This window comes from Dendropsophus ebraccatus, chromosome 11 (assembly GCF_027789765.1).
Source record: "Dendropsophus ebraccatus isolate aDenEbr1 chromosome 11, aDenEbr1.pat, whole genome shotgun sequence".
Taxonomy (NCBI): Eukaryota; Metazoa; Chordata; class Amphibia; order Anura; family Hylidae; genus Dendropsophus; species Dendropsophus ebraccatus.
Genome location: NC_091464.1, coordinates 18258007 through 18330095, shown reverse-complemented (window position 1 = coordinate 18330095; position 72089 = coordinate 18258007). Strand labels below are relative to the sequence as shown.

Here is a 72089-nt window from a genome sequence, read left to right as displayed (position 1 = left end):
GTGTAAACATAATGAGCAAGTTATACTCACCCATCCCAGTCCCCCATGGCGACGCAGGTCCCAGTTGTCCACTGATCTCCCTGTTTTTGTGATGTGACATGACCTCAGCCAATCAACTAATGACACAGGACACAGCTGCAGCCAATTTGGTGACCGAGTGGGCAGTTCCTATGGTGTTGTGATATCTTATGAAATGGGAGTTAGAGACCAGTGGAGGACCAGGATTGATGGATCGGGGGTTGGGGGGAAGTGGTGAGTTTAAAGGGGTACTCCAGCGGCGACCGGAGACAAGGTGGCTGAGGGAAAAGACATCCACTCACCTCCCCGGTACCAGCGGCGGGTCCCGCATCGCGGCGCTCTAGTGCCCGGTTCCCGGCCACTTCCTGGTGTCTGACGCGGGCCCGAGACGTAACGTCTCAGGTCCGTCCAGCCAGTCAGTGAAGGAGGCGGGATCTGAGCGGACTTGAAACAGATCCCGCCTCCTATACTGACTGGCTGAGCGGACCTGAGATGTCACATCTTGGGCCCGCGTCAGACACCAGGAAGCGTCCGGGAACCAGGCATCGGATCGCCGCGATGCGGGACCCGCCGCTGGAACCAGGGAGGTGAGTGGACGTCTTTTCCCTCAGCCACCTCGTCCTCGATCCCAGCAAAAAAGTGCCCCCCCCCCCCCCCCCCCCGCTGGAGTACCCCTTTAACACCACCCCCTGCTGTCCTCCGTTTTTTCATTTTTCCTGAATAACCGATTTAATCACTTTCATGTTTATGTCCATTTTTTATGCTAAAATGCATTGTCCAAAAACTAGGCATATACATACACAGTGGTGCCTTGGATTATAAGCATTATTCTGGACCGTGCTTGTAATCCAAATCACTCTTAAACCAAAGTAAATTTTTCCATAAGAAATCAGTGAAATGCAGAAAAATGGTTCCACACCCCAAAAATAATGTTTTTTTTTTAAATTCTGAATAACATGTAAAACAAATTAAACAAACATTTAGTTACTAAGTTACTGTACAGTATAGCAATCAGCATGTGGAGTATAATGTATAGTAAGTTTAAGACAGCAATTGGAAAGGGGTGTGTTCAGCATGGGCCAATAAGGAAGTGAGAATCACAGAGCTGTGCAGGAGGACAGTGACAGAATCCTTTCTATACAGCAATGTGTATAGCTGAGTGTAAGTGCAGGCACATTATATCAGCAGTGTGTATAGCTGAGTGTGAGTGCAGGCTCATTATAATAGAAATGAAGAGGATAGGAAACAGAAGGGCTTAAAGAGACTGCAGGAATATAGGGTATGTACGGAGCCTCCGTTCTCTAGTACAGATCGTGGAAATAAGTAAGATTATGGACTTTTATATAGTTGCCTTTGTTTTTAGAAGTTATGTCTCATTGTACTCTATGAAATATGTGTATATAGAAGTACTTTGTACCAGCATATCATGCCAGCGTGACCCGGAAGTTACCCGAGTCCTTATTAAGTGTAGCCCTTTTTAAATGGAACCGCCATTAATACCTGTAAGTTTGAAAAAGGCCCCCTTGAACGTGGAGGGCCGAAACGCGTTGCATATAATAAACCTGATATTCTTTGACCTGCGGATTATGGACGGTCCATTGCGACTACCCTCCAATGCCCCACATCGCTCATTGAAGGCTATATACCTGCGCCCGACTGTGCTGGAAGTGTCTTTGGTCCGGTGATCCTCTCTGGCTCACATTTGCATTGTTTCTGTACGCCTCCCCTCAAGGTGTATTCCAGCTGATGCTGCGGTATTCACTTCTATATGTGCTGAATAGAGTTGTGCCTATCGAATAGCATAACTCGTCAAGGTGAGCTCCTTTCATCTCACTCAGTGTAATACACTTGCCTTACGTTATTATACCAGAAGGCGCCCTTGTCCCCTGCTCTCTCTTTTTATGTTACTTAAAGGGGTATTCCAACTTCAAAGTAACTTGAGGACAAGTAAGAGATTGAAGGATGTCCAACCTCCGTAACCCCAACCCCCGTCAATCTTCAGTTCGTCCCCGGCTCATTGGGAACATATTCATAGAAACATAGAAGATTGTCGACAGAAAAAGACCACTGGGTCCATCTAGTCTGACCTATTAGTATTTCCCTTCTTATTATCTTAGGATAGATATATGTTTATACCAGGCAGGTTTACATTCAACTATTGTACATTTACCAACCACATCTGCTGGAAGTTTGTTCCAAGCATCTACTACTCTTTTAGTAAAGTAATATCTATTTTGAATACAGCTGGAGGTATGCCACCGATACAGACTCGCGTCTCTATTCATTCCCTATGGAACCTCTGGAAAGAGCCAAGGGCTGTACTTGCCTCTCTCTGGTGTCTCCATTCATTTTCTATGAAGCCCCGAGGGAAAGCTGAGTACAGCATTCGGCTCTTTCCAGTAGCTCCATAGGGAATGAATAGAGCCGCGGGTCACGTGCTGTACCGGTGGCTGTATTAAAAACAAAGGGGCCCATCTGTGGAGGTTGGACCCCCAGCGATCTTCTACTTGTCCCCTATCCTGTGGAAAACCTCTTTAATCTCAAAGTTCTTCACAGACTTAACTGCATTGATACTGAAACGTGTGATTGGCCTAAAATTTGGCTTTATGTAACTGCTTGTCCACTCAGCCAATAAGGATCTGATGTTTCCTGTGGTCAAGTGGCAGTATTTTTGTAGACCGTTCCAGCAGCCAAAATAAGGAAGGAAGTTTCTGGCTACTTTAGATTTCACAGACAGAACTTGGAGCCAGACCAAGCTGAGTGTGTACAAGTGTATTGGGCAACCATTCAGAAACGGTTATCATGATCAGAAACCAAAACCCTCCTCTCCTTTCGACTAGAAGTCTATCTCTATCTGAATGGCCCAGGCGAGGAAACGGTGACTGTTTTCTCAGTGGTAAAGGAATTACTAGTAACAGGAAGTAAAGAGATGACTGATGGGAGCCTGCTGCCCTACTCACTGAATTACAAAATGACTTGCTCTACATGTTGAACTTTTGCACCCAAACTGTAAAAGAATTATCTTCATTTCTATATTTTACTTAGTTTAAAGTGATTCTGTACCCACAATCTGACTCCCCTAAAATGTTTGTACCTTCGGATAGCTGCTTTTAATCCAAGATCTGTCTTGGGGTCCGTTTGGCAGGTGATGCAGTTATTGTCCTAAAAAACTACTTTTAAACTTGCAGCCCTTTGTCAAATTGCTGTGGCCTAGAGTGTATGTGCCCTAACCTTGCACCGCCTCTCCATTCCTTCTCCCCACCCTCCTTACCATTAGGAATGGCCCAGGCAGGATTTCTCTTAATTATCACCTGTCTGGACAACATGTGTTGGATCGTTAAGGAACCTGTGCAGTGTTCAGACAAGTGATGAGACATCCTGATTGGTGAAGAGGGTGGGGAGGAGGGACAGCGAAGCGCTGCGGGCCTAGGGCACAGACACTCTAGGCCACACTAATTTGACACAGAACTGCAAGATTAAAAGTTGTTTCTTAGGACAATAACTGGATTACCTGCTGAATGGACCCCAGGACAGATCTTGGATTAAAAGCAGCTGACAGTACAAGTGGTTTGGGGGGGGGGGGGGGGGGGGGGGGGGGGGGGGGGGGGGGCGCAGATTGTGGGTACAGAGTCACTTTAAGGGTATGTTCACATAGAGTAAAACAGGCGGAATTCCACGGCGGAAATCTCCTACCTGTCTCAGTGTCCCATAGCTCGTCTATGGGAGAGCGCGCGCTTCTCCGCAGCAGCCGCTCTCCGCTCAAAGAAGTGACATGTCCCCATAACATGTCAAAAGTTTTCCCAAACGATAGTAACATTGTAAAGTTGGTAGAAAACCTTATCCTAAAAAAATAAAAATGGTAGGGCCCTCATCCTTAATCTGTAGCCCATAACAACTGACCCCTTCTAGCAGCCACATTTACAAGGAAGAACCTGATACACGCAGCTCCAATGGGTTCCCTCTGAAAATTTTGCTTAAAAAGTAGTCTTTAATTAGATAAAGGGCAGTCTGCTTGTAGAGGGGCAGCTTATATAGACGTTAATGGGAGAAACATTGGTCACAAAAAAAATTGGTCTAGTTGGGGGGGGGGGGGTGGTCTTCTCAAAAGAATGGTCTTCTCAAGAGGTTTTACTGTGTTACTTATGTTTGGATCTCCATAACCCCGATGTTCCCCCTGTCTACACTGAACTAGCTGAATTCTGAAGCCAGAGTGAGCATGGGCACATCTATTCTATGCATATCTGTGGAGAACAACTGTAAGTGTGCTGTAATTATCTCACATGGTATTAAACACAAGGAAGGAAGTGGGTGGCAAGAGTCACTGCTGGTGGTGGAGGTGTGTAGAGATATCAGTTAGATTAGTATAGTAGATTTAGTTTTTTTGTGCTTTTTAAGGTTTAGTTTTATGACACTATTATCTATCGCTTTAAGATTTTTACATCAATAGACTAGCGCCAGCACAAGGATGCTGTTGCTGTGGTCTTTTTTTTGAACCGTGGTCTGCTTCCCATGCACAGTCCCGGTCTATTGCCCAGCCCCAGCCCCACCTGAAGCACTGGAGGCCCCCAGTGTGACTTTCTGCCCTCCCCTCTGTGACGCAGCTCCATTAGAATCAATGCATCACAGAGAGGAGGGGCTTCTTCACACCAATACCAGTCCTGTGTATAAGTTCCCACAATGAACCGAGAAATTGTCACCACTATCACCCACGTGTTGGCCATTTGTGCAGGGCCGTCTTACCCATTGGGCATGGTAGGCGGCTGCCCGGGGGCCCTTGCGTCCTAGGGGACAGCGGGCAGGGGCCCCCTAGGACGCAAGGGTCCCCGAGCAGCCGACTCCCATGCCCAATGGGTAAGACGGCCCTGCGCGCCCCCCCTTCACCTTCTCTTGCGACCGCAAGCACTTTCTTGCTTGCGGTCGCAAGAGGAAATCCGGCCCCGGCTGATGCGTCGCTCCCCGGGGGATTCTCAGGGAGCGCACGCATCAGGAACCTCAGTGCGCGTCGCTGGGGCTTCCTGTATCGGAAGTCCTGGCCCGGGCGCACACTGAGCTTCCGGATGTGTGCGCTCCCGGAGAATCCCCCAGGGAGCGACGCATCAGCCGGGGGCAGAAGAGGAGAGGAAGCAGCGACAAGGGAGCGCTGGTAGGTGAGTTGGGTGTTTGTTTTTTTTATCTGCTGTGCAGGGGGGAGCGATCCATAAGGGGGGAATACGGGGGAGCCATCTATAAGGGGGGAATACGGGGGAGCCATCTATAAGGGGGGATATAGGGGGGAGCCATCTATAGGGGGGATACAGGGGGAGCCATCTATAGGGGGGGGATACAGGGGGGAGCCATCTATAGGGGGGGATACAGGGGGGAGCCATCTATAAGGGGGGAATACGGGGGAGCCATCTATAAGGGGGGATACAGGGGGGAGCCATCTATAGGGGGGATACAGGGGGAGCCATCTATAGGGGGGGGATACAGGGGGGAGCCATCTATAAGGGGGGGGATACGGGGGAGCCATCTATAGGGGGGGATACAGGGGGGAGCCATCTATAAGGGGGGGATACGGGGGAGCCATCTATAGGGGGGGATACAGGGGGGAGCCATCTATAGGGGGGATACAGGGGGGAGCCATCTATAAGGGGGGATACAGGGGGGAGCCATCTATAGGGGGGATACAGGGGGGAGCCATCTATAGTGGGGGATACAGGGGGGAGCCATCTATAGGGGGGATACAGGAGGGAGCCATCTATAGGGGGGGATACAGGGGGGAGCCATCTATAAGGGGGGGATACAGGGGAGCCATCTATAGGGGGGGAAACAGGGGGGAGCCATCTATAAGGGGGGGGATACAGGGGGGAGCCATCTATAAGGGGGGAATACGGGGGAGCCATCTATAGGGGGGGATGCAGGGGGGAGCCATCTATAGGGGGGATACAGGGGGGAGCCATCTATAGGGGGGATACAGGGGGGAGCCATCTATAAGGGGGGATACAGGGGGGAGCCATCTATAAGGGGGGATACAGGGGGGAGCCATCTATAGGGGGGATACAGGGGGGAGCCATCTATAGGGGGGATACAGGGGGGAGCCATCTATAAGGGGGTGATACAGGGGGGAGCCATCTATACGGGGTGATACAGGGGGAGCCATCTATATGGGGGGGATACAGGGGGAGCCATCTATAAGGGGGGGATACAGGGGGAGCCATCTATAAGGGGGTATACAGGGGGAGCCATCTATAGGGGGGGGGATACAGGGGGAGCCATCTATAAGGGGGGATACAGGGGGAGCCATCTATAAGGGGGTAATACAGGGGGAGCCATCTATACGGGGGGATACAGGGGGAGCCATCTATAGGGGGTATACAGGGGGAGCCATCTATAGGGGTAATATGGGGGAGCCATCTATAAGGGGGGATACAGGGGGGAGCCATCTATAGGGGGGGATACAGGGGGGAGCCATCTATAGGGGGGATACAGGGGGGAGACATCTATAGGGGGGGATACAGGGGGGAGCCATCTATAGGGGGGATACAGGGGGGAGCCATCTATAGTGGGGGATACAGGGGGGAGCCATCTATAGGGGGGATACAGGGGGGAGCCATCTATAGGGGGGATACAGGGTGAACCATCTATAGGGGGGATACAGGGGGGAGCCATCTATAGGGGGGGATACAGGGGGGAGCCATCTATAGGGGGGATAGGGGGGATACAGGGTGAACCATCTATAGGGGGGATACAGGGGGGAACCATCTATAGGGGGGATACAGGGGGAGCCATCTATAGGGGGGATACAGGGGGGAGCCATCTATAGGGGGGGATACAGGTGGGAGACATCTATACGAGGGGGGGGATACAGGGGGAGCCATCTATAGGGGGGGATACAGGGGGGAGCCATCTATACGAGAGGGGGGGGATACAGGGGGGAGCCATCTATAGGGGGGGGATACAGGGGGGAGCCATCTATAGGGGGGGATACAGGGGGGAGCCATCTATATGAGGGGGGGGGATACAGGGGGGAGCCATCTATAGGGGGGGATACAGGGGGGAGCCATCTATACGAGGGGGGATACAGGGGGGAGCCACCTATAGGGGGGGATACAGGGGGGAGCCATCTATAAAGGGGGAATACAGGGGGGAGCCATCTATACGAGGGGGGGGATACAGGGGGGAGCCATCTATAGGGGGGGGATACAGGGGGAGCTATTTATAAGGGGCCAATACAGATGTGCAGTGTGTAGAGAGATGAGGATAGTGACAGAGTGTGGAGCCTAATATGTCTGTCTGGCAGATTCTGTGGATTCGTGGCTCGGAAAAGTTCTCATAACGGCACAGGGCAAATGGAAAAGAAGATGAAAAGGGAAGAACTCCGATCAGAGAAGACGTCCCCTGTGAGTCACTTGATATATCTGCACTGTAATGTATATGGTGTACAGAACCTGTGTAGAGCTGGGGCCACCTCTATATGACTGGATGAGGTGATAGTGATCTGTGTACAGTGGATTAGTCAGTAGCAGCGGTGGTGTTAGTCAGTATGCGGTGGTAATATTTGTTGCTTGTTATCTGGCATATATATATAGAGAAGGGCAAAACAACATGTCTCATATAGACAGAGGAGTATTCTGTATACAGGGAAACAACATGGTTCATATATAATATAATAGTCATGTTGTTGCCCCTCTGTATATATGAGACATGTTGTTTTGCCCTTCTCTATATATAAGCCATGTTGTTTCCCTGTATATTGTATTATACAGTATACATACAGGGAGACAACATGGTTCTCATATATAATAGTCATGTTGTTGCCCCTCTGTATATATGAGACATGTTGCACTGGTGTGACAATAAACCCTGCAGATTGCTGTTGGAAGTGCTGTCTCCATTGCGTTTTTTGGATACTTTGAAGCCAACCTGGTCCGGTTTGGTGTGGCACGCACGGTTATTTTTTGTTTTTGCGCTGCTGAAAGACTGTGTTGTGAATTAAAGTTTATGTTAACAATAATTTGTATTTTTTATTGTACGTAATTGTACTGGCTAGGGGTGGGGTTGCAAAGATGGGGGGTTATGATGGCAGCGGCCACGGGGGGTGGGGCCCAATTCGCACCTCTGCCCAGGGGCCCATAATGCTGTTAAGACGGCCCTGCATTTGTGGGCAACAATGATGAAGTTATAGGGTCAGAAGAATGATCACTGAGCTGGCCTAAGATTGTTTTATCTGCGTGAAGACTTATTAATTTAAATTAAATATTTATATTCAGCATATCCTTTTCAGATATAAGCCTTTTTTGATAATATGTAAATGAGGCTCAAGAGCTCAGGGGGCGTTCCCAAGCATGGCAAGAGCCCACTTAAGTGTTGTCCATGTCCTCTTATTTACAACCCCTGTACCCGATTACAGCCGCCTAACACTCTCCACCATACTTCTCCCCCCTACTTCTCTCTTGTGCTTCTCTCCACCATACTTCTCCCCCCTGCTTCTCTCCACCATACTTCTCCCCCCTGCTTCTCTCCACCATACTTCTCCCTCCTACTTCTCTCCTGTGCTTCTCTCCACCATACTTCTCCCCCCTGCTTCTCTCCACCATACTTCTCCCCCCTACTTCTCTCCTGTGCTTCTCTCCACCATACTTCTCCCCCCACTTCTCTCCTGTGCTTCTCTCCACCATACTTCTCCCCCCTGCTTCTCTCCTGTGCTTCTCTCCACCATACTTCTCCCCCCTACTTCTCTCCTGTGCTTCTCTCCACCATACTTCTCCCCCCTGCTTCTCTCCACCATACTTCTCCCCCCTGCTTCTCTCCTGTGCTTCTCTCCACCATACTTCTCCCGCCTGCTTCTCTCCTGTGCTTCTCTCCCCCATACTTCTCCCGCCTGCTTCTTTTCCCCGTGCTTCTCTCCACCATACTTCTCTCCCCCCAGCGTTTCTCCGCTGTTTCTCTCCCCCATCCCCATGTTTCTCTCCCCCCTGCTTCTCTCCCCTGTTTCTCCCCCATCCCCAGGTTGCTCTCCCCCATTGTTTTCTCCTGTTTCACAGAGGCACCATAGTTTGGGGAACTTTCCCCGCGGCACACCCGTGCATGCTGTGCACCTCCTTCATCTAAGGGCCCTATTCCACCGGACGATTATTGTTCAGATTATCGTTAAATTGTTTGAATCTAAACGATAATCGTTTGGTTGAAATGCAGTTAACGATTAACGACCGAACGAGAAATCGTTGATCGCTTTATAAGACCTGGACCTATTTTTTTTTGTTGCTCGTTCGCAAATCGTTCACATTGAATAAGACGTTGTTCGGTCCTTCGCAATAGATACGAACGCAATAGGGAAGAAAAAACTATCGCAATTACGATCATAAGTAACGATTATCGTTCCATGGAAATGAGTGAACGTTTTCAGGTCTTTCGCAATAGCGGTCGTTTGAGATCGTTAATCGTTAACGATTATGCAAACGATAATCGTCCGGTGGAATAGGGCCCTTAGAAAACTTACAGCATATAAGCTCATCAAGCCTACCCAAGAACTAGTGCCCTGAACATTTAAAGGGGTACTCCAGAGAAAAAAAAATCTTTCAAATCCACTGGTGTCAGAAAATGCCAGAGATTTGTATTTTACTTCTATTAAAAAAATCTCCAGTCTCCCAGTACTTATCAGCTGCTGTATGTCCTGCAGGAAGTGGTGTATTCTTTCCAGTCTGACACTGTGCTCTCTGCTGCCACATCTGTCTGTGACAGGAACTGTCCAGAGCAGCAGAAAATGCCCATAGAAGACCTCTGTTGCTTTCCAGGTTGGAAAGAATAAACCTCTTTCTTCAGGACATACAGCAGCTGAAGACTTGAGATTTTTTTTAATACAAATAAATTACAAATTTTTGGCAATTTCTGGCAGCAGTTGATTTGAAACGGATCTTGCTGTACCATTTTTTTTTTTGCGGTGGTCGCCACCCTTTCTTGCCACGTCTTTATAGGGAAAGCACTGCAGCTTCTTTATTGTCCTGATCTGTGTGGTCCTGGAGGATCAGCTATCATTGATTAGGCCCTGGAGAAGTCTTTACTATACAGTGGTGCCTTGGATTACCAGCATAATTCGTTCTGGGACCGTGCTTGTAATCCAAATCCACTCTTAAACCAAAGCAAATTTTCCCATAAGAAATCACTGATATGCAGACAATTGGTTCCACACCCCAAAAATAATGACGGATGAAACAATGAGAAACCGCAGAATATGTGATATTATAAGTTACTGTACAGTATAGCAATCAGCATTTGGAGTATAATGTATAGTAACTGCATAAACCTGAAAAACAGCAGCAGTTTGTAGATACAGGATGGAAATACAGATCCCCATAATTCAGTAGCGTAGTACAACAGGCTAGAATAGAGAAGCAGGGCTGCTGTCAGAGGTCTGTGTGGTCACATGACAGCAATGGGAAAGGGGGGGTGTTCAGCATGGACCAATCAGGAAAGTGAGAATCACAGAGCTGTGCAGGAGGACAGTGACAGAAACCTTTCTATACAGCAGTGTGAATGGCTGAGTGTGAGTGCAGGCACATTATAGCAGCAGTGTGAATAGCTGAGTGTGAGTACAGGCACATTATGGCAGGGATGAAAAGGATGGGAAACACAAGGACTGACAGAGACTGCAGAGGGCATGAAGGTATGAGCAGGGCACATACATGCAGCACTCTCTGTCCAGGGAGAGAGGGGTTATAGCTATGAAGATAGCTATGAAGATATTACCTTCACAGTCCTGTCCCCTGATGCAAGCCCCAGCCTGAAGTAAATCTGCTATGATTTGAAAGTTGAGAGAGACTTCCTGGGTCAGAGTAGAGTGCTGTAGACCCCGCTATGCCGACCATACCCCTCCCCCACTTATTGCTTACTCGCTGCTGTTACGTATGTTAGTGCAGGGCTGTGTAGGGCTGCTTCCTCTCACATGTGTTTGTGCTGATGTTGCAGTCACACTTGAGCCTCGGAGCTTGAAGGGGCCTGTTTGTCACATAAGACACAGCAGTGCTACGAGCGGAATGTGACAGCTTCACTCTCTGCATCTGGCGGTTTGGCCTTCTATCACTATGTAAACCAGCGCTCATTACATGCGACACAAAACAGAACTGTGACTTTATTTCACTGTATTTCTCAAGAAGGGGATGAATGAGCAATTAATTTATTATCTGCTTATTTGAAGGGAATAATCAAAACTTCCCTTTGTGGGGGGGAAAAAAAAAAAAAAAAAACTATTGCGGAAGCGCGGTCACACCTCATGTACTGTGACAGTGTTCTGCCAAGCTTGCAAGGCTGTCTCGCTCCACTCTGCTGCCACCTGGCTGTAACAAGTTACTGTCCTATTAGACAGGACGATTATCAAGGGGGAAAATTGTTATTTTCTTCGAATTTAAATGATAATCGTCCTGTGTAATTGCAGGCAACGATTGAAAAATAGTTCGTATGTCGTTGAACATTGGTTTAGATTTGACCCTTAAATAATCCTTAGTTATTCAGTGTAATATCAAATCGTTCCTTCTTTTGCTGGGATCAGATGGAGTAACCGAGCGCAGTAACGATGGTAACTAACGACTATTGTTCTGTGTAATTGGGTGAACGATTTCAGGGTAATGCTACGTTTACACGGAGCGATAATTCGCCCGATCGTACGATTAACGATTTCGAAGTAACATTTTTTTTTTTATAACGATCAGCGTTTAGATGGAACGATATATCGTGCAGAAAATTCGCTTTGCGATCGTTTAAGCCTATCTCACACATAGGTAAAATCAGTGAACGACTGTTTACACGGAACGATCGGCGCATTTTTTGCGAACGTTCGATTGTTCACTGTGTTTACACGTACGATTATCGTTCGAGCTCGATCGTTATCGTGCAAATTCGCACGATAATCGTTCCGTGTAAACATAGCATACTGGAGCGTTTACACAGACAGATTTATCTGACAGATCTTTGAAGCCAAAGCCAGGAACAGACGATAAACAGGGATCAGGTCATAAAGGAAAGACTGAGATCTATTCTCTTTTCAAATCCATTCCTGGCTTTGGCTTCCAAAATCTGTCAGATAAATCTCTCTGTGTAAACGCACCCTAATGCTGGGTTTACACGGAACGATTATCGTGCGAATTGGCACGATTGAATTTGAACGATAATCGTACGTGTAAACGCAGCGAACGATCGAACGACAAGCGAGAAATCGTTCATTTTGATCTTTGAACATGTTCTTAAATCGTCGTTCTTTGTTTGCAAAAAATTCGCCGATCGTTCCGTGTAAGCAGTCGTTCACTGATTTTACCTATGTACGAGATAGGCTTAAACGATCGCAAAATGAATTTTCTGTACGATATATCGTTCCATCTAAACGCTGATCATTATTAAAAAAAAATCGTTACTTCAAAATCGTACGATCGGGCGAATTATCGCTCTGTGTAAACGTAGCATAATAATGCGTTTACACAGAAAGATTATCTGACAAAGATTTGAAGCCAAAACCAGGAACAGACTATAAACAGGGAACAGGTCATAAAGGAAAGCCTGAGATTTCTCCTCTTTTCAAATCCATTCCTGGCTTTGGCTTCAAATCTTTGGCAGATAATCTGTCAGATAATCTTTCTGTGTAAACGCACCATAACCTTAAACAATCTCGCTTGCGATCGTTTATCCTTAATTGCTAATCATTAAAAATCGCTTTGTCTAATAGGACCCTAATGGTGCGTTTCCACAGAGAGATTTATCTGACAGATTTATGAAGCCAAAGCCAGGAATGGATTTGAAAAGAGGATACATCCCAGTCTTTTCTTTATGACCTGTTGTCTGTTTATAGTCTGTTCCTGGCTTTGGCTTCAAAGATCTGTCAGATAAATCTTTCTGTGTAAACGCAACCTTAAGGGTTTTAACGATTAATTATTGCAAACGAGATCTTTTATCATTACCCTGAAATCGTTCACCATATTACACAGAATTATAGTCGTTAGTTACGATCATTACTACGATCGTTTACTCCATCTGATCCCAGCAAAAGCAGGAACGATGGGGAATTATGGTGCGATTATTGTTCAAATTTTCGCAGTAATGATAGCATTTGAGCGATAATCGGCTCGTGTAAACACAGCGAAGGATCAAGCGACAAGCGAGAAATCGTTCATTTTGATCTTTCAACATGTTCTCAAATCGTCCTTGGTCGTTTGCTAAAAATTCGCAGATCGCAACGTGTAAACAGTCTTTCAAAGATTCACCCTATGTGTGCATAAGCGATCTTAAAAACAATGGCAATAACGATTTTTCTAATGAATTTTCTAACGATTTATTCGTCTAAACACTGATCGTTGCTTCAAAATCGTTAAACGATCAATTGGGCGAATTATCGATTCGTGTGAACGGACCATTACACTGAATGATTAGTGAACGAATGTGGAATTACAGCGAACGATTAACAAACAATTAACAATGATTTTGGTGTCAGCACCAAACAAACAATGAATGATTTCTTGTTGGTCGTTGGGTTGTTGCCTGCATTTACACAAAAGGATTATCGTTAATCCTTTTTAACTTTATTATTTATAATTATATTCTACACTGACAAGTAATTATATATAAAACTAAACAAAGGTGGTGGACTAAAGGCCCTATTACACGGGACGATTATCGTGCGAACGATCCTCATATCGTCCTAATTTAAAGGAGAAATCTGGCTAAAAATTAATATTAATGTATTGTATTGCCCCCCCCCCCCCCCCCAAGAGTTATACTAGTCCCCAATATACACTTATTACGGGAAATGCTTATAAAGTGCTTTTTTTCCCTGCACTTACTACTGCATCAAGGCTTCACTTCCTGGATAACATGGTGATGTCACTTCCTGGATAACATGGTGATGTCAGTTCCTGGATAACATGGTGATGTCAGTTCCTGGATAACATGGTGATGTCAGTTCCTGGATAACATGGTGATGTCAGTTCCTGGATAACATGGTGATGTCACTTCCTGGATAACATGGTGATGTCACTTCCTGGATAACATGGTGGTGTCACTTCCTGGATAGCATGGTGGTGTCACTTCTTGGATAAAATGGTGATGTCACTTCCTGGATAACATGGTGATGTCACGACCCGACTCCCAGAGCTGTGCGGGCTGTGGCTGCTGGAGAGGATGATGGCAGAGGGACACTGAGGGACACAGGGCACTGGAGGGACACTGAGCATCCCCCTGCCATTATCCTCTCCAGCAGCCACAGCCCCCGAGCTCTGGGAGTCGGGTCGTGACATCACCATGTTATCCAGGAAGTGACACCACCATGTTATCGAAGAAGTGACATCACCATGTTATACAGGAAGTGACATCACCATGTTATCCAGGAAGTGAAGCCTTGATGCAGTAGTAAGTGCAGGGAAAAAAGCACTTTATAAGCATTTCCCGTAATAAGTGTATATTGGTGACTAGCATAACTTTTGGGGGGCAATACAATACTTTAATATAAATAATATAAAATAATAAATAATATAATATCATATACATTTTTAGCCGGACTTCTCCTTTAAATTAGAACGATATAACGATCATTCGCACGATAATCGCCCCGTGTAATAGGGCCCTTAGTCCCCCCTTTGTTTAGCTTTATATATAATTACTGGTCGGTGTAGAATATAATTATAAATAATGAAGTAACAAATCCTGGGAGTCACTGGATGTAACTGCACTGTAATCACTTATGTAGGGGAGAAGGGTGGAAGAGCTATTAGGGTATTAGATGCCCAGGCACATTCTTTGCCCAGGGGTCTTCTGCGGTCTGTGTTCACCCCTGCATTAACACGTATGATTGTTTGAATGATTTATAAGGTATTTTCATCTAAAAGGATATACCATCTGTATGACTGGTGGGAGTCCGACTGATTTATCTTGGCATTTAATTTATTGTTCTTCTCTGCACGGTGGCATGCAGCCTCCCTCTTTTCAGGGAACTGCAGCCAGTCCCATTCCAGAGAAAGAGGACATAGAACTGAATCAGTGATGTGACCAATTTATTGCCTGGATGGGTAAAATATCTCAAAGCTCTGTCCTAGGGGTCTCACTCATAAAGGGATGGCATATCTCAACAATATAGAATCAATTTATCAAATGGCAATACTTACTTTAACATTTAACATTGCATTGTTATCATCCACTTGATTTGGGGACTATTTACTCCACATGGAACACTGGCCAAGAATGTGCCCAGTAACTCATAGCTGCTGTACACCTACATAACACATTAAAGGGGTACTCCAGCGAAAATCTTTTTCGTTCAAATCAACTGGTGTCAGAAAATTATATACACTCACCGGCCACTTTATTAGGTACACCATGCTAGTAACGTGTGGTCTTCTGCTGCTGTAGCCCATCTGCCTCAAAGTTGGCCGTACTGTGCGTTCAGAGATGCTCTTTTGCCTACCTTGGTTGTAACGGTTGGCTATTTGAGTCACTGTTGCCTTTCTATCAGCTCGAACCAGTCTGCCCATTCTCCTCTGACCTCTGGCATCAACAAGGCATTTCCGCCCACAGAACTGCCGCTCACTGGATGTTTTTTCTTTTTCGGACCATTCTCTGTAAACCCTAGAGATGGTTGTGCGTGAAAATCCCAGTAGATCAGCAGTTTCTGAAATACTCAGACCAGCCCTTCTGGCACCAACAACCATGCCATGTTCAAAGGCCCTCAAATCACCTTTCTTCCCCATACTGATGCTCGGTTTGAACTGCAGGAGATTGTCTTGACCATGTCTACATGCCTAAATGCACTGAGTTGCCGCCATGTGATTGGCTGATTAGAAATTAAGTGGTAAAGTGCAGTTGGACAGGTGTACCTAATAAAGTGGCCGGTGAGTGTAGATTTGTAATTTACATCTGTTTAAAAATCTCAAGCCGTCCCATACTTATCAGCTGCTGTATGTTCTGCAGGAAGTGGTGTTTTCTTTCCAGTCTGACACAGCGCCCTCTGCTGCCACCTCTCTTTATGTCAGGAACTGTCCAGAGCAGGAGAGGTTTTCTATGGGGATTTGCTGCTGACATGGACAGAGATGTCAGCAGAGAGCACTGTGTCAGACTGAAAAGAAAACGCCATTTCCTGAAGGACATACAGCATCTGATAAGTATGGGAAGAGGCGAAATTTTTAAATAGAAGTAAATTACAAATCTATATAACTTTCTGAAACCAGTTGACCAGTTTGAACCAGTTGATTTGAAAGAAAAATATTTTTGCTGGACAACCCCTTTAAACAGTGGTTTGCAGAGTTATAATTGGTAGTATTGGAGGTGCTCCTTAATGAGTCCGTTGCTACTTCTAATGCGTTTACACTGAACAATTATCGTGAGAATTTGCACGATAACGATCGAATTCGAACGATAATCGTACGTGTAAATGCAGCGAACAATCAAGCGTCGAGCGAGAAATCGTTCATTTTGATCTTACAACATGTTCTAAAATCGTTGTTCGTCGTTCGCAAAAAAAAATCGCAGATCGTTCCGTGTAAATCGTTCACCGATTTTTCCTATGTGCGAGACAGGCTTAAGCGATCGCAAAACGAATTTTCCGTACGATATATCGTTCCGTCTAAACGCTGATCATTATAAAAAAAAAATTGTTACTTCAAAATCGTTAATCGTACGATCGGGCGAATTAAGTCTCTCACTGTATAGTTCACATGAGGGTAAGTTATAGTTTCTTAACTAGTGAGTAATTGCAGAACAGCTGACATACAGATCAGCAAATGAATACTGTGGAAACTATGGGTCAGAAAACAAAAGCTGCAAAGGGGAAGTTCATTGAAACAACAATTATAGTCTCAACTTAAAGGGACACGTTGGCGAAAATATTTCTCTTTGAAATTAATTGGTGCCAGAAAGTTATATAGATTTGTAAGTTACTTCTATTTAAAAATCTCCAGTCTTCCAATACTTATCAGCTGCTGTATGTCCTGCAGGAAGTGATGTATTCTTTCCAGCCTGACACAGTGCTCTCTGCTGCCATCTCTGTCCATGTCAGGAACTGTCCAGAGCAGCAAAGGTTTTTTGAGCATTTGCTACTGCTATTTTTTTTTGTTTGTTTGTTCAATAATAACTTTTTTACACCAGTTGATTTGAAAAAAAAAAAAAATATATATATATATATATTTTCGCCATAGTACCCCTTTAATTCTGCATTTCTACAATAATAGTATTATAACATAATAATATAATATAACAAGTGGCCAGTGCTTCATTGCCGCCCATTATTGTTTGCTCTAGCAAATTTAGAAAAATTTTGAATGATAACAATCCCTTAAAAAATTTTTTTACTATTATAGTTAAAAAAAAGTCAGTGTACATTGACTCATCTGTTGTGCTGAAAGAGTTCCAGCACAAGGTGGGTGATCAGAAGTTTTTGCCTGATATGATTTCTGCACTTTCATCACTGAAACTATTCTGACAAAGAATGTGGATTACACAAGGGATTGGGTTAGCAACACCACCATGTGACCAGACACCCCAGAGGAACCACAGCACCCAGCTGGCCTGTAACATACCACCAGTTCCCCCTTCTTGCTTACCACGTTTATAGCAGTGTACTGTGTAACTCTCCCAGCTCTGTGCAGCCTGGTAGGGATCAATGTTTGCTGTTATGGTGCTGCTGTCTATTTTATTGCTGCTCACATAACACCTTGCAAAGCCAGTGCATCAGTAACCCCTTCTCCCCCACAAGACATCTATAGTAGTGCACTGTATAAATCATACGCCTTGGACTTTGCTTTCCCATAAACTTTAATGTAGATCATTATTAAAGGGGTTATCCAGTGTGGGGGCCCTTTTTGGGGGGGACCAGGGAGGAGGTGGCTGAAATAAAAGACATCCACTCACCTCCCCGGTTCCAGCGGCGGGTCACTCATCGCGGCGCTCCGGTCCCCGGTTCCCGGCCGCTTCCTGGTGTCTGACGCCGCCCGAGACGCTACGTCTCAGGGCCGCTAAGCCACTCAGTGAAGGAGGCGGGATCCGAGCGGACTTCAAACGGATCCCGCCTCCTTCACTGAGTGGCTGACAAATATGTGGCCGACCTTACCATGAGTCAAAGGTTACGGAAAAAAATAAAGGGGGAGATTTATGATTGCCGATCTCCTGGCGTACACCATCCCTTTCCCCTGCTGGCATGGTGGGCGGACAGAAGGGGGCGTGGCAAGGTGGAAAGGAGGTGTGGCCTCCTCCCGCACCTGATTTATTAAGGTTCAAACTTGGAGACAGGTGTAAACCCCTCAAAAAATCTACACCTATTTAAGGGGGTGGGGCTTTAAGGGGGTGGGGCTTTATTTAAGGGGGTGTAGTTTTATTTATGGCTGGTGTTGAAGTACGCTGGTCTTGATAAATTTCACTCTAATGATGTATCTTTCAAAAGGTCATGTGTACATGTTTATAAGACCAGATCAGCTCATTAGCATATGGTGTGTGCTTAGTAAAGTACGCTGCCCTTATGTGGGCCATTCTCACACCAGCATTCCCTATGAGGCCGGTGAATTCTAAACAGAATTGTTGGGAGCTTTGGCTGTGGTGAATTTCCAGTGTTGAGCGATCATAAGGAAGTACAGGCCATTATAAACACATGGAGGCCTAACGCTCCAGATAGTGGAGTTACTCACCTCCAGATGACTTTTCTGCCTGTTTATACATACTGTATCTTTCCGCCACTGTTACGTATACAACCTCCTTATTTTAATTGTCCATGTTACTGGGTTTTTTTTGTTTTTTTTTAATGACAACTAGAGATGTAATGATTGTATTCATTACAGGGGTAATTTGGGTTGTCTACATGGGCTACGAAAAGAAGGATACAGAGGCCATATGGCTTATTGCAATGTTGCAAGTAGGGGGCAATTGGCATAATCTACAGAGGATTGTGCCTCCCTCTTAATCAACATCAGGAGCAGATTAAATGTACTCTGGGCCCCAGGCTGCCCTACCTTCCCCCTCCCCCCCCCCCCACCCCTCAGTAGGACCCTAGAGTGACAAGAGAGCCTCCTATAGAAGTTTGCCCCCTGTGCAGCCCCTATAGTAGATGGCCCCCTTTGCAGCCCCTATAGTAGATGGCCCCTTGTGCAGCCCCTATAGTAGATGGTTCCCTGTGCAGCCCCCATAGTAGGTGGCCCCATGTGCAGTCCCCTATAGTAGTTGCCCCCCCCCGTGCAGCCCCTATAGTAGATGGCCTCCTGTGCAGCCCCATAGTAGATGGCCTCCTGTGCAGCTCCCTATAGTAGATGGCCCCCTGTGTAGTGCCCATATAATAGATGGCCCCCTGTGCAGCCCCTATAGTAGATGGCCCCCTGTTTTTTAAATTTTTATTTAATAAGATATCTAGCCATCTGGGCACACATGTATCAGGCGCGTCTCAGTCAGTTTCCCTATTTAGTTCCTGCAGCCAGTGAAGAATAAAGCTTATAATACAAATAGCTAAAAGTTGGCTGTAAAACTTGATAATAAGCGAAGAATGCTTGAGAATGGCACCTCGCATGACCTGCCCGGCACTGAGGAAAGGTGTTTTTTTTTGCTTTGGAAGTTAAGTAATATTTTTTTCCTACAACTGGATAAACCGTTTCCTTTGAGAAGAATAAAAGCTCAACAGGATTTTTTTTTTTTTTTTTTTGTGAAACGATGTTCAAGTGGAATAAACCCAGGCAGCAAATGTTTAAATCAGTCTTTACCATCCTGAAATGTTCTTATTGGGTTGAAAAGGCGCAAAGATCTGTTGTGCCTCCTCTGCAGAGAACAGGGCTGGTAAGTTGGTTATAAGAGTCACCTCTTGTAAGGATCTTAACAAACCTGCCAGCTCAGATCCTCACGGCACACAATGCTAAAAAGTCTGCAGGTTCGAAAAGTTGAGACTGGCTCCATTATTATTCTGCTAGAAAGTGAAATAGAGAAGTAAAGGGACAGAAATAAATATCCTCTAAGATCACAAGATTTCTGGGGACAGAAAGTTATACAGATTTGTCATTTACTTCTTTTTTTAAAAAAGTATTCTAGTACTTATCAGCTTCTGTATGTGTAGTGTCCCAGCACAGGTGTGTCACTAAGTTTTCATACAACTGGGTAAAGTAACTCTCTCAGGTTTCACATAGAAAGAGGATGAAGGAGAGTGTATTAAGTGTTTTACCCACTAGGTGTCGCTGTTGTATTTATTCTCTGTATTACGTCAAGCACAGTTGAAGGAGTAATGGGTTAAACTGTTTATGTTTATGTTATGTTTTGTCCTATTAGAGGTGCAGGCTCTTTTCCCTCACTTTTCCTCCTATCACCTCTCTTCTTATTTGACCACATAAAGCCCACCAATGACACGCTAGCTATGGTTTTCCTATAAAAAGGAGCTTGTATCCTACTGTAATGCACTGCTATTGTGGGAAGGCTCGGAAAGTCTGCTCAACCCAGTGCAGTCCTGGGACCTCGTACTACCCTACTAGGACGGGAATCTGACACTATAGGGCAAAATGTTTTTCACGTGAGTATGAGTATCTTCTTTTTCTTCTTCTGTTCTCCACAACGCTATCCCAGCAGAGAACATTGCTACATGGACAGGGCCCTACTCTACCCTTGCAGGCTCGGCCTCGCCCACAGGGGAACAGGGGAATCCCCCGGTGGGCCCAATCCCTTGGTGGGCCCCTGGCAGGAGGTGGGCCACTCTGTATGACTCTTTCTACCAGAAAATAAAAACAATTTCTATGCTATAGAAGCACAGACAAATATATATATGTATGGTACCATGTGTCTTTTTGACCTAAAAGTATCTAACAGTGTCAGCAGTTTGGAACACGAATTACAGCTGACAGAAGTCTTGTAACAAATTTTAGGCAGGCAGTGGAGTGCAGGAAGATAATGAAGAAACTATACTCTCTAGTCCCCGTGCCCCTGGACCGCTCTCTCTCCCACAGCCGCTGGAAGTCATTTTCAGTCATTTTTGACCAGGTTCTGTATACAGTCATGGGCAAAAGTTTTGAGAATGATACAAATAATAATTTTTACAAGTCAGTTTTTAAAATGGCAATTTGCATATACTCCAGAATGTTATAAAGAGTGATCAGCTTAACAGCAATTACTTGCAAAGTCAATATTTGCCTAGAAAATGAACTTTATCCCCCAAAACACATTTTAACATCATTGCTGCCCTGCCTTAAAAGGACCAGCTAACATCGTTTCAGTGATTGCTCCATTAACACAGGTGTGGGTGTTGATGAGGACAGGGCTGGAGATCAATCTGTCATGATTAAGTAAGAATGACACCACTGGACATTTTAAAAGGAGGCTGGTTCTTGGCATCATTGTTTCTCTTCTGCTAACCATGTTTATCTCTAAAGAAACACGTGCAGTCATAATTGCACTGCACAAAAATGGCCTAACAGGGAAGAGTATCGCAGCTAAAAAGATTGCACCTCAGTCAACAATCTGTCGCATCATCAAAAACTTCAAGGAACGAGGTTGCATTGTTGCCAAAAAGGCTCCACGGCGCCCAAGAAAGACCAGCAAGTGCCAGGACCGTCTCTTAAAAATGTTTCAGCTGCGGGATGGGGCTACCAGCAGTGCAGAGCTTGCTCAGGAATGGCAGCAGGCAGGTGTGAGTGCATCTGCATGTACTGTGAGGTGGAGACTCTTGGAGCAAGGCCTGGTCTCAAGGAGGGCAGCAAAGAAGCCACTTCTCTCCAGAAAAAACATCAGGGACAGACTGATATTCTGCAAAAGGTACAGGGAGTGGACTGCTGAGGACTGGGGTAAAGTCATTTTCTCTGATGAATCCCCTTTCCAATTGTTTGTGATATCTGGAAAACAGCTTATTCGGAGAAGACGAGGTAAGCGCTACCACCAGTCTTGTCTCATGCCAACTGTAAAGCATCCTGAAACCATTTATGTGTGTGGTTGCTTCTCAGCCGAGGGAATCGGCTCTCCTACAGTCTTGCCTAAAAACACAGCCATGAATAAAGAATGGGACCAGAATGTCCTCCAAGAGCAACTTCTCTCAACCGTCCAAGAGCAGTTTGGTGATCAACAATGCCTTTTCCAGCATGATGGAGCACCTTGCGATAAAGCAAAGGTGATAACTAAATGGCTCAGGGAACAAAACATAGAGATTTTGGGTCCATGGCCTGTAAACTCCCCAGATCTTAATCCCATTGAGAACTTGTGGTCAATCATCAAGAGACGGGTGGACAAACAAAAACCAACAAATTCTGACAAAATGCAAGCATTGATTGTGCAAGAATGGACGGCTATCAGTCAGGATTTGGTCCAGAAGTTGATTGAGAGCATGCCAGGGAGAATTGCAGAGGTCCTGAAGAAGAAGGGTCAACACTGCAAATATTGACTTGCTGCATTTACTCATTCTAACTGTCAATATAAGCTTTTGTTACTCATAATATGATTGCAATTATATTTTATAACATCTGGCAAACACACATAAAAACCAGAGGGCAGCAGATCATGTAAAAATATGATATTTGTGTCATTCTTAAAACTTTTAGGCCATGACTGTATGTCATGGCCCCAGCTCAATGTCACATACTTGGCTGATGGACTGCCTGCTCAGCCAGTCAATGGCTGCAGCGATGTCCATCAGTCAGTGATTGGCTGAGTGGGCGATCCATCAGCCATGTATATGGTGTTGCAGCTGGAGGAGCTGGAGGAGGCTGTTGGCTATTGGATATCATTAGGGAAGACCTTTGGGGGCACAGGGACAGGTAAGTATACCTTCTTTAATATGTTCCGTCTCCCCCCACCCCAGCCTACCTGAGATTTGTTAGTTTCATGAGACTTCTCCTTTCAAGAAACTTAAGTGGCATGTTATGCTGTCTGCATAGAGTCACTGACAAGTTACTAGTAGTGAGTCAGCATCGCTAGTCAAATACAGAGCTCTGTGCAAAGTTGCAATAGTAATGTGAAAGGTTTGGTGCTTCTTATATCTTAGTAGGATGGGCCCCAAGAATCAAATTCCCAGGTGGGCCTAAGGTACCCCAGTCTGACACTGGCCAGCTGGTGCTCCCCCTCAAATCCATAGCTAAAAAAAAATAAAAAAAATAATCAACTGGTATCAGAAAGTTATATATATTTTTAATTTACTCCTACTAAAAACCCTCAAGCCTTCAAGTACTTATCAGCTGTATGTTCTGCAGGAAGTGGTGTATTCTTTCCATTCTGTCACATTGCTCTCTGTTGCCACCTCTGTCCATGGACAGAGATGGCAGCAGATATCACTGTGTCAAACTAGAGAGCATACACCACTTCCTGCTGAACATACAACAGCTAATAAGTACTGTAAGACTGGAGATTTTTTTTTAAAGTAAATTACATATTTCTGGCACCAGTTTATTTGAAATCATTTTTTTCTGGAGTCCCTCTTTAATACTGTGGGCTATTTTACTTTTAAACAACTAGATGACCCTTTAAGTACAGTCAATGCAGTTTCTCCATTGATCGACTAATGGGGTGATCACCGATTTCCTATGAAAAGCTGGGAAATGTAGTTACATGCCACCCATACTGCTTGTCTTACATGCCCTCCTTCTCTATTCATTTCAGCAGCTTTATGTATAATACTCTTTGGCCGCCCCTTTCAACATACAACGAAATCAGATTGTCAGCCGTCTCCTTCATGTTAACAAATCCGCCGTATATAACCAGATACCAGTGGATGCTAAACTGTGTGACAGGAAATGCTGGGAATTGTAGTGTATAGAAATGTTGGGAGGTATGGAGGAAGGGCTGACTGCAAAGCATTATGGGGAAGCTTGATGTCATGTGTTTTCAGTCGTCATCATCATCACTTTACAGCAATGAAGAATCTTTATCAATCTGCCAGAGACAAAACACGGTCTGATTTGCCCCTAGCAACCAATCACAGCTCACCTTTCATATCTTAACAAGCTCTTATAAAATTAAAGCTTAGCTTTGATTGGTTGCTATTGGCTGCTATAGACTGTATAAGTTGCGCATGTCAACCAATCACAGTTCAGTTTTTATTTTACCAGAGTAATTTGAGAAACAAAAGCTGAGCTGTGATTGGTTGCTATGGGCGACATCAAACCATATTATTAAGTGTTCTTAGTGTGGCCTAACCATAAGCTGTTTGCTTGGTTACAGGTGTGTTTAGTGACCTCTGCAGTAAAGTGCATCGCCAGTCATTAATGGGTTAATGCTTCAGATGTGTTTACCTGCAGTAACCATGGCAACCATGCACTGTAATGACAAGCGCTTATGTCATAAATAAGGTTCCATAAAGCAGTGCACCGCGCCCTCATCAGTGCCATCTTGGAAGCGCCAGAGGACCTTGAGCTTGACCACATTACTCCCCCCTACCCTTGATGTAATTTGAAGGTTCTAGCAGGGTAATAGGGGTGGTCTGTGCTTTAGATTACCCCTTCATCGAGTCTCCTCCTTATTGAGAAGTGGACCTGGATCTGTAAAGGAGAAGAGATACATCTGCCAGCCATCAATAAGGTGACAGGTATTGCAGCCAGATCTCTTTCACATCCAGTTTATTATACTTATAGTACGGTATTACCCTCTAAGCCCAGGGGAGGGGCAACTCTTCAGCCATGGCTCCCTCGAGGTTTCCCCCACAGGGGGTTTTTCCTTGCCTGAGTGCTGGAGGGTGACTCTTTGTGAGTCAGGGGTCTGCCATTTTTAGTGTTATGTAATTTTAAATAAAAATGGGCCCATTTCACACCTGATTACAATGTGTTGTGTCTTTATTTTGTGTTCTTTGGTTTAACTTATTATGCTTGGGAGTTGGGGGACCATAACCATAACATTGCAGAGTCATAAAGCTGGACATCTGCCTGCTGCACAGATCCATCACCTGCACAATGAGAGCAAGTAGGATGGAGCAGTGAATAGTAGAACTCCTGCATGTATGTGCGAATGCCTGGATTAAAGGGGCACTCAAATCTTGAAGAAAAAACAAGCATCACAAGGTTTATACCTACATCTGCACTTGTCAAAAGGTTTTCTCAAGTGACAGGGCAATAATATCATATCATAGCAACATGTACACCACCATAAATATACATCATATATACATAACCCAGTGGCTCTTGTGTGTGTGGGCAGCATCAGGGGCAAGGCAGAGTATTGTGCCCCCACACACATACATCCAGGTGTAGGCTAGGTAGATGCTCCCCCCTTGCAAAATCCACAGGATAGGGGATATAAAGCTGATTGGTGGGGGTCCCAGTGGTCACGAGAATGTGGGGAACGTGTCCGACGGTGCTCCATTAATTCTCTATAGGTCTTGTTATCCTTATCCTGTGACTAACCTTGGAAGAGGGGTATGTTCTCATGTAATATATGGCTGGAAATATGTCATATGTCATTATTAGGGGGTCAAAAATGCAGAGACCAGATGTTAGCTGATAGTGTGGAAAGCGGAACGCAATACCCATAGGACATTTTCTGCTATGGTGTTTTGTGAAATCGTAGCAGGCTATGTGTTTGGTGTTTTGCCACAGACTTCTATGGGGGGAATATTGTCATGTCTATATGAAAATTTGTGTTTTTTCCCCAGTTCTTCAACAGCAAACCTGAAATCACATGATAAAGAATCACATTTACCGGGAAAAAAAAAACACGGCAGATAAAATGCTAATAGTACTTTACAATAAAATGAGAACATGGCAGAAAATGTGCAACAGTCTAAATTTTGGTTCAGATTTGTAGTGAGTTCAGTAGAATTAAAAGGGTACTCTGGCAAATTTTTTTCTTTCAAATCAACTGGTGTCCAAAAGTTATAAAGAATTGTGTTTCACTTTTATTTAAAAAAAAAAACAACAGTACTTATGAGCTGCTGTATATCCTGCAGGAAGTGGTGTAGTCTCTTCAGTCTGACACAGTGCTCTCTGCTGCCACCTCTGTCCATTACAGGAACTGTCCAGAGCAGCAGAAAATCCCAATAGAAAACCTCTCTTGCTCTGTGAATCTCTGTCAGCTGCAATTCACATTCTAAATGGCAGACACTGTTATATAGCTATTAGGTCAAAGAGACAATTTGCACCCTGTAAGTGTTTGTTCATACACTGGAGCCATGGAGGTCCTTTTTGGAAACGAGTCGGGTTTGTCAGGAAAATTACATTTTGCAGGTGAAAACTTTTCAATATATAGTGAAAATAAAACTCAAAGCCATTTTGTAAGGGTCTCGTATCCCCCAATGGTTCAGCAAGCAGAATCAGAGTAACTTGTACCTGTTCCTAAATACTCAGGGAATTAAAAATCTGTGATTTTATCACAAATAGATTGTGGAGAGGGTTTTTTTTTTTTTTGCTATTACAGCCTTTTAAAACATCAAAGTCTCTTTCTGCTTGGATGGTACAGGGACATGTTTACTACTAGAGGTTGGAAACGCCTACAGTATATAGCCAGTCCAGGTCTCATCTGAGAAGTTGCAGTCCTCCTCTCCAAATTCCAGCAAGTATAACAGGCGCAGCTACTCCCAACAAATGAAGTATAAGGGTACGTTCACACTTACCGGATCGGCAGCAGATTTCATTTAAACTGAACACAGCATCAAATCTGCACCATCAAATCTGCTGCATATCTGCTGCGGATCCTGTAGGTATGAACACACCCTAAGGCGTATGATTCCGGCTGTAGTGCGAACCGCGAATATACGCACGTAGTTTTGAAGTTGATGCGTTCGCTTGAAATTCTACGATATACGGCCGCACAATGCACACTACGTATAAACTCACGGGCGGATTGTATACGGCGCCGTGAAAAATGAACAAGACCATTGTTTGAGGACGGAAATGTTGAAACTCACGGCCGTGGATTTCCATGCGGTCCCGTACGGAATACTTATTTCAGCCAAATTTAACTTGATTTTTCGATCCAAAAGGTTCTGTGAGTTTTATTGGGCTGGGCGAAGATTTCCAAGTAAATGACCTGCCTCAGATCGCTTCGAATCAAGCTAGGGAAGCAGAACTGTACTACGGGCGTATGTTCGCGGTTCGTATGCATCCGGCCGCATGTCGATTTTTCCCACGGCCGTAGTTTCAGCCGCACATGTACGGCGGTGTACGAAATGCGGCCGGACTCATACGCAGTGTGAACATAGCCTCAAACTACTTTATTAACTACTTTTATACTTCATTTGTTGGGAGTAGCTGCGCCTGTTATACCTGCTGGAATTTGGAGAGGAGGTCTGCATCTTGTTACGGCCCTGGCGTGGGTTTGCGGGAAGGCTGCACACTGGTTCCCTTCTTGAGGATACGCATGGAGAGTTGTGCCTTGATCTTGCCAGGTGAGAGGTGAGACGGTTTCACTCCGGTAGTGAAATTCTATACATCCCATTGCATCTGGTCCTGCACATGGAGCCCTTTGTGAGCTATACTGCCTGGACCGTAGGCTCATGGCTCTTACCGCAAGGAATCCTGTTAACACATCCACTGCTGTAACTGATCGGTTTTACCCAGTGTCAGACTGGGGTATCTGGGGCCCACCAGAGGAAATGATCCTGGGGGCCCACCAATAAAGAACAAGTGAGAAATTACATGGTTCTAAAGCTAAACCAGACACTTTCTACAGCAACATAGAAATATTATTAACCCCTTCAAGACCAAGCCTATTTGCACCTAAAAGACCAGGCTTATTTTTCAAAATCTGACCTGTCCTGCGCTTATATCTCAGTGATGCTTTAACATATGCTAGCGATTCTGAGATTGTTTTTTCGTCACATATGGCACTTTATATTAGTGGCAAAATTTGGTCTCTACTTTGTGTGTTTTTTGTGAAAAACATCAAAATATCATGAAAAATTAAAAAAATTAGCATTTTATGAACTTCTCTGCTTCTAAAAAAAGAACGTCGTAGCACATAAATTAGTTACTAAGGCACATTACCAATATGTCCTCTTTATTCTGGCTTCATTTCATAAACATATTTTACTTTTTTAGGGTGTTACGGGGCTTAGAAATTTATCAGCAAATTGCCACATTTTCGTGAAAGTTTCCAAAACTGATTTTTTTAGGGGCCAGTTCTTTTTTTAGGTTGATTTAGGAGGTTTGTATACTGGAAACCCCCATAAGTGACCCCATTTTGGAAACTACACACCTTAAAGAATTAATCTTGGGGTATAATGAGCATTTTAACCCTACAGGGGCTGGAGGGAAGTATTCACCATATGGCCGTAAAAAAAATTAAAAAATAAAATTTTCCAATAATATATACGTTTAGATTAAAGTTTCTCATTTTCAAAAGGAACATGAGAGAAAAAGCACCCCTAAATCTGTAACGCAGGTTCTCTTGAGTACTACGGTACCCCATATGTGGGCGTAAACCACTGTATGGGCACACAGTGGGGCTCAGAAGGAAAGGAGCGCCAATTAGCTTTTCCATTGCAGATTTTGCTGAAGAAGTTTCCGAGCACCAGGTGCATTTGCAGCGCCCCTGTAGTGTCAGCAGAGAGAAAAAAACCCATAGGTCACCCCATTTTGGAAAGTGCACCCCTCAAAGAATTCATCTTGGGGTGTGGTGAGCATTTTGACCCCACAGGTGTTAGAGGAAAGTATTCAAAAGTAGACAGTAAAAATGAAAAACTCCAATTTTTCCAATAATATGTTCGTTTAGTTTGAAATTTCTCAATTTCACGAGGAACAAGAGAAAAAAAGCATGCCAAAATTTGTAACGCAGGTTCTCCTGAGTAAAAAGGCACCTCATATGTGGGCATAAACCACTGTATGGGCACACAGCGGGGCTCAGAAAGAAAGGAGCGCCAATTAGCTTTTTCAATGCAGATTTTGCTGAAGAAGTTTCTGAGCGCCAGGTGCGTTTGCAGTGCCCCTGTAGTGCCAGCGGAGTAAAATATCGCTATAAGTCACCCCATTTTGGAAAGTGCACATCTCAAAGAATTAATCTTGGGGTGTGGTGAACATTTTGACCCCACAGGTATTAGAGGAAAGTATTCAAAAGTAGACAGTAAAAATGAAAAACTCGAATTTTTCCAATAATATGTTCCTTTATTTTGAAATTTCTCAATTTCACGAGGAACAGGAGAGAAAATTCACAAATTCAAAATCTGTAACGCAGGTTCTCCTGAGTAGAACGGTACCCCATATGTGGGTATAAACCACTGTATGGGCACACAGGAGGGCTCAGAAGGGAAGGAGCGCCAATTAGCATTTTCCGTGCAGATTTTTCTGAAGAAGTTTCTGAGCGCCAGGTGCATTTGCTGCGCCCCTGTAATGTCTACAGAATAGAACCCCCCCAAAAGTCACCCCATTTTGGAAAGTGCACCCCTCAAAGAATTCATCTTGGGGTAGGATGAGCATTTTGGCCCCACAGGTATTAGAGGAAAGTATTCAAAATTGGCCAGTAAAAATGAAAAAACTTGAATTTTTCCAACAATATGTTGGTTTAGTTTGAAATTTCTAAATTTCACAAGGAACAGGAGAAAAAATGTACCCCAAAATCTGTAACGCAGGTTCTCCAGAGTACAACGGTAACCCTTATGTGGGCATAAACCCCTGTATGGGCACACAGCAGGGCTCAGAAGGGAAGGAGCGCCAATTTGCTGGAGCAAAACCGCAACTAGTAATAGTTATTAGAATAGCGCAGTTACTAAAATAAAACAAAAAAATGAGATTACAGGTAATGTGGGGTGGTTATGGAGAGTCTGGGGTGGTTCCGGGTAATCTGGAGGTGGTTACGGGCAGTCTGAGGCTGTTTCGGGTAATCTGAGGTGGATACGGTCAACATGGGGTGGTCATGGGCAACCTGCTGTGGTTACGGCAACCTGGGGTGGTTATAGGCAACGTGGGGTGGTTAGAGGCAACCTGGGGTGGTTACGGGCAACGTGGGGTGGATACGGACAACCTGCTGTGGTTACAGACAATCTAGGGTGGTTACAGGCAACCTGCTGTGGTTACAGACAATCTGGGGTGGTTACAGACAATCTGGGGTGGTTACGGATAAACTGAAGTGCTTATATGTAATCTGAGGTGGGTACCTGTAATCTGGCGTGGTTTACGGGCAATCTGGAGGGGGTCATTGGCAATTTGGGGTGGTTAGAGGCAAGGTGCAGTGGTCAGAGGCGACGTGCGATGGTCAGTGGCAAGGTGCGGTGGTCAGAGGCAAGGTGCAGTGGTCAGTGGCAAGGTGCGGTGGTCGGAGGCGGCGTGCGGTGGTCAGAGGCAAGGTGCAGTGGTCAGAGGCAGTGTGCGGTGGTCAGAGGCAAGGTGCGGTGGTCAGAGGCAAGGTGCGGTGGTCAGAGGCCGCGTGCGGTGGTCAAAGGCAACGTTCGGTGGTCAGAGGCGACGTGCGGTGGTCAGAGGCAACCTGCGGTGGTTGCGTGCAATCTGGGGGGTTACATGTAATCTGGCATGATTACGGGCAACCTGGGGGGGTTATGCGCAACCTGCGGTGGTTACGGGCAACCTCCGGTGGCGGAGAGCATGGGGCTTTCATTCATTTTTACTTAAGATCACTGTGAACAGACATTAGTCTGTTCATAGTGATGGCGGCGACCATCTTGGATCTGATGGCCGCCACGGTGAGGGGGGGTTAGTTACCGGGGCACTAGGGGGGCTGGTCTGGGGTCTGATTTTACTTATTTCATCTCCCCCCACCGTGGATTCACGGTGGGGGGAGATGAAATACAGCGGCGGCACCGGCCCATTAGTTACCACCGTTTCGGCGGTCACTAAGGGGTTAATCGGGGTCAGCTATGGGATCGCAGCTGATTCTCATTATCTCCGGTGCTGCAGTCAGATGAGAGCGGGATCGCTATCCCTGCAGCGATCCCGTTCTCATCACAAAGCCCCCTGAAGTAACGAACGTATATATACATTCCTACTGCACGGGGTATGTGCAATAGGAACGTATATATACATGTTACTGACGTGAAGGGGTTAATTTAAATCTAATTCCAAGGTCAAAACGAGGGACATGTAAGGGGCAAAGAGGGACAGAGGGACTTGGGTCAAAAGTAGGGACTGTCCCTCAAAAAGAGGGACACTTGGGAGGTATGCATCCACACTGTGTCAAAAAAAAAAAAAAAAAATTCCAGGCTTGTGTGACCCGATCTCTCAAGATTTATAGTTGAAAAGAGGGACAGTTAAATGAGCTGTGTTGCTCTGTCAGTACCCACTATACAGATAGAAAACACATTCAGCAGCCAGAAGTCTGGTGATTTATGAAAGATGGCAGCCAGAAGGGGGGTATTCGATTACAAGTACTAATTTACCTCTCCCCGTGTCCATAGTGAGTGGTGGGACCGACCTCGGGACCCCTGCCAGGCTCCGGGATCTCCAGGGTGTCCACGTCACAACCCAGCTGATCAACTGGCTGCTCAGCCAGTCAATGACTGGGGTGGGACGCCGTTCCAGTCACTGATTGGCTGAGCGGCCAGTCCATAATCTTCCCCCCTGCCGACTTCCAGGTTTTATAAATCTCCAGACTTCTCCTTTTAAGGCAATGATTCTTTTTTTTTTGTGTCTATAACTGTGAAGAAGAATGTATGCAATATTAGTCAGTGACATTTTTGACAGAAATTCACACTTAACCTACTTCCATAAGATATTGTGATCCCTAGTTGTGAGCCAAAAGTGTAAGTGGGTCTAGAAAGTAAAGCATTTCATTACAGTTCTAAAATGTTTGGCCTAAGTTTTTAATTAAGACTCAAATAAAATATTATTTAATATCATAGACTACGCTGGGCATATTTCAAAGTGGAAAACATTGGGTGTCATAGCAAAAATTACCACTAGAGGTCACCAAAGATTGGACATTTGTCCTACAGAAGTAATGGTGACGTCTAGTTTTGCATTTGCTATTATTGTATCGAAGCTTTTACAAAGTTTTAAACCAGCACTCTCTCTATTTTATACACTTTGATAAATCTGGACCTTTAAAATGTCTTATTGGTCCAGTTTTTGTATCAAGAGACTTAAAGGGGAACTCCAGCAGAGGGAAAAAAATCTTTCAAATCAACTGGTGCCAGAAAATGCCAGAAATTTATAATTTACTTCTATTTAAACACTCTCCAGTGTTCTAGTACTTATCAGCTGCTGTATGTCCTGCAGGAAGTGGTATATTCTCTCCAGTCTGGAGAGCAGGAGAGGGTTTTCTATGAGGATTTGCTTCTGATCTGGACAGTTCCTGACATGGACAGAGGTGTCAGCAGAGAGCACAGTGTCAGACTGGAGAGAATACACCACTTCCTGCAGGACATACAGCAGCTGATAAGTACTGGGAGACTGGAGATTTTTGAATAGAACTAACTTACAAATCTAGATAACTTTTTTTGCACAAGTTGATTTAGAAAAAGTAAAAAAGTTTCACCAGAGTACCCCTTTAAGGCTATATAGATTATAGATTCAGAACAGTATAACAATATAACTATATAAAAATCTAAAAAGCAGCCAGGTTCTCAACCTCTAGTAAAGTAGTAAGGCCACGGCACTCTTGAATTATGCAAATGTAAAAGTTTATTGTACAGTGTATAGATACAGGGTTTTTTTTTACTTCAACCGATATGACAAGAGCAGTATATGAGAAGATGAGACCATATGACGTAGCATTGTTTTGGTCCAGCTAGGACCTTCTTCAGGCTGTAAGGTCTCTGTAGGCTGTGTGAGAGAGAGGTCCGGTGGAGTAAGAGGTTTGGTCAGAGTAAGAAAAAACTGTATCTATACACTATACAATAAACTTGGCCTTACTACTTTGCTACAGTAAATGGTTGAAGAACCTGTTAACCACAGAGCACCTACCCCAGTGGTGAGAGGTGGGCAGCACTGATCCATAGACAGCTCCTCAACCTCTTTGAAGCAAACTCAGCTCCTGAGCTAGCTTCATAGAGCCTCTGGACCAAGTCATGGGTCCTTAAAGGGGTTATCCAATGCTACAAAAACATGGCCACTTTCTTCTACAGACAGCACTGCTCTTTCAGTCTCCACTTCAGGTTAATCTCCATTCACTTCAATGGATTAATGTTACACAGCTCCACCCAAACTGGAGACAAGAGCGGTTCTGTCTTTGGAAGAAAGTAGCCATGTTTTTCTAATGCTGGATAACCCCTTTAAGTGACAGGTTTCCATGTCATATTGGTACATCATGGGTCCATAAGGGGTTAATCTCTCTGTGCCCGAGCGTAAGGCTATGCAGGAGTATATTCAGGAGAGACTCCAAAAAGGACACATTGGCCGGTTTAGTTCTCCCTTGGGGTCTGGTTTCTTTTTCATTAAGAAAAAAGTTGGGGGCTTCAGGCCGTGTACTGATTATAGAGAACTGAACAAGCTTTCAAGAGAAGACAATCACGGTATCCGAATAGATAAAATAAATGTATTTGAGAAAAAAAAGCTCATAAATGACGCGTTTCAGGGACGTAAAATAGTGCATAACAGGTCCAAATTACCTGATTTGCACTATTTTATATCTGAGGCAGAAAACACATCCTTGAAACGCGTCATATATCATCTTTTTTAACAAATACATTTCTTTATTTTATTTATTCGGATACCGTCATTGCCTTTACTTGAACAGCGCTGACCTAGAATACCATATTTTTTCTTAGGGTACAAACCCACACAGCGTATACACAGCAGATACACAACAAATACGCAGCAAATACGCAGAAGATTTGTTGGTACAGACTTGATGCTGTGTTCAGTTATTTAGATCTAATCTGCTGCGTGTTTGCTGCGTATTTGCTGCGTGTTTGCTGCGTATTTGCTGCGTATCGCAGCAGTAAATATGCTGCATATACGGTGTGTGGGTTTATACCCTTAATCTTTTAGATATTGGGAGTAACCCATGGTTATGGTACAGTCGGCTTAGCAGTCCGTCAGAGGGTCAGACCAGAGGGGGGGGGGGGTGTCTTGTCTTTGTTATTACTGTAGCTTCAGTAAGGGACCTTCCCTGTTGTTGTCCGCAGTCGTCTAGGACTGTTGAGGAAAGTAGGCAGGGTCAGCTGGTGGGACCAGGCTAGGACGCACTGTCTGTGTCCTCCTCCATCCCTACCCTGGTCTAACCCTACCTACAGTTGTAATAACCATTTGGAAGAAACATTGTCTGTGTTTCTCTCCTTGGAAAACCTCTTTAACATCTAATAATACTGGATGGCTAGGGTCCTTTATTGTCTGATATATAATATTATATAGTATTCTTTTAGGTCTAGCATAGGGCATGGAAGGGGGGGGGGGTGTAGCGTTGCAAAGTGTACCTGTAATTTTACCCCAGGGCCTTTCACATGTTGGCATTAGCAAAATGGATAAAATGTGTTTTTCTAAACGTATGTCAATATAAAGACAAGGAGGCGGCCCAGTCACCAGAAGAGCATGAAGAAATAGTTATTCCTCAGTATTATCTAGATGGAAGTGGTGCTTGGCTCACAGACCCTGGATGCAGAAGTGAAAAAGTGCCTTGTGCTTCTTCATTTTCACGTTTGCTAAGTTTGCTGTTTTAGAACCTAGGAAACCACCCAGAAGTGGAACTATCTAGAAAGTTCTACTTATTATTACCGAAAAGAGAAGGCAGCTTGGGAAAGTTGTATCTATAGTCAGGATTTACAAAGATATATAGTCCGATTCAAAAAAGACTCCTGTCCATCAAGTTCAACCAGGGGAGGGAAGAAAGGAAGGAGTCTATAAAGGGGAGGGGTAATAAATAATAGGGGATAGGGGGATAAATAATAGGGGATAGGGGGATAAATAATAGGGATAGGGGGATAAATAATAGGGGATAGGGGGAATAAATAATAGGGGATAGGGGGATAAATAATAGGGGATGGGGGATAAATAATAGGGATAGGGGGAATAAATAATAGGGGATAGGGGGATAAATAATAGGGGATGGGGGATAAATAATAGGGGATAGGGGGATACATAATAGGGGATGGGGGATAAATAATAGGGGATGGGGGATAAATAATAGGGATAGGGGGATAAATAATAGGGGATGGGGGATAAATAATAGGGATAGGGGGAATAAATAATAGGGGATAGGGGGATAAATAATAGGGGATGGGGGATAAATAATAGGGGATAGGGGGATAAATAATAGGGGATAGGGGGATAAATAATAGGGGATAGGGGAATAAAAAATAGGGATAGGGGGATAAATAATAGGGGATAGGGGGAATAAATAATAGGGGATAGGGGAATAAATAATAGGGATAGGGGGATAAATAATAGGGGATAGGGGATAAATAATAGGGGATAGGGGGAATAAATAATAGGGGATAGGGGAATAAATAATAGGGGATAGGGGAATAAATAATAGGGATAGGGGGAATAAATAATAGGGGATAGGGGGATAAATAATAGGGATAGGGGGATAAATAATAGGGGATAGGGGGATAAATAATAGGGGATAGGGGGATAAATAATAGGGTTAGGGGATAAATAATAGGGGATAGGGGGAATAAACAATAGGGGATAGGGGAATAAATAATAGGGTTAGGGGATAAATAATAGGGGATAGGGGGAATAAATAATAGGGGATAGGGGAATAAATATTATTATTATTATTATTATTATTATTATTATTATTATTAATTTTCAGAAATGATTTATTCTTTTTCATAATAGTTGATCCTGACCTGGAAATATTTGGTTTAGAGTTGAAAATTTCTGGACATGTACATGGTCAGAAAGAAAATTATAACTATATGTAATGAAGCTGGATGGTCACTTGACAGCAGACCTGGGCCTCATCTTTAGCAGTCACCTTGTCACGGTCTTAATTGCGGCTCCCAGTACTCAGATACCCCTAGGACTCACAGAAAAGCAGAATAAAATGATCAGCAGGCTAAGGAAACAATAGCGAGATGGCAAGTCACCATTTGATGAGTGGAACTGGAAATGATGGATTGAGTGATCATAATGATGGCCACCAGGAATGAAACTGATGACAACACAAAGACAAACACAGGAATTGTCCTTAACTAATTGTCCCTGACCTTTCCCTAGACTCTAAACTAAGTTAGGACAAACTAAACTTTTCTGCCCCTGTAATATCTCAGCAGGAAGAAGTCATCATGATTTCCTAGGCCGGCTAAAGAGGAAAGCAAAAATGAATGATCAGAGAAGACGTCACCTGTGAGTCACTGGATATAACTGATTATTCTGACTGTGTCTGATCAGCGCTAATGTCTCTCACCATCCGTAGAAAAATGATTGCCGCGCCCTTCCTCCTCATGAATAACTCCCAGCATATCTTTGCCATTCTTCATGCTGGGAGCCAAGGCTGGTGTCGGCACCAGGTGCTGCACCTAGCCCTCATGATGAGTGCTTACAGTTAAAAGTGGTGCTCTTATTGACAGTGCGAGGAGCCATTTGCTCCCTTCCCTGCCAATTACCTTTGTGGCCACAGGCAGTGTTATGCTTACTACTAGGGGGATTACCTACATGGGGAGGTTTTTTACAGGGGTCATTACCCTAAGGAGGATTACATACAGTGGAAGAACCTATGAGATTCCCTAAAGTCATTGTCCAGTCCATAATTGAGCCTTGAAACAGGACTAGAAAACGCCAAACACCCCTGCTAGCAATCAATAGCATTCACTGATCACTGGTCACTGATCCCAATAGAAGACATTGCCTGGCAAGTTTCGTGTCTCCCTTCACTTCATGTTTCAGTATGTTATTTAGTGTATATCCACTTTCACTTCATATAGTTCAGATATATATTTAGATGGTGCCAGATGACTATAGGGAAATGCATCATGTGGTTTACAGAATAGTGTCACCCACTTGTCACATAATATACTGTAAGATGGTTTTGTTTTCATAAACTAATGACCCCCCCCCCCCCCCTCACACATCAGTGTATCCTGTCAAAAAATCCATTTTGATGGATAGAATACATTCCCATTGTTTTCCATGGGTCCAGTGTCACATCTGTGTATGGGCCATAATCTGCACCGCACAAACATCAACCCATAGAAATCAACACATGCTACTATAGGAGGTCATACCCTGCAGTGTCACTTTCTGTCATGTCTCTTGTGTTAGGAAAGTTAGGACGCATGGAACTATGCAAGACAAAGCCAGACTGACTTAAATGAGACACAACTGGAAGAGGAGTCGCCAATCCCCTGCTCACCCCAAAACCTCCACTAGGTCTCTCCAAGTCTGCAATGAAACGCTCCTGTGTCTTCCGGGAGCCTTATGGTACATTCACACTACAGAATCTGCAAGGAGTTTCAAACAGGATCAACGCTGCGGATTCCACTTCAAGTTTCACCTGTCCCATTGACTCAATGGGATTTCTCAAGAGCTATCCTTGATACTACCAAAGAATTGATATATCAGTTCTTTGGTCAGATTACAGATAGCGCATGAGAAATCACATTGAGTCAATGGGACAGGCAGCACGGATCCCGCCTAATGGTAAATACGACCCTGCAGGTATACAGGACACTACAGGTATACAGGACCCCAAAACTATACACTACAGGTTCACGGGACCTCAACCACCTATATACTACAAGTATACAGGACCCCAAACTATACACTACAGGTATACAGGACCTCCACCAACTTTATACTACAGGTATACAGGACTCCAAAACTATATACTACAGGTAAAGAAGTCCTCCACCAACTAAACATTACAGGAATACAACACCTTCACCAACTATATATTACAGGTATACAGGACCCCCAACTATACAGTACAGGTATACAGAACCTCTACCAGCTATACACTGCTGGTATACAGGACCCCCTCAACTATACACTACAGGTATACAGCCCCCCCAACTACACACTACAGGTATACAGGACTCCCTCAACTATACGCTACAGGTATACAGTCCCCCCCCACCCCAACTATACACTACAAGTATACAGGACTGATGTTTGAAGTTTTTCGTTTATTTCTAATGTGCATAAGCTACAATTTACATAAACAGTGCAGAACTGTCGGGTATATAGGGGCATATAGGGCTACTGGCGATTTTCCCTTAAACAAAAAAAAAAAACAAGGACATAGATTGGCCTCCTGGGCACCTTAGAATAAATCTAATTAATACACTGACACTTTATACCCGGGAAGCGCCGGGTACATTTTCTAGTATCCCATAATGCCAACAGACCACTAGATACATAGAATCTGATTATTGTGCAGGTACTGGAACTCTTTATATGACGGTACAAGAATACAGAGGAAGATTTGTTTTGGCACAATCTGGATTAACTGCTAAAGAGGGTCCCAGCCGGACAGACAAAAATGGCGTCAAATACAGCTACTGGAGGGCACCATACCAGTACGCACCCCAAAGTCAAGCACTCTAGTACCATTATCCTGACCAGTTACCTTTGTATCAAGAACAGCAGTAGTATCCCCAGTGCCAGCAGGAAACTGACATGTCTTCATCTTTCCTGGACCTATGGTGACCTTTAAAGGACAACTCAGGTGCAAACGTTTTTTTTAACGGTGATTGAAACATTTTACAAAGCTATATAATTTTGTAATGTGATTCCATCTCCGTTCTACCCCTCTCTTCCCTGTTTCCTCCCCTCAATTAGCTGGTGTACTTATTTTTTAGAAGTTATAGGGACACATTGATCAATGTGCACTTTTTTGGGGAACGTCTAATTTTAAATGTCCCCGGTTTCCCACCATTGGGTTTATGAAGAGGCGCATGCCTCTTGATAAATGCAGTGTAGTGGAGGCTTCCCATATGGCACAAACACAGACATTTTTTTTTTCAGATGGGGGTCCTTGTGCAAGTTTGCTCCAAGTGCGTGTGTATGTGTCTTTTGTGACTGTGGTGTATGTTGTATTTAATGGGAATATATGTTGTTGTTGTTTTTTTCTTAAATGCTAAATAATTTTTTTTTTTATTCATTAATGAGGTATTGGTAGATATTTAGCCCACAATACAGTAGTAAAAATGACAAAGTAAAGAAAAAAAATAAATTTTTAAAGAGGATGTACCATCAGTTACATCCTCTTTAATCTGACCCAGGGATAGAATGGCGCGGTCAAGGGAAAGACGGTGCCGCGGTCCGTTTTTTGATTTGCATGTTCCCGTGTACGGCGACATTTTATCAATGGCTCCCGGGCCGGATCTGAAGCACAGGAGGCAGCCGGCCCGCCCCCAGTGGGAGGAATCCCCTGCCCCTGTATGAATCCATCGATTCTAATGAAGCCGATGTCACAGTGCAGGGATAATACACACAGTGATGTCACAGTACAGGGATAATACACAGTGATGTCACAATACAGGGATAATACACAGCGATGTCACAGTACAGGGATAATACACACAGTGATGACACAGTACAGGCGTAATACACACAGTGATGTCGCGGTACAGGGATAATACACACAGTGATGTCACATTACAGGAATAATACACACAGTGATGTCGCGGTACAGGGATAATACACACAGTGATGTCACAGTACAGGGATAATACACACAGTGATGTCACAGTACGGGTATAATACACACAGTGATATCACAGTACAGGGATAATACACACAATGATGTCACAGTACAGGGATAATACACACAGTGATGACACAGTACAGGGATAATACACACAGTGATGTCACAGTAAAGGGGTAATACACACAGTGATGTCACAGTACAGGGATAATACACAGTGATGTCACAGTACAGGGATAATATACACAGTGATGTCCCAGTACAGGGATAATGCACACAGTGATGTCACAGTACAGGGATAATACACACAGTGATGACACAGTACAGGGATAGTACACACAGTGATGTCACAGTACAGGGGTAATACACACAGTGATGTCACAGTACAGGGATAATACACACAGTGATGTCACAGTACAGGGATAATACACACAGTGATGTCACAGTACAGGGATAATACGCACAGTGATGTCACAGTACAATCTACTTATGTTGTATGCTGGTATACTGCACACATGATGTCACTGTATAGTGATAATGCAGTAATGGACAGCACACCAGAACTGAAAGAAATTGTATTTATTATATTTATTTATGCTAAAATTATACACTGTATAAGAGGTAATAACAGAAAAACACCAATACAAAGCACAGCATACATGGTCAAAAGAGATCACGTCAAGCCCTCACCAAAGTTCTCAATATCACAAATACTATTGTCCCATGCTGCATATAAGTGTCGCATGTTGATCACTTAAAGGGGTTGGCTACTTTATTGTAAAATATTTCAGTGTACAGTATTAGTAACTGTACATGGTGTAAAGTGAAACTGGCTCAGTCGCCCCCAGCAACCAATCAGATTCCACCTTTCATTTTCCAAAGAGTCTGTGAGGAATGAAAAGTTGAATCTGATTGGTTGCTAGGGGCAACTGAGCCAGTTTCACTTTACACCATATTTGATATATCTCCCCCACTGTATATACTGACAGTAGTGCCCTGTGTACCTCATAAAGCTAAAATTCGCTCCCCTCCTCCAGGTTGTGCTGCCTGCTGTGACTGGTATGCCAGTGCCACAGTCTGTTTTTTTGAAACTCCGCCCGGTCTGCACACAGCATCACGAACACCAGCCACTGGGGGCAGCTCCATTGATTGTAATGGAGCCGTGTTACAGAGCCGCGCGCTCTGTAATTCATGCCAAGCTGGTGTTCGGGCATAGACCGGCATTGTTCACTGTAACTGGGTGTCAGGTAAAAAAAAGGACCACGCCATCGGCATCCCCACGTCGGCGCCGGTCTGTTAATGTAAAAAGCCCATAACAAAGTACCTAGTGGTACATTCGCTTTAAATAAACCTTTGACATGTCACACACGATTAGACTTATAATGGAGCCCCTCTCCTGCGAACATTCAGATTGAGTACTGTCCTGGGTAGTGAAGCATGTTGTCACACGCTTCTCCCAGCTATATGTAAGGATCGTAGGAGGCCTCAGCCTTCACCTTTCAATGCTTAAAAACTTTTGACATGTCTTTGCAGTGTGCATTTACCCCTAAGGCTAGGTACACACATAGTATTTACATCAGTCTTTTGGTCAGTATTTTTTTCAACCAAAACCAGGGGTGGGTTTAAAACACAGAAACTGTCTAACTCTTTCCATTATAATTTTGCCCTGTCAGTTTCACTCTGGGTTTTGGTTAAAAAAAAAAAAAGGCTGACAGAAATACTATGTGTGAACATAGCCTAAAGTGCTATTTTGTTATCAGATTGTTTTTAAATAAGACTCCAAGATATATAACTTACTAATACAGTGCTACCACTAATAATATTGACTTTACTGAGTCACCCCTGATGGGAAGTTGTGCAGTTCTTTTATTTTCAATGTGATTTAATGTTGTCTCTAGCTTCCCAGCTCCTTCCTCTCTCCCAGTGCTGCATTAGTAGACATGACTGGATCCTGTCTCTAAGTTCTAACCTTACCTCTAAAGGCCCTATTCCACAGAACGATTATCGTCCGTATTCGGCCGATATCGGCCAATACGGACGATAATCATCCCGTGGAATAGAGTGCAACGATCAGCCGACATCGTTCATGTCGGCTGATCGTTGCAGTCGCTTGTTTTTCAACATGTTGAAAAACAAGCGACTGATATAGCAGCGATCTGCTGCTGTCGCTCCGTTGAATAGGAGCGTCGGCAGCAGACGCTGCTATATCCTATGTGCTGCCCGGACGATCAGTGATCACCCGGGCGGCCGCCCCGCAGCTCCCCGCCGCCCCCTCCCACACTCACCCGCTCGCTGCCGCCGCGTTGAATAGCGGCGGCAGTGAGCGGGGAACGAGGAGCAAACGAGTGCTGAGAGCGCTCGTTTGCTCCTCTGACGACCCGTGGAATAGGCCCTTTAGTGATGTCGCTGCCACTGACCAGCCCCTACAGCCTACATCACCCTCTCCCTGTCATATACACAGATACATATATATCTTTTTTTGGGAAATGTAGGGAAGAATGGTGTCAGGACGGGAGGTAGAGACAAGACGAGACAGTGGGCCCGGAAGCTGAATCCACCCACTGTCCCTACCTACTTGCCTCAGTCGGCCCTAGGCAGCCGCGGACAACCACAAAGATGTGCCCTACACTTAATAAGTGTAACACTGAACAAGACAGACAGACAAACACAACAAAGGAGAGTCGACAAGCCAGGTCAGAACCAAACGGACTACGCAGTACAAAATCAGGAAGCAAACGGATCGTAGGAGTAGACAGGGAGAGCTGGGATCAGGGTATGAACCTAAATTGCCAGCAGGGAATAACTGGCTCTGCTTTCATTTATGAGGATCAAGAGCCTGGTCTGGATCCCCATTGGACCAACGCTCTGATCCTCAAGGTTCCAGACAGGCAGAGGCATGTGTCAATGAAAAAACACTGCTCAGCTGCAGCGATCAACGCTAGCAGTGAACAGCGTAACTCCTGCATTGCCAGGAGGCTGAAAGGCAAGCGGGTGTGTCAACCAAAAAGTAAAAAAAGGCCCAGTTTACACCAGTCTACGGCACATTCCTGACAAATGGGTTGTGTTTACAGCATGCTGAACAACGCCACAGGCTGAGAAGCAGACAGGGAATGACTGCTGCAGCTGCTGCAACCTCACTGATTGTCTAAAATGTTCTTTCAGGGAACTGGCTGTCAGAGGGGTGCAGGCCGGGAGGAAGGACTGTGAGGTGACGGAAAGCAATGTATTCTCGAGTGTGTGATACTGAGTAACTGCTCACTCAGGAAGTACAAACAGGAAGAAGAGGACTCAGATTTTTAAACAGATTTGTGAAATCACTTTTTGGTGGTTTCAAAAATGGGGCAATAATCTGCAGTTTTATTATAGTTTTATTATACCTGACGTCAGAGAACCCCTTTCAAAGGACAGTATCTTCCTTTTCTTTATCATTCTATCCATCGGCGTCCATTCTCCAACTATATAGTTAACATATCGCTTAATTTGGTTAGGTATCCTGAGATATTTCATCCATGGTATGCTCACCGCTTGAACTGTCAGTGAACGGGAGTCTGTGCAGGATGTATTGGTTCAGAATCTGCAGGTAGCTTTCTCGAATTTTTTTAATTTTATAAGCATAAATGATAGGATTCATTGCAGAGTTGGCGTGAGACAGTAGTATAGCTGTCAGAATCGCTGGGTAGAACGCACTGGACGTTTTTATAGACGGTCTAAATAAGATAAGGCAGTCAATAATGGACAATGGTAACCAGCTAAGAGCGAACAGCAACAAAACAATGGACAGAGACTGCGCCGTTTTGTATTCCTTGCCATAAAAAATTCCTTTGCCCTTAGCGTTGAATCTATTTTTTGCTAAATGTTTCCGGATTAGGTAAAAAATCTCAATATATAAAGCCAGCATAATCAGCAGGGGAAGAAAAACCCATCCGAAAATATTGAAGTAAACCATGTAATCCATTCTCATGACGTGTTCGAATTCACACTTCAGGTAGTATCTCTTGTCATCCTCTAATTTCGATCGGTTGTTCCATCCAAACATCGGCACCAATCCCACCAGGACAGACACTATCCAGATGCACCAGATCGATATGCAGATCCTCCTCGGAGTGATCACAGATTTATACCTGCAAAATAAAACTGCCCAGGTCATTCCTGTCCTTATAAAGTAGATGAGATAATTCTGGTTATTTTCTCAGAAAACAATGTTTATTGCACAAGTATTTCCTGGTTAAAACACAGTCATTAACTGAAGCATAAACAGCCTAAAAATGGGGAACGGCCAAACTCTGTTACAAAGGTGAAGTTGCGGAAGTCATGAAAGAGATCATACACTGAGCCTAGCTACAAGATACAAGGTAGATATTGCAATAGAAAGAAACGGGCAAAGCTTAGGACTGCTGCAAAGCTGTTCACTGGAACTATTACAAGGCCCGATAATCAGGCAGTAAGGGCTGCATGGACATCATTAGTGATGTCCATGCAACCCTTGCCCAAACACCTGGTACCTTACCTCTCCCTGCTCCTCGTCTTCTCTCTTGTGCTCATCAGCCTACCGGTCCCAGCATCTGCAGTGTCTCAGCATCCAGGCCACTCAGCCAATCACAGGCCAGGACCGCCACAGCCCTTTGATTGGCTGAGCAGCCTGTCAGCCGACAGGATTCTGAGACACCGCAGACGCCGGGACCGGGAAGCAGTGGAGCACCGGAGAGAAGACTGGGAGCGGGGAGAAGTAAGGTATCAGTTGTTTGGGTAATCGTCAGCCGCACCTCTCTATTACACGTAGCAATGCGCTATCGGAGCCCGCAGATTTTAGGTCTAAACCTAAATCAAAAATCAGACAATGATCGTTTCATCGGATGACCATCGTCTCTATTTAATAGAGCGATAATCAGCCCAATTCGGCCAATTATAGCTCTGTGTAATAGAGCCCTTACAAAGGAGATCATTTAGCTGTTTCGAATACATATGTATTGAATTGATTTAGGTAAGATATCAAATGTTTGCCTTTAAAGAGCCACTACAGTAACTAAAAAAGTGTAAAAAAAAAAAAATCACTAGAAGAATAAAAAGACACCGGGGCACACATAGCGTAAAACTGCAAACTTAAAAGGAAAGACTCAATGGCCGCTCACCTCTGGCGGTTGTGCTGCCAGCCTGACACTGCCAATCAATCGCTTGTAAAAGTTGTGCCTCTTGCTGACCGTTCACAGTGCCAGGGAGACCAGTATTGAATCAGAAGACAGTGACACGTTGAAGGTCCAAATGTGCACAAATTCCGGGACACCAAGGCACTGACCGGCATTGGCAATGCACCACATCAAGGACGATGGAAGACCTAATTGCGAAGCTAAAAAGTTAGGATAACGCGTTTCAAGGCGAACCTCTTCATCAGATCTGATCGAAACGCGTCATCCATATAAAACTTTCTAGCTTCTCAACTACGTCTCCCATCATCCTTGATGCAGTGAATTGCCGGGGCCGATCAGCGCCTTGGTGTCCTGGAATTTGGATCTCCAACGTGCCAATATCTTCTAAAAAAAATGGAGTAAAAGGCGATTAAAAAGTCTCATCTATTCAGTGGTACAATTGACAGTTACAAAGTGAGCAAAAATGAGCATTCAGATCTATAGCTGGAAAAACAAAGTTATAGGGGACAGAATATGAGAATGCACAGATTTATTTTGTTTTGTAACTTTTTTTCACAAGATATTAGAACAAAATATTTACCAATCCTCATTCGAATAGTCGCACAAATTAGACTAAATGTCCCCCTATGTTTGGTCTCTCACACAAATGTATGTATATACAGTTCGGCTGGTGGAAATTCGTCAAGGGTTTTGTGCCTATTTCAGGTGAATTATTGGATCATTTTAAGTATTCACACAAAAGGTTTGCATAATCCGGAATTTGCGCCCCATTTATCATTTGCAACTTTTTAAAAAGTCACACAAACATGTGCAGTCCTACGTCTGGTCAGTACCAGGTGAATAGGTTTGCGCAATTTTTGCAACTTTTTTGCGACTCTTTTTGCGACTTTTTACCTAGATACATTCACTATGGCAGTGCTACATTTTATGAAATCAGTCACAAGATATTGGAACAAAATATACAAGATGTACCCCATAGTGTTGTTATCGGTATTTGCACCTGCTCGCTGCCTGATATTAGCTGGAATCAATAGGGACATATAAAATGCTTTACCAACAATGCTTTTTCTGTATTGGTTTTTTTTTTTTGGGGGGGGGGGGAGCAGTGGCAATTTAAAAAAAAAATGTAGCCCGATCTAAGGACATTTTTTTCCACCTACAGACCTCCATTGTGTTTTTTTCTACCTAAAGAGGCACTGTCACCAAACAAAAACTTTTGGTATGTCAGAGACACCATGTCAAAAATTTGGATCGGTCGGAGTCTGAGTTTTCAGACTACAACCGATAGGGAGAATAAGGTGGGAGAAGTGGCGCTCAGCACATTCTTTTCCCGACTCTGTGTCACGTGAGGAGACAGCCGCATAATGGAAGTCTAACAGAGCACGTCTCTTCACAATAACACAGCGGGGAGATAAGTGTACGTCAGCCAAAATAGGACCTTCTCCTGTACTGGGATTACAAATACTGATGCAAAATATTGACCAAAATAGGCAAGTGTGAAAATGACCTTACTTTCCGTCTTTACAACAAAATCACATGATCACTATGAAAAGTAGTGCCACTGACCACCGGAGACACTGTCGATTTAGGCTAGGTTCACACCATGTAATAATGGCGTCCGTCATTTTGCAAATCATGTCCGTTATTTTTGCAATAGTGGACGTTATTTGCACAATAACAACCAACATTTTTACATAGCCATATCCTTGAAAAACTTTCTAAATTCATTATTTTCTATAATATTCTACCCATGCTTAAAATCATTAGTTTAAAAAGTTCAAAATTAAGAGTTAAAAAAAAAGTATCTCAAAAAGTTTTGTTGTGAAATTTCAGATTTTTTTTTTTTTTTTAGATGCCAGATCTGGTGGGGAGAAGTTTATGAAAAACAATTACGAAGAGACATTCAATATCCCAAATCACAATAATAACTGCACATACAGATGATCTATGGAAAAATGCAGATAGAGGCTAGTGATAAAAATATACCATGCATATGTCGCTTACCTTGTGGGTATTTTAACTCTCAAGTATCTGTCGATAGATATAGCGAGCAGGGATAGGATGGAAGCATTGGTCAGGATAATCAATAGACAGCACATAAACAGACAGTTGTAGAAATGCAGATGTTTACCCAGGCTGATCACAATGGCCAGTGGCATAACCAGGATGCCCACAGCGAGGTCTGCAAACGCAAGAGACACAATGAAGTAAAAAGTGGTGTTCTGCAGGCTTGGGTTTAGTTTCACTGCCCAGATAACCAGGCTGTTGCCCAGTATAGCTAATATTCCAATCCCAGTCTCCACAGCAATGTATGCCTGGCTGGAGTAACTCACATTTGTCATATTATTTGCCATGCCCTGAGCAGTTATTGACGAAGTTCCATCGAATGCATTCAAAGAAGAAAGAAAAAGTTCTGTGTATAAAAACGCTGCTTATTGTTCCATAGCACAAACTTGTCAGAAATAACTGTTTGCCCAAATAGATGGGAATCCACTGGTAAATCCTGCCGTCTTTCCTGGTTTTCTCAAAGGAAGTCGGGGCTGTGCTTTGAAATGTAAAGAAGCTGCAGGATGCAATTATGCTATGTATGCAGTCGGTTAGTTGCAGCTTTAGAGAAATCACACGTTGCATCTCTGCTTTTGTACACCTTGTACAGCTTTAGAGAAGTTGCCCAAGCGGAAACTAATGCTTTACATTTCAGGCAAGTACAAATATTTAAAGGCATAGTTGCGTCCAGATCTATATTTTTTTTTTAAGTATTGAGAAACAGCTATTTCAAACTGTTGCTGTCATTTAAAAAAAACTTGACTTGTCGCAGAGATGTGTCAAAAGTTTGGTCACAGTCTGGGTGCTCTCTTGCTCAGGTCAGCGCTCGCTTGTTCCTCCTCCCCTGCTCGCTGCCGGCGTTATAACTAGAGATGAGCGAATACGATGGTATTCGATCGAATATTGCTGTATTCAAAAGATTCGAATTCAATCGAGTAATGTGACGAATATGCGGGAAACATTAGAAAGCCCTCCCATCGTAGTTGGCGCTTTTTTTAATCCAATCACCATGCAGGGAGGCCGTGAGGGACCCTGGGAGTACGCATGCAGCGCGAAAACGGCGTCTACCCTCATTGGATGGCTGAACCACATGACCTTGAATATTTAATAATTGACTTCCACCTCTCAACCGCAGATGCGCTTTCAACCTAGTCAGGGAAAGATCTTGGAGCAGGGAGAGATAGGTTTTAGTAGCGTTTTGGTTAGGCAGGATTACTACAGAACCCAAAAGTCCTTTTCAGGGCTAATATCCAGCGAAAAAGGTCATCTCTGAATCCAAAGCACTTCTCAGTGCTAAGAAATAGATGATAGCAACAGCAGCATCAGTAGCAGCTGTATTCATTCCAGTACCCTGTGTGTACAAGTGACTTATAGTGTCCCTGGTTTAGCCCACTAAGGGCACGTTATACATATTGTTCCAGTAGCCCAGTAAAAGGCACGTGATACCTATTGTGCAAGTTGCCCAGTAAAAGGCATGTGATACCTACTGTTCTAGTAGCCCAGTAAAAGGCAAGTGTAGCTATTGTTCCAGTAGCCTAGTAAAAGGCACGTCATACATACTGTTTCAGTAACGTTCGTAGAGCGTAATGCGTGATACGCACGAATAACGTGACGCTCTATGGACGCACATTGGAATCATGTATGTAACGCTGCACAAGAAATACGAAGGAAATGTGTGAACATTGCTGTAAACATTCGTAAAACGTTCACAAATATTTTTCATTCGCAACTGCGGAGAGTGGCATTATACTGCGATTTTGGGGTGTTGGGTGCACCCAGGCATGCTCCCCCTGATGTCACAGTGTCATTCCGGAGGTGTTCGCATCGTTTAGAGATGTTTCATGGGGGACTTGGTGACCTCCAAGTGGTCGAATTTGGATTTCCAAGTGCCGAGAATTTTTTTCCCATAGACTATAATGGGATTGAATATTCGTTCGAATAGTCGAATATCGGTGCCTATTCGATTTGAATTCTCGAAAGTCGAATATTTCACTACTCGCTCATCTCTAGTTACATGTACCAACAGCAAAGCTGGTAGAAGCAGAGTGGGCCACGAGGTGCAGTGGGGGGGCAGGATGCCCGGGTGATCTTTAGATCATGCTAGTGGCCCACGGAGAAGATAAGATGTAAAATAAGGTAAGCAAACTGCTATTTTTACCCATTACACCTGTGTAGAGAAGTCAGAATGCAAAAATGGAGTGACAGTGTCACTTTAAGTCTTTATTGTTACCTTTAGATCAATAATGGAGCCCTCTCCCCCCCCCCCTTGTCCCTCCTAGTCACATGATTGTTTATCAGCTCTCGATGACCTCAGATCACTGTTTGATTTGTTATTTAATTTCCCCATGTTGGGGTTGTATCATAAACATGTTTAAATGGGAAAACTTTTGTAAAATGAATATTCAGGAATAAAAATCAGAAACTGAAGGCAGGAAATGTCAGAAGTAAAGACAGCTTACATTCTTCCTGTATTCTCCGTACTAACTCAATGATTTCCAACTTTACTGCATCAAGGAATTTACTACCAATTGTTCCTCTCTGCAAGATGTCCCTACTCCCCAAAAGCATTGTGTGGGAGTTAAAAAAAACTGTTTTAAGTATCATTTCAAACAAGTATAAATCATAAAACATGACTCCTTACCCTATGCAAAAAAGCCTTGGCTGCAAGGTGTCTCACTACACTGTAATCTGCTATTCACGGTCTGTAGTAACAGACAGACTAGGACAAAACACAGTAAGTGGGCGTGGCTTAGCTAGTGCTATGTCCAATCTATCTCAGATGATTTCTTGTGACTGCTTAGTCGCAGTCACTACCACTTTGGAGTCACAGCACAACCCTATTTACTTGCATTAGGTGGGATGCACTGTGATATACAGGGTACAACATAGCGGTATCTTGTTAGATGACCTTTTTTGCGTAAAAAGTTTCTGTGTAGCCCATGCTTAAGTTATTTTGGTGCTCGCTACTATGGTACTCAGCCAGTGATGGTGGTTGTCGTGATGCCAGTGCTAGTTCAGCACACAGGTGTGGTGGTATACCTGTTTTAGTTATGGCTGGTTTAAGCGGTTCCCCAATGGTCGGTGACCTGCCAGGCTGTGATGGGTCCCTTGGGCTCCTGTCACGGTGGTCCGGAGTGGGGAGATTACCCACCTGGACTGTCGGTACTGCCACCCACAGAAAGGAGAAAAATTACCCAAGGTGTATAACTGATATGTATAGGTGCTGGTGCAATGATGACTTAGTCCCAGTAAAATAAATAGAATGGCTTTACTAAACAGTCTCTTAGGATACAGGATATCTTGGCAATAAATAACTTCTTTTTGGTACAGACTTGTGTTTACTGGATCTGTGCTGGGAGATACTTTAAGTGCTGAGGTAGAATAGATATAGCGGTGCTTGTGTAGCTTAGTGTTGAACAGTGAAGAGGAGAGGAGTTTGTCGAGAGGGTCCCAACCCAGGGTAGTAATGTGCTCTTCCGGAACTTTAGAAAGAAGAATACTTGAGAGAGAAATACTTGTGCCTGTGTTTCGACTTCACTGTCGCTGACCGCCTTCTGCCCTGCAGTATCGGCGTACCCGTCCTACCAGGGTGACACAAGCCTCAGTCTTGGTTACCTGGGTGTAGCTAAGTATCCGAAATTATCCACTGTCACCCGTGCTGCGAGATAGAGTATATAGACTTCTTTACGGTTGCTTTGCTCTATCCGGGTCAGTTCCTCTGTCCTAGGATATTGCCCTGCACTGAATAGAGAGGTTCACTGTGTGGGCTGGGATGATCCCCGACTAGTCATCCTTAGAGTATCTAACACTGCATAGTTACTTGGATAAATAGACTAAGAAGAGTGAGTGTCTCTGGTTGCTCTATACATGTGTGTGTTGACTCACTTTACACTAGATCACACACTGACTTGGACTGTCCTTAGACTGTCCTGGTCTCCATTGGGCCACAAGATCACATAATACAGAAAAACTGTAACCCTGTGTTCACTACAGCTGTGCAACAAATTACAAGTTCACATACAAAATACTGAAATCTGGTGGCAAAACCAATAAATACCTTCATCAACACCTGACTTTGAGTGAAGGGCTTTTGCGACAGGTGCCGTAAAAGGAACACCAGTGGTGGGATCTTCACTAGAGACCTGGGACTCGTACTACCTCACTTGTTTGGCAGTCTCTGAACTAGTGTAGGCAGAAGGCGGTCAGATATCTTCAGATGTCAGTATGAGAAGTTCTTCTTCAAGTAGTTTCAACTCAAATCTCGTGACAGTTCTGTTACTAATTAGACAAGGGCTCCTATCCGGCCCCTACAATACCCTTACACACAAGTCTTCACTTTTCCAAGCCTATCTCCAAGGTCTATCTAAAGTATTATTGTATTTTTGCACAAGCACCTGTTAGTGTTTTTGTTATACTGTGTATTGCACTCAAGTTTTTTTCAAGTAAAGCTAAACCACTGTTTAAGCCAGGACTCACAAGCACTAGCACCTCAAGCCAGTGCTACCAAAGTCTGGTGCCCATGTGTCAGGGATGGGTATCACCACTCAAGGCCACCATGACAAGTTGCCCCCAAAACACCAGATCGTGTTGGGCTCTTGTCACAGAAAACTCGAGTGGTAGTTGGCCCACCCGGGATATCGGTACCGCTACCCACAGAGGGGGAAAAATAACCTAAGGTAGATGGTGGTGTGTGTATGGGTGCAGGTGCAAACAGAGAAGACAGAATCCCATGTGTTTCATACAAAAATAGAACAGTTTACAGTATAACATTGCAAGTAGACAGTACACTCAATAGCAGTAATGCAAATCTTAATAAACCAGGTTGTTGAAAATAGAATATACTTAGTGCTTTTCAGAAATAGGTGCTTTTCAGTAAAAGGGAGAAGTGCTTTGTAGAGGTAGAGAGAAGAGGAGTTGCCAGAGGAGCCCTGCTCAATGTACTCCTGTACTCTGCCAGAATTGTAGTGTAGATATAAGTAGATAAGTGATACTTCTGCCTTCTGCCCACTAGTATCCTAGAACCCATCCTAGGTGGGTGGGACGAGCCACAGTCATCAGTTATCTGTGTAGCAGGTTCCCAAGTCTTCCGAATCGACCTGCACTGCACAGTAGGAAACGTACACCTTTTACTCTGGTAGCTTTGTCCTACTGGGGCCAGCTCCTCTTGGTTCCTGGCATGGGTTAGGGTATATTTAAGTGGCTTCTCTCCCCTACTTGGACTTTGCACTGCTTAACTGTAGTGACTACTTGCATAAAGGAAATCTCTCACACATCTGTCTCTTTGGACCTCCAACAACTAACTCCCTGTACTTCCTCCCACACAGAGCTAACTCCTCTTACAGGTTTGTGTGTGTAAGAGAGAAAAGACAGGATAGGACAGAGAGAAAGAGCACATTTGAGTGGTCAGCACAAAACACATGACATAAAACAGTTAACACATTAACTTCAGCTGTTTATAGAAGTAAAATACATATATATATATACAGTGAAGACATCTAGAGGGGAAACTGAAGTACTACATCCACCACGTTAACCTTAGTGAGAATTTTAGGATAGGTGCACACAAGAGAAAACCCCAGTGGTCGGACACCCCATAAAGAGATGGGTTTACAGGTTACTTCTGAAGGTCTTGATGGTAGATGAAAGCCGGATGTGTTGGGGTAATGAGTTCGAGAGTATGGGAGAGGCTTGGGCAAAATTGTGCCCCACATGCTCCCCCTTGTTGTATGGACACTAGGAATAGGAATTATATATAGACTGTAGATAGTATAGAAGTTGTAGTATACCATGTGACCTCTGTCTCCAGGCTGCTATATGATTTACACAACAGGCATTAGTATATGTCGTCATACTACAAGGCCTCTGCAATATATCCAGACCGCTAAACAATGCAGCTGAACTTGCAAATTTACCATAGACTGGTGTTTTTTTAGAAAGCATAATTAAACGGAATGTGTCGTGAGAAAATTACTGATTTTATAATGTTTTTATGTTCAAATATTTTTAATGAATTTTTGGTGACATTTTTCCTAATTTTACATTTCTCTATATATATCTATAATGCAGATATGTTTCAGTTTTCATTCTCACCACCGGGGCTAAAACTAAGCCGAGACTTCCTGTTGTGTCTGTGGTGATAAGAGGATGCTGCAGTAAAGTGATCTGTACAGCATTGCAGCATCAGTAGCTAGAGGAGACAACAGTAGCTCCCTGTGGAATGACCTCTTTACAGGTCACAGATCACATTGAGTAATGATTCACATTTATCTAAAGGGGACAGAGTCTGTCTATTGTCATCTATGTCCATGAGTCTTGCTGTAAAGTATATCACTTAGTGCTGTTAAAAACAGCCCAGGCAAGATGGCCGCCCCCATAACAATGTATAAAAAGTAAAATAAAATAAAAATTACAGTCAGAAAAGAGAAACAAATTAGAATAAAACAACAAGTTCTAGTATCTGACTCCAATCAGTAAAAGAAAATTTAGGTGACAAATGTCCTTTAAAAGGTTTTTTGTACTAACTACTTTGTGGGTCAAGGCCCGGTGACAGGTTCTAGTAGGTTTCAAGAGAATCTGGAAGGAAATGTAGGAAGTTATTTTTCAGACCTACTATTTCCTGCAGTTGGTGAAACAGCTGTGTGGGGCTGGCATGTTCAACCTAACATATCCTTCCAGGATCCTTACCTCTCCTCTGATCCTGTGTTTTAACCCCTTCATGACCGAAGGTCACTGATTCCCAGATGTCCAGGTCAAATTGAAGCGATGTTCCTCTTCGCCTTCTAAGAGCCATAGCTCTTTTAATTAATTTTTTCCGCCATGTTCTCTAGTTTTTACTGGTATCATATTGGCGTAAGAGAATTTTTTTTGATTGTTTTTATTAATGTTTTTCTAATATATCATTTTAAAAAATCAGCAATACTGGTGGGTTTTTTTTTTCGCTTTTCATTTACGCCATTCACCGTTTGGGAACAATATTGTTACATTTTAATAGATCGGACAATTCCGCACGCTACGATATGTAATATGTTTATTTTTTATATTTTTATTTGTATAATGGGAAAGGGGGTAATATAAATCTTTATTGGGGTATTTTTTTGTGTTTTTATGTTTTTAAAACTTTTAAAACTTTTTTTTGTACACATTTTGTATTGCACATATAATTTCCTTAGAGGACTTATATGTGCAATGCTCTGATTGCATATACTGATGAATACTATGCCATGGCAAAGCATTCATCAGTGTTATCAGTGAAGATCCAACAGAACAGAGTTAAGTGGCTTACCCCGCCTACATGTGATCGGGACCACGCTGTGGGGTCCTGATCAGTCAGTGACAGGTCCTTGTCCTGTCACTGAATACCTTAAATGCCGCAATCGCTGTGCATCGCAGCGTTTACAGGGTTTAATGACAGGCAGCTGTGGGACCGTGACTGCCTGTCATGCCTGGGTTTGGGAACAGCAATGTGTCAGGAACATTTATACACATTCCTGCTGCACGGGGCATCGGCAGCAGGAACTTATATAGCTGTATGGCTGACGTGAAGGGGTAAATGCATATTTAAACCAGTGTCTACCATGGTAATATAAGGAGCTACAGACGAAATTTATTCTGGAGCCTACTGGAGGAACGTCCCCCGTCCCATATTCAGTGCACCAAACCTATCTTCTCATGTAGAACTACACTAGAGGAGATAGCACAGCTTCTATATCTGCAATGATATCACAATATGGTCTAGTTTTGCCATTGAGAATAAATATAGGCCTGTGACTAATACGCAATAATCAAAAAAATGATCATCTGACCGCTATTAGTATTGCAGCTACTATATATAATAACCATATAAGAATTATTTGTTTGTCTCTTTCAACACTGGGAACGGAAGTAATAACATCCTCTTATTCTGGGAGAAATGAGTTGGCCAGATAATTATATCTATGATTGCGTAAGGCGCCATACAAAGCCATCCACACAGGGAATCCAGCAGAAGAAACTCGGGATGGCTCACATGAAATTGGAGGCATATGTGCATTGTTCCACTGGGATTCCTGCAGAGCCTGGGGTCAGAGGTCACATTTTAGACGTGTCTTTTTGCACTGGTTTATGCTGTTATTAAGATGTTTTATACAGTTATGCTATTGAACTGTGATATACCTAGTAAGAGCACTGTAAGGCTATGTTCACACTTTGTATAACACCGTCTGTTGCATAGCAATGTTATACAGCCCGGCGGTGTTCGGCACATTCCTGCAGCTGATACTGCTGTATTGGCTGCAGGAACATTATCTTTTTACAATTGAATTGCGGGAACCATTGGGTGTGCCTGCAATTCAAATAACCATTGATTACAATGTAAACTGCATCCGCCATCCGCACTTTACATTGTGTGAACAGCTATTGTTTCCGGATATTGTTTGTTGAAAAGCGTCCAGAAATAATAGGCATATTCATTATTTTAACGGACGTTAAAATAACGATGTCAGAACACAGCAGGTGGAATTGCATTAAATTCTATATTGTATATATATTCATCATTTTAACAGATGTTCTAAAGAACGGATGTTAAAATAACGATGTCGGAACACAACGGGCGGCATTGCATTGAATTCTATATTGTATATATATTCATCATTTTAACAGATGTTCTAAAGAACGGACGTTAAAATAACGATGTCGGAACACAACAAGCGGCATTGCATTGAATTGAATGCAATGCTGCCCCTGCAGAAAAGAACGGACGCTGATTTCTTTTCAATCATTTATAAAAAAAAGTGAACTTAGTCTAAGGCTACGAGGGGGAGTTGACAAGTTCCTGGCTTTGCCCCTTTCCAGTTGGAATTGAAAATTTAACTTACCATAGGATATGAATATCTTGTTATGTGACGGTGCAGATATCAGATGTTTACGATCCTTATAACTATTTTTCATTTCGGGTGGAACTTGAGATGGCGGAGGCTCCAGAAGTTTTCACGTCTGTGGAATTATGGGTCACCATGAAGTTTTCCTCCAGGGAAAGTATGCAAAGGACATTTACACTGAGATGTCACACACTAAGGGAGAAGTGTCCTCCCTACAGCATTGTCACAATCTAGGTTTCCTGTATCAAGACTTGGCATTTAACCATTGAAGATGAACGGTGACCTGCTGGGTTGTGATGGGTCCCTTGGACTCTTGTTACGGTAGATCTGAATGGCAATTGACCCACCCAGACTATCGGTAGCGCCACCCACAGAAAAGGGAAAAATGGCCCAAGGTGTACGGCTAGTGTGTATAAGTGCTGGTGCGGAGGAAAGGATGACTGAGTCCCAGTGATGTAAAAATATAACAGCTTTACCGTGCAGTCTCTTGATAGTACAAAACACTTCTGCAGCAAATAGATAAATATTTACACAGACTTTAGTGTTTGAACTTGTTGGTGCTGAGGAGATGCTTGAAGGAGTAGAGTAGGGGTAGTTGTAGCAGTGCTTGAAGAGTTGAAAGTAGAGTAGCGTAGAGTAAAGGGGAGGAGTTTGTCAAGGGAGTCCCAACCCAATGTAGCAATTTACTCGGAACATTGAGGACATGCAGGACATATAGCAGCTTATAAGTATGGGAAGACTTGAGATTTTTTACATAGAAGTAAGTTTCAAATCTATATAACTTTCTGAAACCCGTTGATTTGAAAGAAAAAGATTTTAGCTGGACAACCCCTTTAAAGTGCTAAAGTATAAATGTGATTTTTCTTTCATTTTTCTTATTACCAATCTTTAATAAAGGTATATTATTTTGTAGTATATTTATAATCATTATATAGTCTTTAACCCCTTTCAGCACCATGACATATAACTGCTTTGTGGTGCCTGAAAGTGGGTATGGGGGGGGCGCACAATGTGACAATAAAAGTGATGGGACTATAAAAGTAAGGTAAAAAAAAGTGATACAAAAATGTTTTAAAATATTAATAAATCTCGCTTGGCGGCCGTCTTCTCCCCTTTTGTCGCTTGCTTTGCAGGGTTGGCGGTCGCTGATTGACACAGTGTTGGTTTAGTGTAGGGACTCATGTGGGCCAGAAGACCTGCACGCAGTACATGAGGCAATATGCTTTGATCAAATTATATACCAACATTCTGGCAGATCCAGTGCTGCTGCACAGCGCTACTGATGCACAGGATTGCCCCAGGGGAACTACAGATACCAGCATTTTCAATGCAACCTCCCTGTCACTGTATCAGCTCAATGGGTGTGAGGGGTTTCTGTGAAAGTCTTCTGCCCACTGTGACCATAGTGAACCAGACCATGACCAAAGTGAGGACTAGTCCCCCCAGCATTCTCATAGGTCTCCCTCCATATGGGCTGCCACATACATATATATATATATACACATATACATGTATATAGGAACAGTGTGACCTTATCCCCCATATTCCAATAATGGAAGCATTGCTTTTCCATTTAATTCAAGGCTCTACAAAACTACAGTATGGTCCTGTCTGTGAGTCCTTAGGCTGGGAAAGGAAATGAAATGTAACATGTACAAAATCTATAAGGATCTTTTACTAGAGGAAGTAGAACATGTATTTAGGTAGTATAATTTTGATAGTAATCTCTAAAACCCCAGACACTTCCCCCATGGTATGCTTTAAAGTATTCTTATCTTGATTGTAAGACATGTATATGCTGACACAGAGCTCTCCCACATCGGTCACATTAGTCACAGAAGTCTAAATAAGGACATTTAAAGGGGGAGATTTATCAAACATGGTGTAAAGTGAAACTGGCCCAGTTGCCCCTAGCAACCAATCAGATTCCACCTTTCATTTTCCAAAGAGTCTGTGAGGAATGAAAGGTGGCATCTGATTGGTTGCTAGGGGCAAATAAGCCAGTCTCACTTTACACCATGTCTGATAAATCTCCTCCCTAGATTTTTTATTTAGTAAAATGTGAGAGGTATTTCCAACCAGGTCACATCTCTTTTTTTTTTTTTTATTTTTTTTTAAATTCTAAGTTTTATTCAATTTTCACATTTTTACAATAAAAATACAATATAAACAAGAAACATCTGGCGTCCTTACGGGCGCAAAGGCACTTATACAAAGGCATCCAGGATGCAAACATAGGCCCCGAACAAGAACCAGGAATGTGGGCCAGGTGAAACAATCCACGGCTCCCATATAATGCTAACTTTTGCCGTCAGTAAGAGCAGGGAGTGAGCTAGCGCTCAACGCGAGGTCAGGGCGGAGGAAGGGGAGGAAGGAAAGAAGAGGGGAGCCAAGGGGCTGTGAAGTGAAAGACAAGAAACGGGGGCGAAGAGGTGAACGGCTCCTGACTGAGCTAATAGAGATCTATATTCAGCAGTGTCGGTGAACTGTTCCCAATAAAACCAAGTCCGCTAGAATTGGGAATTCCGATCGTACATGAAAACAGGAGTAAGTGTGAGATCTACTGAACTGAAGTCTGACGAGGTGAACCTGTAGGGCTCCTATACTCTAGGAGGTAGAAAATAGTAAATGGAAAAACAGGGGTAACAGGTCCTCAAGAAAGACGGATAGTGGGAGAAGTGTTTGAATAAAGGTATAAGAAGGATGGAGTATGATTAAAATAGAGGTATTTGTTAGTTAAAAATGTAAACCGTGATAGGCATCGAGAGATGGCAGTGACATAAATGAATTACAAATGCATGAGTACGGTAGGAAGAGTATCAAAAGTGGAAAAAATAATACATTTAAATATATAAATACAACATCAAGATAAAGAACAATAAGAATTGGGAATTCCGATCGTACAGCTGGGCAGTAAGGTTCTCCATGCGTTTGATATCTTTTACCTTCCGAACCCACATGGAGAGGGTCGGGTTGACGCCATAGGGCGGGGATACAAGCCCGGGCGGCATTAATCAAGTGTCGGAGGACTGAGAGACGGTAGCTTCTGAGTGGGATGTCAGACAAATGTACCAACCAGGTCACATCTCAACATGATGATGAGTGTAGTATGGAGTAATATTCTAGGTGTATGCTTATAATGAAATACTATCATGTTAGAAAGACACGTTTATATAGGATTAGATATGAGCGAAGCAGACGGAAATTCGTTTATTGAGCTTTGTGAATTTTTGGTCAAACGAGGGAACAGGCAAGGGTCAGAAAAACACACAGCAGATAACAGAGGGCGTACGCTTAGCCTAGATTGCTCTAATAGCCAGCAACTAGCTGCTGGCCATGCTGACTATTTATGAGGACCAGGAGCCCGGTCCAGATTCCCGGCGCTCAGATCCAAATAGACCCCGACTGGCAGAGGCACCTGTCAGTCAAGGGAAACGCCACACTGCTCAGCTGCAGGAATCAAGCTAGCAAAGAGCAGAGTAAAGCCCCTATTACACGGGGCGAGTTAAGAGGAGCAAATGAGCGCTGTCAACCCTCGTTTGCGGGTGAGAGACGGGGGGGGGGGGGTTGTCTGGGTGATCGCTTGATCGTCCGGGCAGCCCATAGGGGATAGCTACGGTCTTCTGCCGCCGCATCTATTCCACGGAGCGATGGCAGCAGATCGTTGCTGTATGAGACAAACGACTGTAACCATCAGCCGACATCGTTCATGTCGGCTGATCGTTGTCTTCTATTACAGGGAATGATTATCGGACGATATTAGTCAAATACAGCCGATAATCATTCCGTGTAATAGGGCCTTTAGGGTCCATTTACACAGAAAGATTATCTGACAGATTATCTACCAAAGATTTGAAGCCAAAGCCAGGAACAGACTATAAACAGGCAACAGGTCGGAAAGTAAAGCCTGAGTTTTCTTCTCTTTTCAAATCCATTCCTGGCTTTGGCTTCAAATCTTTGGCAGACAATCTGTCAGATAATCTTTCTGTGTAAATGAACCCTTAGGGTACTATTACACGGAACGATAATCAGGCGAATCGGCCTTATCTGGCCGATTATTGTTCTGTGTAACAAAGACAATAATCAGCAGATGATCGTTGTCATTGGCTGATCGTTGTTATAGGTTCTGACCTATAATCGCTAGGCGCTGACCGCGCACTGCTACGTGTAATAGCCAGTGATTGGCTAAGCAGCCTGTCAGCTGAGACAGGCCGCTCTGAAGCTGGAGCGCGCAGACCCAGGGAGAAGCTCAGAGGAAGAGGAGCCCTGCAACCTGGATGGTAATGTATTATTATTATTATTATTATTATTTATTTATAGAGCGCACTTAATTCCAGAGCGCTATACAGGCGACAGGGGTAACAAACAAGAACTTTACAAGATCAAAACACATAACATGAAGGCAGATGGCAGACTGATACATGGGGAAGAAGACCCTGCCCGCGAGGGCTTACAATCTATAAGGTACTGGGAGAGAAACAGGAGGTAAAGTGCAGCCATTCAAGTGTGATGCAGAGTTATTGTAGGTTGTAACCTTGTTTGAAGAGATGGGTTTTTAGGTTACTTTTGAAGGACTTGATGGTGGATGAGAGGCGGATGTGTCGGGGTAGCAAGTTCCAGAGTATGGGGGAGGCTCGGGCAAAGTCTTGGAGGCGGTTGTGCGAGGTACAAAAAAGGGGGGAGCGCAGACGGAGGTCACTGGAGGATCAAAGGTCGCGTGAGGGACGGTAGCGGGATATCAGATCGGAGATGTACGGAGGGGACAGGTTGTGGACGGCCTTGTACGTCATGGTCAATAATTTAAAGTGAATACGTTGGGCAATGGGGAGCCAGTGGAGGGATTGGCAGGGGGGAGAGGCAGAGGTAAAGCGAGGGGAAAGGTGGATTAGTCGGGCAGCAGAGTTAAGGATAGACTGGAGGGGAGCAAGGGAGTTAGATGGAGGCCAGAGAGGAGGATGTTACAGTAGTCCAAGCGGGAAATAATGAGAGCATGTATCAGCAGTTTGGTGGAGTCAGGGGTGAGAAAAGAGCGAATTCTGGAAATGTTTTTTAGGTGAAAGCGGCAGGAAGTGAATAGGCGGTTTAAAAGACAGGGCCGAATCAAAGGTGACCCCGAGGCAGCGGACTTGGGGGACAGGGGATAGAGTGCAGCCATTGATAGTGATTGTCAGCTTAGACGGGATGGGGGAGAAATGATAAGTTCTGTTTTGTCCATGTTGAGTTTTAGAAAGTGTGAAGAGAAGAAGGAAGATATGGCCGAAAGACACTCTGGAATCCTAGATAGCAAAGAGGTGACATCCGGACCAGAGAGGTAGATCTGGGTGTCATCGGCGTAGAGGTGGTACCTGAAGCCATGGGACTCTATGATATGTCCCAGGCCAGAGGTATAGATGGAGAAGAGAAGAGGCCCAAGTACAGAGCCTTGGGGAACACCAACTGTGAGCGGACGAGGAGAGGGGGTGGTGTGAGAATGGGAGACACTAAAAGTGTGGTTGGAGGGGTGAGATATGATCCAGGAGAGGGCTGAGCAAGTGACGCCAAGGGATGAGAGAATTTGTAAGAGGAGAGAATGGTCGACTGTGTCGAAGGCAGAAGATAGGTCAAGGAGAAGGTGCACAGAATATTGGCATGAGGTTTTGGCAGTTAGCTGTGTATACAATTTAAGCAAGGGCTGCAAGGACATCGGTAACAATGTCCCTGCAGCCCTTGTTAAACAATTATCGGGCTGTGTAATAGGCACAGTAAACGAGCGCCGATCTAGCAGAACAGTGCTTGTTTACAGGTAATATCGGCCCCCCATCGGCCCGTGTAATACCACCCTTACTCTTTTATTGCCAGGAGGCTGAGAGGCAAAGCGGGTGGGGCTCAACAGATTAAAACAGGACCCTGTTCACACCAGGTTCAGTGCCTTCTGTGACGCACAACCCAAACTGAGGAGCGCAAAGGCACATTCCTGACAGATTCTGAGATTGTTTTCTTGAATTCTATAGCAGCTGTATTTTTGGTTAATATTTTAGGCATCTGTTTGTCAAAACTCCTAAATTGCATGAAAATTGGCAAACTTTTTAGTTTTCTAAATTTGAAATTCTCCGCTTGAAAGGAAGATAATCATTCCCCATGAATGAGGTAAAAACTCACAGTCTGTCTACTTAAGTTGGCATTAGTGATGAATGAACCTGCCAAACTGTCTGAACCCGAACGCTCAGCATTTGACTCCTGGTGGCTGGAGAAGTTGGATGCCACCCTAGTAAGTCCTGGAAAACATAGATACAGCCATAGGCAGGGGGCCCGTACTGTGTGTGAGCGGTGCCTATCACACTCCAGATGACACAGGTGGCACTACTTAGCTCTTTGACTGTGCCACAGTGCCCCTGCCATGCACAGTGTAGACTTCAGGGCTCATCACTGGGCTACATGCTTATCTAATGGTATACGGCTTTATAATAATTTTGCTTTGGCTAAAGTATACCTTACCAGATAAAGGATGCACCAGACGGATATTTGTCTACTATATGTCACTATATAAAACACTATATACGACAGTGTTAAATATGCCGATGTATAGAAGACCACATTTTCAGTAGTTTCCTGTGGGCTTTTCAGAACTTATATGTTTCACTACTTTTAAAAGCTAAATCCATCAGGTTCTATTTATAGGAGGAATATGGCCTTGGGCCAGAGATCAAAACACAGGAGAATATCACTTTTTTAGACTGGTTTATTTAACCCCTTAATAACCATGTCTGATAGGGTCTTAAACAGGCGCTGATGTTTCAACAAACTTTGCATAGATCAATAGTACAAGTAAATATAAGAAACTATGTAATATCTTATCAGATAGAAATCCTTTCCTTCTGAAATGTCTTCTTCTTTGTACTGTCCTGTAGTTACCTTCTCTATGGAGGGGGAGTTAGGCTCCACCCACCAGCTCGGGGAAAAATAGCTATGGCAAGCAGAGAGGCAGTAGATGCATTGGTGAATAGGATGATCACGCAACAGAGGAACAGACATGCATGAAATAGCCGTATCTTCAGCTCCAAAATAATGAAGTAAAATGTTGTGTCCTGAAGAGACGGGTTCATCTTCACTGCCCAGATTACCAGGGTATTTCCAATGACGGCAAGAACCCCAATGATAACCTCCGCTGCAATGGAGACGGCGGTGAAGCTCGGAGTCGGGGTTATGTAATTAGACATAGTAGAGCGGCAAACTCTTCATGTCTCGGAAGAAAAGAGAAGTAACAAGGTGTTCTATTCCATCTGACACAATAATACCGAGATCCTATCCAATTCTATTTACAGAACGGACAACTGATGAAAAGAAACCCAATATTTCCTTTGTGAGATTTAAGAAATATTGTATATTAAAGGGGGGGGGGGGGGTTATTTTTTTTCCCCACCACCACACCCTGCCAGTCTCTGTATAGGATGTTCATGGTGAATAAACTGTACACCTTTACACTAAGACTCACAGCAACTAGCAAACAGTCAGTAGTGAAATTGCTTTTATTAAATAATTGAGTGTCAAAAATACAAAAAAAAAAAAGACTGAAATTACGGTAAAGTATATGTGGATGCCCTGAGTGAGCTTATTCTAAGGAAAATCTATGATCAAGTAAAGTTTATAGAAAAAAAAGTTAAAGGAGAAATCCAGCCAGACCCATTTTTTTAGCAAGTGCTGGGGAGGGGGAGGATAAAAGAAATAACATGCCCTTACCTTCCCCGCTCCAGTGCTGGTGGCCACATACTGCTGCTCCGGGTAACTGGGTTCCCGGCTACTTCCTGGTCTCAGCAGGGACCCGGTTCATGACATGTGAGGTCCGCTCAGCCAGTTAGCGGCCGAGGCAGGACCCCACTATGGCTGCTGACTGGCTGAGCAGACCTCACATATCACGACCTGGGTCCACCCTTAGACCAGGAAGCGGCCGGAGACCTAGGGACAGCAGTGTGGCTATGCGGTGACCAGTCCTGGAGCCGGGGGAGGTAAGAGCACATAATTTCTTTTCTCCTCCCCCTCCCAAGCACTTACTAAAAATGGGTCTGGCCAGACTTCTCCTTTGATATACAACACAAGCCTTTAACCCTTTAAGGACATTCGGATGTCATGGGGGGGGGGTCCACATTTGGAACCTTTATGAATGTGATGGAATAGACAGTTATTCTGTAGGTAGCGGCATGTCCGTGTATTATATCTTTGGCCATTCATCTGACTTGTGAAGCTGTCTGCACCATCTTCTTCTCTCTACCACTCACAGATATGTGATATTTGATGATGAGTAGAGATGAGCGAATATCGAGCATACTCGAGTCCATCCGAACCCGATCGTTCGGCATGTGATTAGCGGTGGCTGCTGAACTTGGATAAAGCTCTAAGGTTGTCTGGAAAACATGGATACAGCTAATGACTATATCCATGTTTTCCACATAGCCTTAGGGCTTTATCCAACTTCAGCAGCCACCGCTAATCAAATGCCGAAAGTTCGGGTTCGGATCGACTCGAGCATGCTCCAGGTTCTCTAATGATGAGTCTGAGATTTTTGACTCATTGGTTTGATTTGGTTCTCTCTCTACTGATAAATCTGATGTCAAATATAATCCAAAATATAGACAATTCTGAAAGGTTCACATACTATCAAGCACCACTGTATCTGGAAGATCAAAATTCATATAAATGCTCTGTGCTAGTATTTTAATTTAAACGGGATCTGTCACTAGTTACAGTATGCTGCCTTAAATGAGGGCAGCATAAACTAGTGACAGAAATGCTGAACAGCTCGGTGTATTACTTGTATAATTTTGTTCAGCTTTTCTCCTAATATGCAGGAGAGTGGGATTCTTGCCACACCCCTCCCCCTACCCTCTAGCTGATTGACAACTGGCTGCCTGTTTACAGCATGAATAGATAACTGCCAATCAGCAGATGGTGGGCGGAGTTTCCTGCTTCTCATGAATATCCAGGACTACTGGGCTCATGCACATAATGGAGAGGACTACTTATTGTCCATGTTATTCAGGAGCATATCTCCTAGTCAGCTGCACAGAACAATGTAAGTGATACATCATTCTTTTCAGCTTCTCTTGCACTAGTTTATGCTACCAACGAAAAGTGTAATGGTAGTCAGCTCATTTCCACATCGATGTAGAAAGATCTCAGTTTATGAAGAGAAGGTGCATGGGTCTGGCTCCGGCCAATTGCCTGTTCAATAATGGAAATAACAAGGTGATGGTCCCAGCACTCTGAAATTAAAAATGTCAATAATTCTTTATTTCATATGAAAAAAAGAAAGAATAAAAGCTCATAAGATTTGCTGAAACACCTACGCGTTTCGCGTGCTTATTAACCCCTTAAGGTCAAAGCCAATTTTCGTTTTTGCGCTTTTGCTTATTCCATTTTAAGTTTAAAAGTCCATAGCGCTTGCATTTTTTCACCTAGAGACTTATATGAGTGCTTATTTTTTGCGACACCAATTGTACTTTGCAATGACAGGCATTATTTTTCCATAAAATATGCTGCGAAACCGGGAAAAAATCATTTGCGCTGTCAAATTGAAAAAAAAACGAATTTGTTTTGATTTCGGGGAGTTTTGCATTTACGCCATTCGCCCTGGGGTAAAACTGATTTGTTATGCATGTTCCTCAAGCTGTTCCGATTACAACGATATATAACATGTATAACTTTTCTTGTATCTGATGGCCTGTAAAAAATTCAAACCATTGTTAACAAATATATGTTCCTTAAAATCTCTCCATTCCCAGGCTTATAGCGCTTTTATCCTTTGGTCTATGGGGCTGTGTGAGGTGTCATTTTTTGCGCCATGATGTGTTCTTTCTATCGGTACCTTGATTGCGCAAATATTAATTTTTGATCGCTTTTTATTAAATTTTTTCTGGATTTGATGCGACCAAAAATGCACAATTTTGCACTTTGGGATTTTTTTGCGCTGACGCCGTTTACCGTACGAGATCAGGAATGTGATTAATTAATAGTTCAGGTGATTACGCGCGCGGCGATACCAAACATGTTTATTTATTTGTTTATTTATTAATTTATAAAATGGGAAAAGGGGGGTGATTTGGACTTTTATTAGGAGAGGGGATTTTTTATTAATTAAAACACATTTTTATTTTTTTTTTACATACACTAGAAGCCCCCCTGGGGGACTTGTATTTAGACAGCACTGATCTCTCATACAGATCAATGCTGTGTATATACACAGCAAAGATCATTGTAATCGGTGATAGATTGCTATGGCCTGCTGCAGGCCATAGCAATCTATTGCCGAGCCGGGATCAGCGTCATTCCGCCGCCGAGACGCGGGCCGGCCAGAAGAACGGATCTCCCCACCGCGATCACATCGCGGGGGGGAGATCCGTGCCACTAGACACCAGGGACGTGCAGTACAAAGCACTTCAATGCAGCTGTCAGGTTTGACAGCTGCACTTGGAGGCTTAATTAGCCGGCGCGGCAACGGGACCCGCGTCGGTCAATAGAGGCACTGCCCGGCTGCAGATTGCAGCCGGGATCGGTGCCGTTCAGAGCGGGGTCAGTTCACTGACTGACTCTCATCATTCTTTAGGTGTAGGAAGGCTGGGAGTGCTGGGAGAGCTGGGAGAGGGAGGTCAGCTAGGTCCCTGGGCTGCCCCATATAACACTGCCCCATATCCCTGCACTGCTCCTCTATACACAGCACTTCCCATATTGTTCCCCAACCTGTGGGTCACCAGCTGCTCCAAAACTACAACAGTCACAGCATGATAGGAGTTGTAGTCCTGCCACAGCTTGGTGAACACTTATATTCTGTTTATTGTGTACAGGCTAATCCCCCTGACACAGTGATTTACAGTCAGGGGGTACAGTATACATGGTCCTGTTACAGTCAGGTGGTACAATATACATGGTCCTGTTACAGTCAGGTGGTACAGTATACATGGTCCTGTTACAGTCAGGGGGTACAGTATACATGTCCTGTTACAGTCAGGGGGTACAGTATTAGCAACAAAAAGATGAGTCCACCTCCCGACCGGGTTGGCTTGAATTGAGCTGAATTCGTTGAATTCCGGCCGCAGAAAACTGACATGTCATTTTTTTTGCGGCCCCGCATGGGCTCCCGGCCGGAGTGTATACGATGTGTGTACGCTCCGGCCGGGATCCCATTCATCAATAGGCATTGTTCCACCCCGCAAACCACCCCGCATAGCCTAAAAGGGAAATAGCAGTAAATGTGCATTTCCCATAATTAATGTATATTAGGAATTTGTCTAACTTTCCCTAACTAATAACATATCAAAAAATGCTTTTGCCCGAACGTCTCCTTTAAGCCAAGAGAAACACATGAGATAGTCGCAGGGGGGCTGAGCAAGCTAGATAACTAGACTCAATAACCAGCATGCAATAGTGGGCACTGATAACTTATATAGGAGGCCAGGGGTTCAGTCCAGAGAATGATTGGACCAGCCCCCCTGCTCCTAACCAGATTGTGCAGGGAAGAACCTTACTGGCAGGAGACCTGCCAAACAACATGCACGCAGCACAGTTGCTGACTAGCCCCGCTCTCCGGCCCATGACGCAGACCCACAATGTCCCAGGTAACCAGGGATGCCGTTGGGTATCCATGACGTTACCTGCGCCAGAGCCGCTGCGGGTCCCTGAGAGTCCGGGGAGGTGCTCTGGGGAGCTCAGAAGACTGCACAGGAACCTGACCAGGTAAGCATATTACAGCCATCTCCTAAATGTTACCCTATATCCCTCCTCCATTTAGCTTGTATTACAATCAGCTGTTTCTTTTATTTCCACTTAAAAAGTCAGTGCATCAGTAACGTGCAAAAGAACACTGCAGAGACACCATCACATGTCTCAACGTCAGTGAACTAGCCAGACCTTCCCTCCGGGAAGGAACAACCAAGCCAAAGCGTTCTCCAGTCAAGGAAACCACCTCAGCAAGGTATCCATCCACAGACAGCTGTTTCGGGGTTTTTGCCCCTCATCAGTGTGGAGTAGGTTTCTGGCTAGTGGGAGCAATGACTAGTAAGTGCATGCAAAAGGACGCTGGTTGACCTCAGGGAGATCAACCAAAACACCGCAGAGACACCATCACGTGTCTCAACGTCAGTGTATTCTAGAACATTGCCCCCTGGGAAATCGAATATGCAAAAGAACACTGCAGAGACACCATCACATGTCTCAACGTCAGTGAACTAGCCAGACCTTCCCTCCGGGAAGGAACAACCAAGCCAAAGCGTTCTCCAGTCAAGGAAACCACCTCAGCAAGGTATCCATCCACAGACAGCTGTTTCGGGGTTTTTGCCCCTCATCAGTGTGGAGTAGGTTTCTGGCTAGTGGGAGCAATGACTAGTAAGTGCATGCAAAAGGACGCTGGTTGACCTCAGGGAGATCAACCAAAACACCGCAGAGACACCATCACGTGTCTCAACGTCAGTGTATTCTAGAACATTGCCCCCTGGGAAATCGAATATGCAAAAGAACACTGCAGAGACACCATCACATGTCTCAACGTCAGTGAACTAGCCAGACCTTCCCTCCGGGAAGGAACAACCAAGCCAAAGCGTTCTCCAGTCAAGGAAACCACCTCAGCAAGGTATCCATCCACAGACAGCTGTTTCGGGGTTTTTGCCCCTCATCAGTGTGGAGTAGGTTTCTGGCTAGTGGGAGCAATGACTAGTAAGTGCATGCAAAAGGACGCTGGTTGACCTCAGGGAGATCAACCAAAACACCGCAGAGACACCATCACGTGTCTCAACATCAGTGTATTCTAGAACATTGCCCCCTGGGAAATCGAATATGCAAAAGAACACTGCAGAGACACCATCACATGTCTCAACGTCAGTGAACTAGCCAGACCTTCCCACCGGGAAGGAACAACCAAGCCAAAGCGTTCTCCAGTCAAGGAAACCACCTCAGCAAGGTATCCATCCACAGACAGCTGTTTCGGGGTTTTTGCCCCTCATCAGTGTGGAGTAGGTTTCTGGCTAGTGGGAGCAATGACTAGTAAGTGCATGCAAAAGGACGCTGGTTGACCTCAGGGAGATCAACCAAAACACCGCAGAGACACCATCACGTGTCTCAACGTCAGTGTATTCTAGAACATTGCCCCCTGGGAAATCGAATATGCAAAAGAACACTGCAGAGACACCATCACATGTCTCGACGTCAGTGAACTAGCCAGACCTTCCCTCCGGGAAGGAACAACCAAGCCAAAGCGTTCTCCAGTCAAGGAAACCACCTCGCAAGGTATCCATCCACAGACAGCTGTTTCGGGGTTTTTGCCCCTCATCAGTGTGGAGTAGGTTTCTGGCTAGTGGGAGCAATGACTAGTAAGTGCATGCAAAAGGACGCTGGTTGACCTCAGGGAGATCAACCAAAACACCGCAGAGACACCATCACGTGTCTCAACGTCAGTGTATTCTAGAACATTGCCCCCTGGGAAATCGAATATGCAAAAGAACACTGCAGAGACACCATCACATGTCTCAACGTCAGTGAACTAGCCAGACCTTCCCTCCGGGAAGGAACAACCAAGCCAAAGCGTTCTCCAGTCAAGGAAACCACCTCAGCAAGGTATCCATCCACAGACAGCTGTTTCGGGGTTTTTGCCCCTCATCAGTGTGGAGTAGGTTTCTGGCTAGTGGGAGCAATGACTAGTAAGTGCATGCAAAAGGACGCTGGTTGACCTCAGGGAGATCAACCAAAACACCGCAGAGACACCATCACGTGTCTCAACGTCAGTGTATTCTAGAACATTGCCCCCTGGGAAATCGAATATGCAAAAGAACACTGCAGAGACACCATCACATGTCTCAACGTCAGTGAACTAGCCAGACGTTCCTTCCCGGAGGGAAGGAACAACCAAGCCAAAGCGTTCTCCAGTCAAGGAAACCACCTCAGCAAGGTATCCATCCACAGACAGCTGTTTCGGGGTTTTTGCCCCTCATCAGTGTGGAGTAGGTTTCTGGCTAGTGGGAGCAATGACTAGTAAGTGCATGCAAAAGGACGCTGGTTGACCTCAGGGAGATCAACCAAAACACCGCAGAGACACCATCACGTGTCTCAACGTCAGTGTATTCTAGAACATTGCCCCCTGGGAAATCGAATATGCAAAAGAACACTGCAGAGACACCATCACATGTCTCAACGTCAGTGAACTAGCCATTCCTTCCCGGAGGGAAGGTCTGGCTAGTTCACTGACGTTGAGACATGTGATGGTGTCTCTGCAGTGTTCTTTTGCATATTCGATTTCCCAGGGGGCAATGTTCTAGAATACACTGACGTTGAGACACGTGATGGTGTCTCTGCGGTGTTTTGGTTGATCTCCCTGAGGTCAACCAGCGTCCTTTTGCATGCACTTACTAGTCATTGCTCCCACTAGCCAGAAACCTACTCCACACTGATGAGGGGCAAAAACCCTGAAACAGCTGTCTGTGGATGGATACCTTGCTGAGGTGGTTTCCTTGACTGGAGAACGCTTTGGCTTGGTTGTTCCTTCCCGGAGGGAAGGTCTGGCTAGTTCACTGACGTTGAGACATGTGATGGTGTCTCTGCAGTGTTCTTTTGCATATTCGATTTCCCAGGGGGCAATGTTCTAGAATACACTGACGTTGAGACACGTGATGGTGTCTCTGCGGTGTTTTGGTTGATCTCCCTGAGGTCAACCAGCGTCCTTTTGCATGCACTTACTAGTCATTGCTCCCACTAGCCAGAAACCTACTCCACACTGATGAGGGGCAAAAACCCCGAAACAGCTGTCTGTGGATGGATACCTTGCTGAGGTGGTTTCCTTGACTGGAGAACGCTTTGGCTTGGTTGTTCCTTCCCGGAGGGAAGGTCTGGCTAGTTCACTGACGTTGAGACACGTGATGGTGTCTCTGCGGTGTTCTTTTGCATATTCGATTTCCCAGGGGGCAATGTTCTAGAATACACTGACGTTGAGACACGTGATGGTGTCTCTGCGGTGTTTTGGTTGATCTCCCTGAGGTCAACCAGCGTCCTTTTGCATGCACTTACTAGTCATTGCTCCCACTAGCCAGAAACCTACTCCACACTGATGAGGGGCAAAAACCCCGAAACAGCTGTCTGTGGATGGATACCTTGCTGAGGTGGTTTCCTTGACTGGAGAACGCTTTGGCTTGGTTGTTCCTTCCCGGAGGGAAGGTCTGGCCTAGAATACACTGACGTTGAGACACGTGATGGTGTCTCTGCGGTGTTCTTTTGCATATTCGATTTCCCAGGGGGCAATGTTCTAGAATACACTGACGTTGAGACACGTGATGGTGTCTCTGCGGTGTTTTGGTTGATCTCCCTGAGGTCAACCAGCGTCCTTTTGCATGCACTTACTAGTCATTGCTCCCACTAGCCAGAAACCTACTCCACACTGATGAGGGGCAAAAACCCCGAAACAGCTGTCTGTGGATGGATACCTTGCTGAGGTGGTTTCCTTGACTGGAGAACGCTTTGGCTTGGTTGTTCCTTCCCGGAGGGAAGGTCTGGCTAGTTCACTGACGTTGAGACATGTGATGGTGTCTCTGCAGTGTTCTTTTGCATATTCGATTTCCCAGGGGGCAATGTTCTAGAATACACTGACGTTGAGACACGTGATGGTGTCTCTGTGGTGTTTTGGTTGATCTCCCTGAGGTCAACCAGCGTCCTTTTGCATGCACTTACTAGTCATTGCTCCCACTAGCCAGAAACCTACTCCACACTGATGAGGGGGAAAAAACCCCGAAACAGCTGTCTGTGGATGGATACCTTGCTGAGGTGGTTTCCTTGACTGGAGAACGCTTTGGCTTGGTTGTTCCTTCCCGGAGGGAAGGTCTGGCTAGTTCACTGACGTTGAGACATGTGATGGTGTCTCTGCAGTGTTCTTTTGCATATTCGATTTCCCAGGGGGCAATGTTCTAGAATACACTGACGTTGAGACACGTGATGGTGTCTCTGCGGTGTTTTGGTTGATCTCCCTGAGGTCAACCAGCGTCCTTTTGCATGCACTTACTAGTCATTGCTCCCACTAGCCAGAAACCTACTCCACACTGATGAGGGGCAAAAACCCCGAAACAGCTGTCTGTGGATGGATACCTTGCTGAGGTGGTTTCCTTGACTGGAGAACGCTTTGGCTTGGTTGTTCCTTCCCGGAGGGAAGGTCTGGCTAGTTCACTGACGTTGAGACATGTGATGGTGTCTCTGCAGTGTTCTTTTGCATATTCGATTTCCCAGGGGGCAATGTTCTAGAATACACTGACGTTGAGACACGTGATGGTGTCTCTGCGGTGTTTTGGTTGATCTCCCTGAGGTCAACCAGCGTCCTTTTGCATGCACTTACTAGTCATTGCTCCCACTAGCCAGAAACCTACTCCACACTGATGAGGGGCAAAAACCCCGAAACAGCTGTCTGTGGATGGATACCTTGCTGAGGTGGTTTCCTTGACTGGAGAACGCTTTGGCTTGGTTGTTCCTTCCCGGAGGGAAGGTCTGGCTAGTTCACTGACGTTGAGACATGTGATGGTGTCTCTGCAGTGTTCTTTTGCATATTCGATTTCCCAGGGGGCAATGTTCTAGAATACACTGACGTTGAGACACGTGATGGTGTCTCTGCGGTGTTTTGGTTGATCTCCCTGAGGTCAACCAGCGTCCTTTTGCATGCACTTACTAGTCATTGCTCCCACTA

The 72089-nt window shown here is 44.3% G+C and overlaps 1 protein-coding gene across 2 annotated transcripts; it reads right to left on the bottom strand.

Annotated features, from left to right (window-relative positions):
* Positions 1-41753: 41753 nt before the first annotated feature.
* Positions 41754-47070, bottom strand: ADORA3 (adenosine A3 receptor). 2 transcript variants are annotated; one of them, XM_069944739.1, is made up of 3 exons: positions 46847-46901; positions 46518-46695; positions 41754-43490 (listed from the first exon to the last, which is right to left on the bottom strand). In XM_069944739.1, the coding sequence occupies exons 2-3, from the start codon at positions 46670-46672 to the stop codon at positions 42854-42856; spliced, it is 792 nt and encodes a 263-aa protein (XP_069800840.1). In that variant the 5' UTR covers positions 46673-46695; positions 46847-46901; the 3' UTR covers positions 41754-42853. The 2 variants fall into 2 exon arrangements, with proteins under 2 accessions (XP_069800840.1, XP_069800839.1); XM_069944738.1 differs by having other exon boundaries at positions 46518-47070.
* Positions 47071-72089: the final 25019 nt, after the last annotated feature.

Coding starts and splice junctions, on each gene's coding strand:
- ADORA3 (XM_069944738.1), bottom strand. CDS start 46,867: ATGGCAAATAATATGACAAATGTGAGTTACTCCAGCCAGGCATACATT. Junction 43,491..46,517: donor AGAGTTAAAATACCCACAAG/GTAAGCGACATA, acceptor TTTATTTTGCAG/GTATAAATCTGTGATCACTC.